A 72089-nucleotide genomic window follows, 5' to 3' on the forward strand; every position below is an offset into this window, starting at 1 on the left:
GCTAAGCTCAGAGAAATTGCTGACAATTTTTGCTGAGACATTTATACTTCAAAAGAGAAGGTGAATAAAGTGTGATGAGCCCTTATGAGGGTTTCTTTTTGGTCTTTCATTCCAATTTTCTAGAATGATCAAGCATCAAATTGTTTCTGTTTACATGGCAAGTGTCCAGGAAAAATTATTGCACGATGACAACCAAGACAGAAGCATGACACTGTGCAAGTATATTGCCATGAAACTGATAGGAAATGGAGATGAGAAAACCTTAAGTCTCTTTTGAAACCTTTCCCATTGCTCCTTTGCTTCCCAGAGGGTGCATGTGCAGCTTTCTGTGTTCTCCTGCTGTCCAGAACACCCTGGGGGAGCCCACAGTCCTCTCACTTGCTTCTGCCCTCCTCAGTTTCTTTGTTATTTCCCTAGAGGAGTCAGCATAGAGCGCTGCTTTGAACAAGTAACTGCTATGTAGCTCTACAGACCTTGATGTCTTCCAGCCAACCTGTCATCTACCTTATGTCAAGCAGTCATTAACTATATTAAGTCTAAGTTCTTAGTTTCTGCATTTAACTTATCAAGGCACTTTTGTGTAGCTGGGTTGATACTTGATAACTTCCAGAGTGGAAGTTAAATGTTTCATGCTTTATCCTTCAAGGCAGTCCTACTCTTCTTTTTGTACAAGGCACTGAGATAGATAGCATCTAAGAATACCAGAGCCTATGGAATCAAATGCCCATCTGAGGCAGACAACTGTCATTCACCCAGGCATCATGAGAACCAGTAAGGTGCTTTTCCTGTACCAGGTCCCCTGAAGGACTGGCTTCTGTTAGTGTACCGAGAGCATGCAGAGCACACTATCACAAGGGCACGGCTCTCATAAAAGAGCATGGCAGCTGTCATGTTTGTTCAGAAACACAGATAGAAGCATTTGCAGTGTTTGCCTCTGACCGTTTCCCTTCACCCTAATACCAGTAGGATGGATGCATGGATGCTTTTCTGTTATTTTCCTTCTTTAATCTCTTTCCATGTAGTAGGCAGTGCTAATCACCAGGTTACTGACAAGCTTGTCATGGAGGAGTATGCTTCCACAGCTTTTCCTTCAAACTGCTTCACTTTCCACAAAATAATTAAAAGATTCAAAGATAAAATATCAGAGAAAAGAAGAGAAAGGATAATGGATAAGGAGCACTGGGCTGGCGAGGTAGATAAGAGTTATTCCCGGAGCATCATGGACTGAAATTTTTGGACAGATTATAAGAACAACTGCTTGCTTAAGCTTTGCAGGTGAGAAAAGTAGGAAAGTGGCCATCCTGCTGAAGCTCTCCAGGGCAGTATGGAACCAAAAGAATGTGGTTTTTTGTTTGGTTTTGTTTTTTTTTTTGTTTTGTTTTTTTTTTTGGTACTCAGGCAATTTAAAATTAAAACCATAAAAATTAAAAATCATTGGACATGTGCCTTTAGACACAGGCAGGAGTTAATAATCTTGATAACTGATATGGAGATAGAGGATGAAAATTGCAATTATATGTATTCATCCTCCTAAGTTGCATAATAGATCTAAACACTGCAGACTAACCATTTTCACTGTGCACAGACATGCAAAATTTATTCATTAAAATCCACTTTTAAAAGATTTTGTTGTAAAACTTTTTTTAATATAGTGTAGAAAAGCATTACTGAAAGACATTATAGGAAGACACATTAGTTAGATTTTGTTTCACAGTGCACACATGAACTCAATTTCTGGTGATTCCTCCGTACTAAATATGAAATTTATCAGTATGCATCAAAAGTACAGAAAAATGAGTACTGTGAACTTTATGGAAACCAGAAGCATACAAGTAACTGTTGTTTCAAAATTCAGATCTACCTTACAGTCACACTTCCTGCTTAATCAGACAGAAATACTCAAAGACTCAATGACTTTTTTTCACAATATTATTTTCATTTTATTAAAAAATGCCATTTAGTAAATGCAAAGCTTATTTTGTGGAAGAATATTGGAACTGATGAAAAGGTAGTTGTGCAAGTCTCTCACATCCAATATGAAATTTCTCCTTAAAACAGTGGAAAATCAGAAACATACTTATTGTAGTATCACGCAAGTGCTTAGGAAAGTGACTTAGTCCTTGAAAGTTCAAGTGAACATTATATTGCCCAACCTAAGAAAGACTCTGTCAGAACCACCTGAAAATTTTTTCTATGGTCTGTATGACTTTGCAGTAAGTACTGACTGATTTGAACTAATCAAGAAACCTAACTAACTACTTTTCTAAATGAAGTAAAATAAAAATTATTAATTCTGATTCTAAACTGGAATTCCATGCAGCTCAGTTCCCTAAGTTCCCTTACATGCACAAGGTTTCTGAAAACTCTTGTTGTTGTTGTTGTTTCCCATCTCCTAATTCAGCATTTTGGGTTGCAATATTTGGCCGAAGATCTTTTTGTAGCTTCAGTGCTGGCATTTTTATGAAAGTTAAGCACTGACTTTTCTCCCACTGAGTCAGAGAAATGGATGAAAAGAAGTCTTCCACCTGACCAGAATATTTTTTACTTCTTGGCTATTGTGCTGTAGACAGTGGAACTTTTATCTCTTCAAAAATATTGTTGTTACAGAAAACAAACAAACAAACAAACAAAAAACAAAAAAAAACCCAACCCATAGGTTTTGAATACATTAATAGACTGAGAGAGCTATTGCCTTTCTGTCTCTCTGCATCTATTTTTTTTTTTTCTCTCTTTATAAACACATTTATTTATGACATCTTCTGCTTTGTGATGCATTCTGATTCTAGAGATTCTTATTATGCTTCAGTTAGGAAATGACAACTAGTGAGTTAACATGTTTAGCTCAGCACTTGTGGGTATGTACAAGCTCATGCATAAACATAAACTGAACTACCCTTGTGGAAAGAGGCTAATACCTTTTTAGAACATAAGTGAAAAATAGCAACCAATGAAAATTGAAAACTGCATGATCCTAATTGCTGAGAGAATGACTTATTTGTCCAAGCCAACCAAGAAGACAGAAAGCTGAGGAGTGGGTAGACATGTGAGTAACAAAAGATAACTTTACAGTACATCAGCTCTGAGGGTTTAATGCACTTGTATTAAAGCAAGAGTGTGTGGAGGCGTATGCAGTGACAGGCAAAGAGAGCTGTGTCTGTTATGCAAGTGGAATGAAGCCAAGCACAGAAGCTGGGGATTTTTTTTCTCCATTGACTTCAAACTCTCAGTTTACTTGCACTATTATAGAAGTAAGTTTTCAATTCAGCTAACAGCCACTGATTACACAGCAACAGAAATACACTAAGCCAATGTAAAAGAGGTTAGTATTTAGTAATCATATTCTTTTTGACCTTGGAAAATGTGCTCTTGTCTCATTCAAATTTGATCTGAATTCTGCAGCAGTGGTTTCTTGGCTGACTTGTCATTTTGATTAAATTAATTGTGGGAATCTTTACATTTCTCCACTAGCTCCTTCTTTTTAATACATCAGATCAGATATTGTGTTTTGACTTTACTTTCAAAACTCTAAGGTTATTTAAGAATCCTTCTCTTCTAATACACTCATTTCTTAGTTATGAGAAATCAACTTTTGTTTCAATTAGTAGATTATACTATTTGCCAATGTTTCTCTGCTAAGTCTCCAAACATACTTTCCTAGAACTTCTCACGATGCCCCTGAACTGGGGCAAACTATCTTCATAGATGTGTGATGTACTTGAATTTACGTTGCTGATGTATTAATTTTCTGATGATCTGTGTTGTGGCTGGCTTTGATTTGGGTTCACTTGTATTCTCTTGTCTTTCTCTCTGTAGCTCTGACAGTTTTTTTTACTTTTCTTTGCTTAGGTTGTGTGAGAAGACTGTCTTCCCATTTTTGTTACTTATTAGAAAAAGAATTAAACACAACAATAAAATATCAGCTTACTACATCCATCTTTATAAAATACAAAAGTCTATTTTTGTCAGATAAGTGGACAGAACCAGCAAACATAACTGGCCAAAGGGATTCTCCATACCATATGATATTATATGAAAAAAAATGTAAAGCTGTTGGGAGTTGGCTGGAGAGGCTGCAACTGCTTTTGGACTAGTGGGTCAGATTAGCAATTGTGTTTTGTTTTACTTGTTTTGTAAATATATATATATGTACATATGTTATTATCATTCTTATCATTACTATTATTACTCTCCTCCTTTTCTGTCTCAGTAAATATGCTTTATCTCAACATGCTCCAATTCACTTCCCCATCCTATTAGTAGCTGGGTAGTGAGCAGAAGTCTGTGTTGAATTTAGCTGCTAACTGGGTCAAATCACAACATCATGTTTTCTGACAGTATTTCAGTTGTAAGACTACTTGAAGTCTCAGTTTCTAAAACTGCAGTACCAGCCATAGCGGGGGGGGGGGGGGGGGGGGGCGGGGGGGAAGGAAAAGAAGTAGTTGTATATTTAACATACACTTTGTTTTCAAGTATGCATAATTAGAGACCAATTTATGCACTGAAGAGATTATAGTACTTCAATTTTATTTTCTTTTGTACCTGGTCCCACAATAAAATATAAAGAACCACTTAGTACTTTCTGTCCTATAAAGACTTTGTGAAGAGTTAGAAACCAGAACATGATTCACATGCTTCACAGGTTCAGCTTACATAGCAGAGAAAGCCAGTCACTGAGATTGTCTGTGGAAAACACTGAAAACAAGAGATCTCTTAAAGTTCTCCCACTTCAAGGACTCTTTCTCAGAGTTTGTGTACCCAGTGTTCCTGCAAGGCAAGCACTACCTCCTTTCATTTTGTCATGGTTTTGTAATTTTGAAATTTTACTATCAGTATTCCACATCATAACATCATGTAAAGCGTGGATGATTTTGCCGAATGTGCAGTTCACAGAAGACGACTACATATCCCAGAGAACATCACGGTCAGGGATAAGTCACAGGACCAGGACAGTATATAATCTCGTTCCCAGGCTGGAGTTCTCTCTCTCGAACTTCTCAGGGAGTGGGAAGCGTTTCAGCCGTGTCACCTAGAGTTCACAGTAGGCCTCTCGGTTTTTGGGGACTCTCTGTTTAGTTCAATTTATTAGCCTCAATTATATGTTTATTATATTATATTATAATATTATATAATATTATATAATATTATATAATATAATATAATATTATATTATATTATATTATATTATATTATATTATATTATATTATATTATATTATATTATATTGTGTTATCTTGTATTCCAATATCATATTTAGTAAAATAAGTTTTCCTCCTTAGATTGCTGCTGTTTTTATCCCATTCCCTTTTTTTCCCTTCCCTTCCAGGCCCGGGGGAGGCCCTATTGGGTGGCTCCCCCCTGTCACAGGCATAGGTAAATCTAGGTAACCCATGACAGATTTAAAAATGAGCTGGATCTGTTCCTTTAAGAGGAGGAAAAATTGGTTCACTCTCTGTAACCCAAAGCTTCAATTCACAGATGGAAGAGAAAGTATTTGGGAGCTCAGTAGAGGGCGATTCAGGTGGCTGCACAGATAGCAAAAGGAGAAGAAAGTACTTCCATGATAAAGAGGTTTACATACAGAAAAGATTTACTCCAGTGTCTTTATCAATACCCGATTCATTATTTTACCCAGTACCTCTGAAATATATCCCAAGTAGAAGAAAGTTTAATGAGAGACTAACAACAGGATGAGCACTGACCCAGTTCTTTGATTTGGTTAAGATTGACAAATCTCTAGAAAACTTCAGGTCTCTGAATAACTAAATGAAGTTGAGACACCTATCGGAACATGCTAGCCTCACAAGTCAAATAACAACTAGACAGAATGTACTCTGCAGTTTTTATATTAGACATCTAAATTCTGCCAGAAATTGTTACATTCCATGCTATTTTTTACTAAGAATGGGTACTGACTTTTGGGTTCTGAGACTGGAGCTTAATTCTGAATATAATGATTAATCACAACATTTTAAACAACCGAAATAGGTCATAAAAACTTTACATTTTTAAAATAGCAACTTGTTTATTACAGTATGTCTTTTGTTGGTACTATATAAATAGCTGTTAAGATGGCATTTTAGAGGTAAGAAAAGCCTATTTCACCCGAAGCCAGTAAGTTCATCCTCCTTCAAATGTATTTCGATTATTCATTGAAAACCTCTTCTGTGCTAAGATGTCTAATTCTACAAAAAATATAAATCATAATCTCCTTATTGAATCCATGACACATTTTAGTAATCACAGCTCTTGCTGTGTTGGGACTCTGAGGATGACAATTTTCTGTTTCATTTCCTACAACTGATAAAAATCTTTCTTGAGTAGCATAGAGAACAAATGCTTGGACTTTGTTCGTATTTAGAATATCATGAGTTAATCATAGAAGTTTTTGCACCTCCTTTTTCCACAGAAAAATCAAATTATATATTTACGTTTATATGTGTGTGTTTTATGTATCATATAATAGAGCTATGTACATAACATTATAGATAAATCTATGCATATGTACTTTAAAGCATAAAACATGTATAGTATACTGTAATGAGACAGCACAAATCTATTATAAAATATTATAATATTAATATCTTCACTTCATAATTAACCATATATACAACAATATAAAATGAAAATCTGTTTGTCCTATTATTGTTACTATTTTTAAGCCAATGCCCAATACTAAAATGTAGGACAGAGAAAAAGCTTAAAGGACATTCTTTATCTTGACAAACATGAAGTACCTTTTGTCCTGAGGTTAAATGTTCACACCTGTGTGCAATTCTTTCAGGTTAATCTAGAGCATGTGATGCTTCAATTTGTAGTAAACTCAAGAGATGACAACTTGCAGCTGTTCTTTAAGATACATAATAGCATAAAATGTGGAGACTTATGAAATGTGAGGAAGTTGAATTTTTCCTTAATTTTAAATAGTCAGGGTTTATAAATGCTTTCTAATCATTAGTATAGAAAATTATGCCTTACTTGTGGACATGATGAAAAAGTTTATAATTTTGAACAGAAGTAGAGTGCTTTATCTGCACTGTTTAAGTAGATTTATTTCAGTAATTGTTGTTTCTAGATGACAGAATTAAAAGCTGTATTTTGTTTTTTCTTTCCAATTTGGATAATACAATACTTTTTCACTTTTTTTTCTTTTCTTTTTTTTTCTTTTTTTTTTTTAATTTAAATTATTTCCTGGTGAATTCTTCATTTTAATTAAAACTTTCTCAAAAGAATCAGGTTTTGTTTTGTTTTTTTGTTAAGTGTTCTCACTTTTCAAAATTCTTCAATATCTCAAAATTTCTAAAGCTTGAGTGTCATAAAACAGCTCACAGCTTTTTTGTTGTTAATCTTTCTTATTTTGGATTTATAAAAATTAGTTTGTATTCATAATGAATAGATGTGTTAAGAGTCCTGTCAACTTTTTTGACAGATGTGAAAATCTCACTGATTGTTGGCATAGGTTTGTTTTCCTTCACAGAGGAATATTAATTTGTCTACATTGTTTTTCCTTTCTTAAACAGTGAGTTGATGTGAGAGGGAGGAAGGAAAAGACCTTCAAAAAATGAGTGAATAAATGCTATCTTTCAGTTGAATATTGAAATAATAATGTAAATAGAAGAATTTCTGATACTGGCTATGTGAGTGAAGCACTTAGAAGCTCATTGGTCTCTGTCATGATGCAAAAGTAAGGTTTAAAAAAAAAAACAAAACAAAACAACACAAAAAATCAAGGATTTCTCAGGACAGTTAATAGGGATAACAGCTTCAGTTGATCTTACTGCAGTCTCTGTACTAAGAAATGTTGAATGTTGTAAAGACCTTTGCAACCAGGCAAATTGAAAAGCAGTGCTAATAAATATTTGGTAATATTTTAAACCCATTCTAAAGCAAGGTATAATAGTGGATCTAAAAACTCTATGTATCAGAAAAATAGACTATTTTACAACAAAAAGCAATTAGCTAGAAAGGCTTCAGAGAAGTCACCAAGGGGGTTTTTAGTGGAAAAGTCAGGTTTACATAAAAAATGAGACTTCTTGATATTTTTGTGGAACATTACAAGCCAGAATACAGTTTTCTTACCTACTCATATTTTGCTTTTATGATTGACTCTGGATACGGCCTTTCAAGTTACCTTCTCTTGGATCTATTTTACTACACAAAGTCTTTCATTCATTTAGTGAACTAGTTGGGTAACTTTGATTAATTGTCTTTTAATTCTCATAATTCAGCCTATAGTCCTTATGCAGCAGACATCATGCAAATGCTGTTTTGGCCAAATAAAATAGCTGTTATGTTACTGGACACTTGGTTGTGTTTTGACATTCTGAAAAGATCCTGCAGGATTTCAAAGAATGGTTTCTCACTTCTGCTATGGTAGGCTGTAATAAATAACACACAGAATTTTAAGTTGGGATGTTTCTTGCCTATCTTCTTAGTGCCACTGCCACATAAACTTTGACTACTGTGTTCAGTTTTGGGCCCTTCAATACAAGAAGGACACTGAAGCCCTGGAGCATGTCCAGAGAAGGGCACTTAAGCTGGTGAGGGATGTGGAGTGCAAGTCCTATGAGGAGTGGCTGATGGAGCTGGGATTGTTTAGTCTGGAGAAGGGAAGACTCAGGGGTGACCTTATCACTCTATCAACTGCCTGAAAGGAGGTTGTGGTGAGGTGAGGATCAGCCTCTTCTCCTATGTAACTAGTGATAGAGTGAGAGGTAATGGCCTTAAGGTGCACCAAGGGCTGTCCAGGTTGTATATTATGAAGAATTTATATTCAGAAACAGTGGTAAAGCAGTGGAACAGTTTGCCCAGAAAGTCTGTGGTGTCACCATACCTGGAGGTATTGAAGGAAAAGGTAGATATATAACTAAGGGACTTGGTTTAGTGGGTAATATTGGTGGTAGGTGCATAGCTGAACTGGATGATATTAGAGATCTTTTCCACCCTTAATTATTCTATAATTTTATTATGAAGTACAGAGAGGAGGGTACCTCCCTACTCTCATTATGAAGTTACGGGCTTGATAGAGCTAAGAGGAAAAATGTCACAATTTTTCCTTACTCATTTTTTTGATGGTCTTGTAGTAAATAGCTCTTGCTGCCCTCAGTCTCTTCTCAGCCAGTCTATATCAAAAACTGAAGGAAAAAAAATAAAATCAAATTCTTGATGGCAAGCAACATAATTTTCAGTAGCACAGGCCAATGATGACAGATAGATACGTTAGGTAGCTGGACCTAATGACTATTCAGTTCAAAAGCTGGGAGTTTTACTTCAGAAGTGCTGGTTTTCCTGAATTACTATTGCCTTTTGGAAAATATTTGCTCTATTTCTGCAGCACGTTTTTATCTGTTAGCAATCCCCCTATCTGTTTGCCCCCTCCTATACTCTGTAATGTGTCACAATGCACTCTATGTGGGTGTGACTGGGAGATTTGCTTCAGAAAATATGTACCCAATGAAACTCGGTCATCCTTTTTGTTCCAGTCTGTGTGGTTCATCTCTTGATTTGGAAATGCTTGAACTTCCCCCTGAAATTATGGAGAAAGTCAGTAGATAGTGAATTATTTCACGAGTGAAAGGACTTGTTTTCTTTTCTGAGAAACTGCCAAACTGCTTTTAATTATATTTTCTAAAAATCCACAGTCTGAAGCTGACACCTGCATGTGAAATTTCAGTCCATATGGTTGAGTTTGGTGAAATTAATGACAGATGAACTGGTGTAATAATGGATGCTGAGCTATCTTAAAAATACTTGTCAGTATCTCTGCTGGTTAAAATATTAGAGGAAAGTGATATTAAAACTACTGTTCCAAAAGAGAAACTTGACAAAAAATTATGTTAAAATAACAACTTCCTGTTTTGTTCATTAAGTTTCAGATCTTTTGGTATTTGCTGTATGATTCCATTTTGTGACCTTTGGCATATTTCCCTGATGCATGTAAATAGTATTTCTACATATGACTACACAGAGGCTCCATAAAAGTGCCTATATCCATAAGAAATTATGCACCACCCCAGCACTCATATTTTTGTGTGGTTTTAATTTCTGCTAGCTCAGTGATGTCTTCAATGAACTTTATTTCATGTTCATTGTGGCCTTTCAGTACATGTACAAGGGAGCATACAAACAGGAGGGGGAATGGCTGTTTACATGGGTGGATAGTGATAGGACAAAGGGGAATGGTTTTAAACTGAGACAGGGGAGGTTTAGGTTAGATATTAGGAAGATGTTTTTCATACAGAGAGTGGTAACACACTGGAGCATGTGGCCCAAGGAGGTTCTGGATGCCCCATCCCTGAAGGCATTCAAGGCCAGGCTGGATGTGGCTCTGGGCGGCCTGGTCTGGTGGTTGGCGACACTGCCTGTGGCAGGAGAGTTGAAACTTGATGATCATTGTGGTCCTTTTCAACCCAGGCCATTCTATGATTCATACTGTTAGCATATATGTTTTCATCTCACTTATCTACTTTGTAGAAAGCGCCAGTTTCAGTGACAGATGGTCTTTCACCAGTGTACATGTGCACAGTCTGTGCAATGTGGTCAATTGCTGATGTTGTCTTTGGTGTGATGTTGTGATTTACAATGATGTGTCTGTTGGCAGAGTGAAGTTCTTTAAAATGTAGTACAATAGAAAACGGACTGGCTGACAGTCAAGGACCTGAGGCATTTAGCACTTCCCCTGAAATACTCAGAGGTTGCATCTATATGGGAGCAAGAACTTAAAATTATTTGCTCATTGTGTCCATTTTGAAAAACTAATCAGTACAATTAGTCTGCATCAGTGCTTGGAGACTGTGGAGAACTGTTTTGATGGTAGAAGCACTAACAGTGTTCCAAAGGACATATAGAATACATATTTGTGGAAAGTAAAAAAAGTTTTAATGAAAAGCAAAATGTATTTTCTTTGAAATATATATATATATATATTTATTATTTATATGATTACTTAAATGCAGATACAACTACTCACTTGCATTTGAGAAGCATATTGGGAATTCTAATGCTTCACCATATTGATACAATGTGTACATAAGCAACAGGGTATTATTTATTTGCATGTCCATACAATAACAATGACAGCTTGCCATAAATCAAGACATATCCCCTTTCCACCAGAGGAACAAAACAGGTTCAGTTTTTTCAGCCATAAATCAGTTTGCCTATGTTCTGCTAAACACTTCATTGACTCTGTATGAGTGTAGCAGAAGTTAAAGTAATTTACATATAAGCTATCAGGAGAGAAAGCGGGACTCTTGTGCTGGAAAAGGAAAACTTTTCTCTCCTTGACCACAACTGGTCACATATCTCTCCTAGTGAATAAAATGTATGGAAATTAAGTGAAAGATCACTTTTGTCTTTGGTAGTTAACATTATTCAAAACAATTTGAGAAAATTCTACTAATCCTTAACATCAAAGACTGTTTTTTGTTTGTTTGTTTAGTTTTCATCTTCTTTATGTCCTGTCAATATTATTCCAGAAACACTAAAGTGAGGCTGTTCTGAATCTACCTTCAAAATGCAAAGGCAAGACTTTTCATGCAAAATGACAGTCTCTTCATCTGGACTTCTTTTAACAATCTTTCTTTTTTTTTTTTTTATTTTTATTTTCCCTACAGAAACACACTTTTTATAAGCATTATCAGACTAAAATAAATGCAAATATATTCTGGTTTTGTTTATGTTGTGAGGAATATGCAACAGATGCACGAAGGCCATCTCTGACACTTAAGTTCTGTATTCAAGGTTATAATTTGTTCAGTGTGACTCAAGATAAACAGAACTAACAACACAATTGAGACTATTAACTTACAACTTACCCTTCATCAAAATATTTTAGCATATGCAACATTTAATTTTTGTACCAAATACTCTGTAAATATGCTTTACTTTATCTCTGACAACATATGCTTTTTTGCTATAGCAGATATTTCTTTCATAATCAGTTTTCAGAGGCTATTGTCGTTGTTTGTTTTTCATATTAAGAAAGAGAACATCTATTTTAATGATGGTACACATCCTTAGTATGCCCACAACTCTACAGAACAGGGAGGACACTTTAATTTTGAACAATGTTATTCAATGTAAAATGCTTCATTACTGTAGCTTAATGAGTGTTTCCACATCACATCACTCATGCTTTATAGGCAGTTGTAGGCCTTCCTTCATAACCTGACTGATCTTGCTTTATGTTTTGTTGCAAAATTTTGACTTCTGCTATAATTGTTTGTCTCTGTTTTGCACTTGTGGTTAAGTAGACAACTTAGTAAATGTTAATTTAAAAAATGCAGGGATTGTCACAAGCTTGTTTTTTAAATCTGACTTTTAAGCAAACCAGAACTTACATGTCTTTCCTGAGGCCCACTAGTCCCACCAGTGTCTTGTGTAAAATCAGCCATAGACTAGTGCAGTGAAAGCAGTTTTGAGGAAAAAGTGAATTCTGGATTAGATCTTTAAAAATACTAAAAAAATAAAAAATGCATGCCAAGACTTGTTAGATTGTGAGAATTTTTTCTTTGATCACATCTTCATTGGTTTAACATTCAAACAGAGGAAGTGCTAGCCCACACTGCATGGCCTATAGTCATAGAAAGGAGTTTAATCTGATCAGTCAAGTTTCTTCTACACATCAGTACTGTGCACAGCCTCAAAGGAATTAGTGTACTGTGGCCCATTTTCCTGTACACTTATAATCGTGTGGCTTCCTTATATTACCTATTAGAACTATTGTATGGAAGACCAATAGATAGGTTTACTGTGGGTCTTAAACATGACAGATCTAATGACTTCAAGCAAGCTGAGAATTTTTACAGCCAAAGAATGTGTGCTGGTAGTAGAAAATATCGAGCTGTTAGCTAACTCCTAAATCAGTCCAGCAGATGGGGAGAGGCATGTGATGGGTTCTGTACAGAATCAATGATCTTCTGCAACTGATTTACAGCTTTTAAACATTAAAGCTTCATTGGATTTCACTTTCTTTCTCTCTTTTCTTCTTTCTTCCCCTTACTTTGTCAATTATTTAATGTATCAGCATCATTAATAAATATAGTATGAAGTAGGAAGGTGAATTTTTTTCATGAAATTTGTTCTTATGAAAGTTAGGTTTTTTGTTTTTTTCCACATTTTTCTTATATCTACCAAAGTATTTGGAAAATAGGTAAACTATTGGAAAACTCTGAACTTCAGCTTAGAAAATAATATACACTAAACTCAGAACGTTATACTGCTAAAAGCTGCCTAGTGCCCCTTATCCTTAACTGTGATATTTCCTTTCAGAATATAGAATTTGATTCAGTCTGAAACAATTGATTTTCAGAGAATTAAAAATACTTTGTTTTATCCACACAACCAGGCTTTTTTTGGACCAACAGGAAAAAATATTCAGAAATCAGAATGAAAAATCAGTTTCAGATAAATTTCAAGACAGTTATTGTATTAGTAGGTTTATAAATGTGGTGATTTAGTTTCACAGTTCCTATGTTTATGAAATCTTGGGATACATATCACAGATTAAATTTTAAAGAAGAGGCAAGTTTGTCAGGTTTCTCTGAGTGCATGTTTTTGTCCTTCCAGATGTTCTTTGGGAATATTCCATAGTACAGTCTTTTACTTTTCAATTTCAGGACTTCCATACAATTCATGAAAGATACAAATAGCTTTCACTTAAGTGTGATTTGAGGGTAGATTTATATTGCTTGTTTTTTTTATGTTTATTGTTTTCTATTTGTAAAAAGGTCTTTGTGTGTTGGAGAATAAAAGCTGAGTTAATGCACTGCACATTACAAGTGTTAACAATCTGGCACAAGGTAGAGTGATAAAAACAGTTGAAGTTATAACATAAAAGTAAGCTTTGAAATGTTATATATTCTAGAGCTTAATAAATCAAAAAGTGTATTCACTAACCATTTCATTTTCTGTATAGCACTGAATAAGTTTTAAGACAGTTGTTTGAGAGGTTGCTAGCAATATGTACATCAAAGCTGGCATTGAAAAAGTGAAGAATGTGTTACAGTTACAACAGATCTTGGCCTGACCTTTCATGCTCATTTATCATTTTTGACCTAACTTAAAAGATTTAACTAAGAAATTAATTCTGAACTTTGATTGGATAAGAAATTTCTGGTTTAGAAATGGAATAGATGCTTGTACCTGACACCATTAAATATGAATAACAAATACAACCAATAATGAAAGCATCAGCTATGTGACAAAAATCATTATATGTATTTCATAAAATCAAGTTAGAAATCAACAATCTTTTTGATCTTTGAAGGAAAATATTAACATTGCTTGACTGTGAAAACCTGTTTATGGTAATACAGAATTTCAGCATGTGTAATTTTTTTCATTTCAACAAGGTACAGAGAAATATGTGGAAAACTTCAGAAAACTAAATGCTCTCAACAAGAACAATTTTTTTTTTTTTTTTTCTAGTTAAAGCTTCAATACAGGGATTCAATGTGTTGAGTAATTCATTTTAGTTTAGCACATTTAATGAACTTAACCCAACTTTGATGAATGCAGAGAGAGTCCCGGATTACAGGTGTTCTAGTATAGCAAATAAGTACTCATTTATATGCTCTATCCCTGGGGTTGTTCAGGGCCAGGTTGGATGGAGCCCTGGGCAGCCTGGTCCAGTATTAGATATGGAAGTTGGAGCTTGATGATCCTTGAAGTTCCTTCTGACCCAAGCCAATCTATGATTCAATGACTCTTATGATAGAGGATTACTTGATTCAGTCCTGGCTGAAGGTATTTGCTAGCTAGATATAATTATGGTGATAGAGGAGTTATGGAGGCTTTTTCAAAATCTGTGTTAAAGTCATTCAAGGTTTTCTTGGATAGATAACATACATGTAATATAGAGCAGAGGTCTGTTTCTGCTTTTGTAATTTAGTCTTGTATTTTGGATTTTATATAGATGTATCATAGATGTTTTCTTAATTATTTCTTTTTCATTCTTTTCTATTCTTATTTCTCTTTCTATTTAATCTTTTTGAGGTAAATATTTATACACAGTAATACATAAGGAAATAAATCACAATTATTTATGCATGATATTCATGCTCTGCTTTCTAGTTTTGGAGATACTGTACATTAGGAAAAATACAAATATGTTTACCAATATGTTCATATAGATAGGATGTATGTTCTGTACATGAAATGTAACGTTTGCCATGTTCAAATCCTAATTTTCACAAGCCTCCATAAAATACTGAGCTATGTGAATTCTTGCTGCAAACTAAGGTATCAGTGAATGCTCTTTCAGTAAATTCTCCTTTACCAGGTCTAAACATTGATCCAGCATGTTTAATAGAGTGGTTGAGGATTGGTGTTTCCCAGACAATAGCTCCTACACATTCTTCTGAACATACTACTTCTAATGTACAAGTGAACAGCCAGTTTGCCATGCAAGCAGGCTACATAATTTTCTAGCCTCTTCTTGTTCTATCTTCTTGTATATGAGATAAGAAGCATCATCAGTTCAAACGTCAAGAAATATATTTAATAAGATAAATCAGATGTATTTGAAGAGTCAATACTGTCAATATTAAAAAGTAATAGTTACGATCCTGTAGCAGTTATCAGAGAACTTGTTCAAGATCCCAAATCCTGTGTGTTATTCAGAACAAAGAACGTTGCCATCAATTTTTTGTGGCACTTGTTGGACAGTATGGTCATTTTTAAGAGTGGCTGCTGTGTAATGCTGTAGATCTGAATGCAGGTTCAGGCTTTTGGAATCCAATGTGTAGGTGTTGATTTTGAGTAATTCTTTTAAACTGGTTTATTTCAAGTATTTCATATGTTCATTTTGTCAAATGAATAATCTTGCAGTATCTTTGTAGTATCTCCTTTTTTCCCTTCCCTTATTACTTTTTCTTACACACACTTTTTTCTTTTTTCTTTTTTTTTTTTTTCTTTTTTTTTTCCCCTCCACTTAACTGGTAAAGGTCAAACTACATAAAATTACTCCAACAGATTCTGAAAATTTAAATGCAGCTGTGGATTGGAACATAATATTATAGTGTAAGTATTTGAATATTGGATATTCATACCTTGTAAACAGAGACAAAGTTAGCACTCCTGTTCATGTTGTACATGCCAAATAAATCTGCCTTCATTGTACCATGTAACTGTATTTATAAGGTTTCTCTCACCTAATTTTTATAGACATTATTATAAACTTATAAAAAAAACAAGACTTTTTAGAAAGTGCCTACATCACTTAAGTACTCAAACTCCATTCTGAGGTTCCTCAAGCATATCCTAATATAAAATGTTTGCTTCAAAAGTAATGCCTCCTATTTTACTATATTGGCCCATGATGTCAGACGCAGATGTTGGTGTGGCAGAAGAGGTTGAACCCTCTTACCACTATTCCATTACATGTTGTTGCCATGTGACAGAGGCCAGCAGAGAAGCAGTCTGACAAAATGACAACTGATAGGGAACTGTATGTGAAGCAAAGGTGTGTCACTGGATTCATAGTAATGCTCACTGATGCTTACTGAATGCAGCTGAATTTGTACAGAGACCAAACAATGGATGTGATCATAATGAAGTAGTGGGGGTGCATTTCAGCAGTAGAGACAGCAACAATAGGTAACCTTCACTAGTGCAGATGTTTACAAACATGGCATGAAGGCTCTTGTTCATTGCTGGCAAAAATACACAGCTAATGGTGACTATGTTGAAAAATAGTGTATTGCAAGTAAGAATTTTCTCTATTAAATGGTGTTATTTTGCTCTTAGTATCCACTGTAGTTTTCATGGAAGTAAATAGGAGGCATGTGGGAATACAAGAAGGTTTTTACAGAGCAGCAGCTATAGAGCAAGAAAAGGACTTCACAGAGCAGTAGCTGTTGAGCAGGATAAACAGCATGAGAATCAAGGACACCTCTAGAAGAAGAACTAACAGCTTGCAGCTCTGATTGGACAAGCACCTCTGTAAATGGTTGAAGAGTGTGGAATGTTCTGTTGACATGTAGAGGTGAATGGAAAGCTAGGAAAAGAAAGCTTGTGAAGGTATATAAATGATGTGAGAACTTGTAATAAACAATTTGAATCATTCACATCTGAGTCTGTGCATCAGACGCAGCAGAGGCATTACTTACAGAGTGACTCATATATGAGCCACTATTTATTAATAGTAAATACATAAGGGTGGGTGTCATGGTTTTATGGTCATTGGGATTCCACATCATAACATCATGTATTGCACTGGGAATTAAAGTGTTAATGCCCCAGTTCCACATACCAAAGAGAAAAAACTATGTTCCCCAGAAGACTGTTTATTGCACTGATATCATTCCTGCACAGGATGCATGTAAGGTGTTGGTGGGTCATCTGGCACTCTTGCTTTTCTTTGGCTATCCTCCCTGCTGCTCAACTTGACTGTCACATCTACACCTCAGCATAAGATTAAGACCTTATTTTTTTCAGATGATCTCTTTTTCATTATATCTGATTTTGTCTAATTCTAATTATATTGTATTATACTGTTTTATCTTGTTTTTTTCAATATTCTATTTAGTAAATTAGTTCATTTTTCATCATGTTGTTGCCGTTTTTTGCAAATAATATGTGGTCCCCTGTTTTCCTATCTCCAAAGGCGTGGATTCTGAGAAATCCCTCCTCCCCGCTCATCAAGGAACTGGGTTGAATCAGCCCATAAACTGTTGACAACGGGTTTTCTTGAATTCAGAAGGAATTCAATAGATACTTGTCTATCAGCTTTGCTGAATCATGGCTGCAAAAGCATAATGAGAAGAAATTTGTTTATTTGAAGTGATATTTTTATTCTCTCTCAACCAAAATAAAGCCTTATCATATTGTGCATATACTCCCTTTACCTCAATTATGAATAATCATTGTACAAGAATATTATCTTCCTTTAATTGAATTTGACGGCTAAAAATATACAAGTTTTAATTTTCTCAAGAAATTAAAGGAGAAAAAAACAAGCAATTTCTTTCTTTGCACAACTTCTACTTTTCTGGTTTACCTATTCCCAATATTCTCCTGTGTTCCCATTTACTCACCCAGGACTTTCATCTTCTCTTTATCCTCTCTGCTTATATCCTTCAATTTTCTTTCGAAGAAATAAGTGTGTTCTACTCACTTCTGTCTTTTCTACAGCATAGTTCTGTATTGCTTAACTTTGTTCCTTTTCATTTCCTGTTCTGTTTTTCTCACAATTTAGTGCTCAATAATATAGCTCTTAATCCAAAGCTCACTTTGGATTATTTTTTTTTATTTTATTTTTAACTTGGATTTTTTTTTTCTGTGTCAGTTTGATATATATATATATATTTTACTGTTACCATGTTGTCCTGTAGGATAGTAGGCTACAACACATATTCTCAAGAGGTCTCCTGTACCACAAAATTATGTATCGAATTTTCTGAAAACTGTGTAAGAAATTAACTAAATAGCAGCACATGGTTCTCTTACTTCATATGAGAGAGATACACATAGTTACCAGACACACATGAACAACTGAACACAGGATCACTGTTTTTCTAAGGGAGATGGAATTAATGATTTCTGTGGTAAACTTTCTCAAATAAATACTGTATTTTCAGGTAAATTACAGCCTTGAGGTAACAATAGAATGATCAATTTCTGTTAAATCAATGTTCAGTATTTTTTTTACTTTAGGCCTTTTACTTCCTACTCAAACAACACTTCTTGTCTCACAGCAGAAGTCCAACTGACAGGTTTTCTTTATTGAAAAAACCTCAGCCCTCTGAAGGCAGCTGTTCTACTTCATTCTCTGTTCATAACTGACCTTTTCTAAGACTTTTTCATTTATTTCATACCCTTATCACAAATAAGGATGAAAATCTAGTCTGTTTCCATTAGCAGAATGAATAGAATTGTTCCTTAAGTGTACACAAACACTTCTATATTAGATCAAATTGCTTTGTTGGTACGCCAGTATCATTCTGTTTCCCCCCCTCCCACCTCTATCAAAGGATTACTGATAGCTCAAACTGCCACAGGTTCTACTGAAAGTTTTATTTCTTACTGAAGTTATGGCTAGTTGATACCTAGATTAATAATATATATTTTTTTAAGGTGAAATTGTGGCATCAGAGTTTAAGAATGCCTGCATGAATTTAAATGTGAATTCACTACAAGAGTTGTCTTTGTACGGCTGTCTAATTGCAGTACAACTTCACAAAATGGGAAGACTTATTATCTTTGTATACTAGCTTTTTAAAAAAGAGGCCTCACAAATACCCTCATAAATAACACTAAGATTTTATGATTGCTTAAAAAAGGTGGAGCGCTCACAGGACTGGGATGGCTTTGTCAGATCCAAATTTATAGGAGGATTACTGTACAAGTGTATAGCGTGTAGAAGATTCCAGTGCGGTTGTTTTGAGTGTTTCTTTCATAAAATTTCCAAGGTCAGAGTAATTGATACAATAGCAGCTTTTAAGAAGGGAACTTTGCTCATTTGAAGTGCGTGTCAAGATACAGAAAGGATTCTAGTAATTAAGTATTTTGAGCAATTTCATGCCAATACCCTAACAAAAATAATCTAGCAGTGTGATTAATGTAGTTTGCCTTTCCACTCAGTGGAAAGAAGATGGAGAAGGGCACTATGAAACTTTTGTAAGGTTTGAGGAATGGAACTCATGGAGAGTTTATATTCACTCCATTCCTATATAGCCAGTTCTTTTAAGAAGCTCGAATGAGTATGTGAAACCAGACTGGCAGCTGCTGAAAACTGGTCATGATTTTTGTTCACCTCAAAAAATCTCATAAACCTACTTTAAGAGTAGTGCATTGAAATCCTAATTTTTTGCATTCATATAAATACTTTTTAAAAATGTTCCTACTTCTGTGATTTTTTTTTTCATGTCACTCTGTTGAGTGGTTTGTTTTGTTGTTTTTTGTTTGTTTGTTTGTTTGCCTCCTGTCTGCGTAGATATTCCCCAGAACTTAGTTTTTACTTTGTCTGAATTTATATGTTTATGCAGTAAAGAAGCTTTCCCTATGGCAGGTATTGAAATAAAATATATTTCAAAGTTTTCCATAGTTTAATACTGGAAGAATAGTATTCTTTTGATAATTTTTAAATACTACAAGGTTTCTCTTATTTTGGTAAATATTCCTGAAGGTGAATTTTTTCTTATAATTTTGGGGAAAAAGACCATAACTTTTGAGCCTCACTGTTTTATAATTTGAGTTCTACAATCATAGAGTGTCTGGAGTTGAAAGGGACCTTAAAAAGCGTACCCAGTTCCATGGGCAGGATTGCGACCCACCAGCTCAGGCTGCCTGGCCCCATTCAACCCAGCCTTGAGCACCTCCAGGGATGGGGTACCCACATCTCTGGGCAGCCTTGTGCCAGTGCCTCACCACCCCCTGAATGAATAATTGTTTCCTAAAATCTAACCAAAATCTCCCTCCCCTCTTTAAGTTTAAAGCCATTTTCCTTAGTCATATCACTACCACAGTGATATGCAAAAGTGAAAAAGTCAGTCCCTTCCTAACTATAATTTCTCTTGAAGTCCTGGAAGACTGAAATGAGATCTCCCCACAGCCTTCTCTTCTCCAGGCGGAACAAGCCCAGCTCCCTCAGACTGCCTTTGTAGGAGAGATGCTTCAGCCCTCTGATCATTTTTATACTTCTCTGGACCAAAAAACACTTAAGTGCACATGAGGAAACAATAATCAGCTCAAGAATGTATTTTCAATCAATAAGTGATGCATAGGTACCAGAAAGCAAATAGTTCAGTTGTGGAAAACTTGTTTAGGATGCGCAGTTTCATACCTACCTTCTGCCTAAGTCAGTTAAGTAATCTTACTCTGAAGTCCACTGTACCGACTCAGTCATCCTTTCTTAATAAAGAGAGAGATAGGTAGTTCTCCAGATCTGAAGACTGGGAAGAATTTTGCAAACACACTGTCTTTCTGCTGAAAACTAGAAGTCTAGTCAAGTAGTCTGGATTAGACATAACATTTGGGCTGTTGAAATAAGAGGAGGTGACTTATGTCTTTAATTATCTATGCTTTTAGTGCGTAATTTAAACTTAAAGCTAACTCTGGATGTGATCCTCTGTAAATCTTCATTGTGAAAGTTCCTTGATTTTTATCTCATGAAGGAGTAAAATTTTACTTTTAACTGTGAAAATAGTTCAAGGATAAAAGTTTATTATTGTACATATACACATGTTTTCTGTATCTATAATGTGCAGGTGTGCAGTCTATGCACCATTTCTCTATAAAATTATATGTATTTTATTAGGCATTCTTTTATCAGCCATAGAAGACTGCAAGTCATTTATTTTCTACTATACTCTCAATTTAGAATGATTTCACTCTGTTGCATTCTGAGCTGGAAAGTCAAACAAATTCACTGTTTGTTCACAACTGCTGTAGCTAGTTGTCCTTATTCTAAGTAGCCGTTCTGGAAACTGCCATTGGAACAACTGCTGATAGTACTGCAAAAATAAATGTTGAAATAGAAAGGAAAGTAATCGAGATGTATATAGGATATCCATATATATGTTGAGAAAGAGATTGAGACAGAGAACTATCTGCCAGCTTGACAGTTCATTGTTCTACATCCTGATTATGCATGTCAAAGGTTCAGATTAATTGAGGGTTGGTGGAAAAGACATTTGTTTCTGAGATTGCTAATGGTTTTGGTCTTAAATATAAGGACTCTACAGGAAGACTGACTTATTACAAAGTGGTAAATGTATTTCATTTGTTCCTATTGTAGCTAAAATTTCCCATTTTTCCTAGGAATTCATTCATGTGATTTGTCTCAGTTCTTCAGCTTCCTAGAATACCTCTTATGAGAGGATGACTTCTGTTAGTTTTTCATTTACTTGTCTAAACTTACATAAATTGAGTAAATTAGTATATTGTAAACTGAAATGGTGTGATGTAGAAAATGAAGTAAATTCAGAATGTTTGGAGCCTTGAATGAGAATCAATATTGTTTCAGAAGATATTCATATAAAAATTTAAGTTGCTTAACTTCATGTTTCAGAGCAGATTGTATAGGAAGGATTTTTTTTTGTCCATTTGCAAAAAATGAAATGACTGTATATTTTTATTGTGGCCTAATCTTGATTATAACCTTAACGAGATCAGAATATTTAATTTTGTGCATATGTGTTAATGAGAACTTAATCTAATTAGTGTCTGATACATCTGATCTATATGAATGTCTGCCAAGTTATGGACGATTCTATGTTAGGTGAATACAACTTACTTAATTCCTTATTTAATTTTTGCATGTCTGTGAGATTAAAGGAAGATTAAAGTGTGCAAATATTAGCACTAAATATGGCACTGTCTTTGAGATTCAGACAATAATGATAGTCAAAGGGAAATTTCTTTTGCTGCAGAACTTATGCTACAATTTTCAGTAGCTTCTCTAGTTTGCTAGCCTGGTGCCTTTGTGATATTTTCAAGGAGGTGCCATGATCTGAAAAAAATTATAAATTTAAATTTCCATAGAGTAATTATGTGGCTTCCTTGAGATATTCTGGCTACAGATGAGTGAAGACCTCTATTTGTCCTTCTCATCTTTGTGCATTTTCCATTTTCTGTCTGCTATTCCCTCGCTTCTCCATCCCAGTATACTTTCTGAGCCACTCATTGTGAAAAGAGGACTAAAGAGATTTTAGACATAGAAGAGACCTACTTGTCCCCCATGCTATGAAACAAGCTGCTCTGTAGACATGTAGCACAAGCTGTCCTAACACTGTGTACATACTACTCTCTGTCTCTTCCCATCTGCTGCTAATTGCTAACCTTCATATATCCATGATAGAAAGGTCTAAAATTTAAAATTAAAAAGAAATTTTGTCCACCAGCAGTTTAACGCCTATAAAATTCTTCCTTCAATTTGAGAATTGCTCTGCATTATAAACATTAGTCAAATCTGGCAGTATACTTAATAAGTCTTTGTAACCACGGTTAGGTAACACATGGTGAATGTTCCTAGAAATCCAAAAGGCTATCAGGAATGAACTGAACTATTTGTGCTGGAAAAATCCTGATGTAAGTACAAGAAAAACTTGCATCTTTTGTAGTGTAGTTACTAGTTACATGTGACTGTGGTTCCACAGAATCTGTGGGCAATTACATAATGACAAGAAAATGTCTGTCTTGATAATTGCTTTTCAGTGATGCCCAAGCTGATGAATAAAAGGTTTAAAATATAATAAATTTAAAAGATTCAGTTTAATCATCATAAGGAAAAGTTACTCCCACTTTTTGTTACACATTCAAAAAAATGTAAATTAAGTTCTAAGATTGAGTTTTCCTGTTGGGTGATGCTGTGGCAGATATTATTTATGTCTATGTATAACATTAAATCTGAACAGGTATGTGTCTGTACACAGAAGAAATGGTAAATGCACTACTTATGCAAATAAATTAGAGTTGTAAAAAGTGTCAGATATGTGATGACTGAGGATAAATGCTACACCTTAGAAACCTTTTATCCATAGTTTTCTTTTAAAAAAAAAAAAAAAAAAAAAAAAAGTCAATAGGTCTACAGCTTTGAGATCTACTGATAAAACTTTAAGTTTGCAGATCAAGTTTGCAGCAATTATGAAGGATTCAGGGGATTTTTTTTTTGTGCATCTGCAGTCATCAAAAGAGATGTGTGCGTATAGTCATCTGAAACAGTCTCTGAATCTTTGAATGAAATGTAAGGTATACAAAGAACAGTAAAATTCAATATTTAAGAGAATGTCAAAAGCAAAGGGAAGTATGAACATTCACTGTTCTAAGAGGACAAATGTTGCTTCTCCATTTCCTCTACACCTATAAACAAAACCTTAAGTTCACCTGAAGGAATTATTTTGCTTCTATTTTGCTGATTTCAGTTGAAAGACTGACTTACTCTGATATCTGCTTTTTAAAGGAGATATCCTCCTTTACTTTAGCTTAATATTACTGTTCTCTGACTACTGTTTGTTCTGCACAAGTCACATCCTGAGGCAAAGTAGATTATGGCTGAGCTGCAACCACTCCATCATTCTTTAATTCCCAACTGTTAAAATCCTCTACAAACCTTAGGCAATTTTTTTATGGAATTAATGCCTTGTCAGACTCATGTATTAACAGCTCTGTTTGTTTGTTTGTTGTTGTTGTTGTTGTTTTGGGTTTTTTTGTTTGTTTGTTTTTTGGTTTTTTTTTTTTTTTTTTTTTTTTTTGTGTGTGTGTGTGTGTGTGTGTGGTTTTTCTTCTCTGTGGAAAAATAAAAAAAGTATATTCTCTATCTCCATGTTTTCATTAAGCAAACTGTTCACTAAACAGATTAAAAAAGAAGACAGAGAAAATGAAGCCAAACCTTTAGACTTTGCAACCACATTTTGTTTGTTTGTTTGTTTTTTCTAAAAGCTAAGGTTAACAGTTTACATGGATTCAAAAAGAAACTGAAGTAATCTGGAGAAGAAAAAACAAAATGAAAGCTGTTAAGTCCAAGAGGTGACCTCAACCCTAGGAATCCTCTGCAGAGTTGCAGGCTTTGAGTGAATCCTGGAATAGGACTCAGTTTTTTGTCTTGTGTTTTATTCTTCTGGTGGAATCCACCTGAGGCCAGTTCTGCAGACAGAATTCAGGGCAGGATGATCTGATTTTTTAACCATTCCTGTGATTTCTCTTAGGATTCCACATACTCTCACACACATTAAAACATGACTGAACACAGAAAGAACACTTCTGCTGTCTTTTATAATGTGTAAGAAAATAGAATGTCAAGTCTCCAGTTTCACCCCACATTCATTTAAGTAGCTGTATGACAGAACACAAGATTTTTAAATAGTTTGATGTTATAAGAAATTTCAAGATTCTTATAATTCAGTGCTACCATCATTTAAAGAAAAAAAAAATAATAATATGTTGGAAATGTTAACAAGGTTTCGAAAAATTCAGAGGTGGGGAAAGCTCTATTACTGATCAAAACATCAGCTATTTTCTGACTGAAGATGGAGTGCATCACCCAAAATATTCCAAAATATCACTGTGTGGAACTTTGTTGTAGATAATAAATATTCACTGTTGAATATTTTTCTTTAGAAAGGTGACTTCACAGATGCTAGGGAAGTATGTAGTAAATAATAATGTTCATATTTGGAGACTCTAAAGTTTGTATGACTCAAAGAATAGATTTTGTGTCTTCCAAATATCTGCTGAACAATCTTATAATGGAACTAAAGTCTCTAAAAAGACATCTTTCACGCTGTATGATGCAAGGGGGCAGTTATATGTGAAGTCAAACAAATTATCCATTTTGTTTTGTATAGTTTATTCTGTAATGAACACTTGCAAATAACCCTTTGTGTAATTCTTATTTTACCTTTACAGCTTAGAGAAGTAGTCTTACTTTGCAAAATATGTTTTGCAACTAAATCAAAATTACTAACTTGTTACACATTTACCTGGTCAGTTTTCTTTAAAAATGTTTGGACTAGAATTCCAGTCTGTTCTTCATTGTACCCTAAACTCAGCCATTACACCCTCAAATAACAGGTAAGGAGTACTGAACATTGTTGAACTACTGAAGAAAAAAATCCTGCATTTTTCAGTACAAGGTTCCTCAACACGGGTGTTTGTGTAACTATAATAGATCATGAGGATTCTTTGTTCAGTGGCCTTCAAGCTGCTTGGAGAGGAAATTCCACATCAAGCAGGATGTTTAACAGAGATGAATACACATAAGCAAGATTACAGCAATCACTTTTTACAGAGAATATGGACATTTTACTTTCACAGGTCAAGGCACTACTTGAAAAGCGGCTCTTGTATGCAAAGTAATAGACATGGTTGCATCTTTCTCCACCTCCTTCATTAGCGAGCAAGTTGAAACAGTGCACTCAAGACAGACCCTTCTTAGCATTTGAGCAAGTGCTTCAAAATGAGGCATTGGAAAAAACTACTATTGCTTTAGTAGCCAAAAGTGTCTTTGAAGCTTTGTGATCAGGATCTGTTAAATCTCTGCCAAGGACAAAGAAAAGGGAGTCTGAAAAAGATTTCAGTTAAATTCTCCAGGGAACAATACCTATTTATTTATTTTAAAACACAGTTGCATTGGGATTTTATAGATTTCTGTGTTTGCAGCCAGAGGCTTTCCCAAAGAGAATATTAACAGCAATCCTCTCAATAAATACAACGAATGAAATATTGAATGAACATGCCTATACAGTTTCCACCTGTATGGGAAGTGTTAAGTTAAAGCATGAACCAGTGAATGAGCACCTGGTGAAGGGACACAGCCAGCTCTGAGAGCATGGGTGGAAACAATTCACCTGCATGACCAGAAGGACAAACCCTGGCTGTCCCTCCCTGACACTATTTAAGGGCTGGCAGCTGCAAGGGAAGCATCTCTATTTGGAGATTTATTTCCTTTGAAGTGCTTGGTGAATCCTGAATCTTGAAAAGGGTTAAGTGATTCATTCCTTATTACTGGGTTGTGACCTCTACCTCTCTTGGGTAATCTAAAGCTGCTTTAAAGCAGTTATATCTGTTATTACCTATCCTTACACTATCCAACAACCCAACGTCACTTTTAAAAAGTCACTATAGCTAAATGAAACTGTTTCCTCATTATTTAGAAGGCACTTCAAAATTACTTAATCAAAAGGAAATGTCAGAATATTTTTGCAATCAAAATAGATTTGGCAACCTGTGTAACCTTATGCATCCTTAAGAATTTTACAGAAAATCTGAAATCATAGGATGTTTCCCAAGTAAGTGTGTATCTTTAGCTCCATTTCACAGATTAGAAGCAGAGGTTCAGTATCTAGAAATAAACTACTGAAGTTAATTCAAAAGCTTCAACTGAAACTTTCATGTGGCTGATATTTCTCTTTCTGACACGTGAGAAAGGACAAAGTAGCACTTCTATTTTTCTGCAACCACTCTTCTGAGCAAGAGACTGTAATTAAGTCATTATGAGTCTTTTTTTGTTTTTGTCTTTGTTTTTTTCTCTGTCATACAGGCTACTGCAATTTCAAAACCACTTTGTATTCATAAGACTGTATGGCAGTGAACCTTTGGAGCATGAACTCAACAAGATAATCATTGTGTTGAAGAATATGCTTTTGTTTTAAACCTTATTTCCACTAATGTCATGCTTCTCAATTCTGCCATGAAAACAGTAAATAATCACTCCCTATTTTCCATTCATAATTTCACATAAATCAGAATAAACTTTGTCAAACTGATATGCCAAGATCAGTTTAATATTAAAACCACTCCATACCTTTGCTTACCACAGCTTTCAGCAGTCTACTCTTGTAGTTAAGGAGACTGGGATGAATAGGTAATTCAGGGTGCGACAATCAATGTTACATAATGCTGTGATTATGTTCTTTTGTGCTCTCTTCTTCTTCTTCTTTTTTTCTTTTTTTAAGCAATTATTTTTTCTCTTACTGTTCCACTTAAATTTTGAGTGTTGCTGTATTTTGGGCTAGTAATATTTTCCTAAAATTATAGGCAATAATGGCTAAACATCTGAGTGGTAACAGCTTGTTTAGTTACAATCTCACTCTGTTTTCATGAGGAAATTTTTATTTTTATTTTTATTTTTGTTTTTATTTTTCCCTTAAGTATTGACAGTAATATTCATTTGCTCCTTGTCCAATAGGTGGTTGGTACCCTGAAATCCTCTGCAAGTCACTGCAGTTTTTATGATTACTACTGTGAATAATTTTGTATCATCAGAACACTTAGTCACCTCATTATTACTTCCTCTTCTAGATCATTTATGTTGAGTAGTAGATATTCCAGCAGAACTCCCTGTGGGACTTCACTGTTAAACCTCTACTTTTGTTAAAGCTGATCACTTAATCCTACTATTTAAGCTATTTATTAATTCATGAGAAGACCTTCCTTCTTATCCCATGACAGATAAATTTCCCATGAGCCAAAGCTTTATCCTAGGCCATTTTGGTTTTTAATTTTCTACAACAGCTATAGCAAAGCACATTAATTCAAGAATGTACCTAATAACAATAGGCTATGTCTATATTTGTAATATTCACACAGAAAAAGTGGATTCTGATTATTTTATCACAGTTGCCACTAACAGAATCACATTTATATTCTAAGCCTATTGTCTATTCAAAGACAATAAGATAAAAATAGAGTAAACTATGTTACCTAAGTCTTGGCTTTATTACTCGGCTATTTTTCATTTAAAAATGAGAAATTTCACTGTGAATTAATGATGCCATAATGAAGAAAAAGTAGTCATGAGGTTCACTATAATGGTAGACTGTTTCAGTTGAACTGTGGAATTTATTTATTGAGAATCCAGTTTACTGTTCTTAAAAGTTGGATTAAGATAACTGATGTAATGCTGTAATACTGCTTATCCCTAGCTGAGAAAGAGACCATAATATTAAAGTATTTTTGAGTGACAACATTGCCATTTATCTTCCTAGCAGGAGTCAGGTGAGTGCAATAAAGTGAGGGAAGCCCTGTGTGCCCTGTACATGTCAGCTGTCATCACACATAAAACAAATACTGTGAATACCAGAGTGAAACTGTTTGTATTCTCTCAGACTTCTGGATTTGAATGCCCATGGCACAGTTTCAATGCACTGATAGGATCTGCAGAGTTCTCTAGGTCTGACTCTGTGGACTGGAGAGGGGAAAAAAAAAAAAAAAGCAAAAGCTTAGACATCCCAGGTGCCATCAATTCAATCAACAAAATTAGATGGCTGTTATGTAAATTATGCAAATATGTGACTCAGACTTCTCATTCATATTTGAGAAATGAAATATGTAATGATGTTGACATTTTTAATTATCATTGGGCCTCTGTGTTGACTCCTGAGTAGGATCAACGTTATTACAAGAATTCTGTCTATGGTGGACGTCTTTGTACTGATCAGGCTCGACTGTAGCCATCAGATCTAGATGTACTTGAAAAGTGGATCTCTCCAGTTATGTATAGAGGTGCAAAGAAAACTGATCTGCTTGTTGACTCTGGTCTGGATTTGACCATCTTAAAATGAATATTTTTGTTTTTTATTTTCCCCTTCCCCCATATCTTGTTATAAAGGAACATTTGTTATGATATAGATTCCAAAGAAAATAATGCTACTCAGCTGCGCTAGTGGGATGGGAAATCTGATGAAGACAGAAGTCTCATGACTATAAACTTTTAAATTGAAATACATTTGCCTATATTCATAGAACCATGGAATGGCCTGGGCTGAAAAGGACCCCAGAGATCATCCAGTTTCAGTCCCCTGCTGTGGGCACTGCTACACCAGACTGCCCAGAGCCCCATCTAGCCTTGCCTTGAATGTCAACAGGGTCGAGAGATGAGAGATGTCATTCAACAGGGATGAGAGATGTCGTTCCTGGTGGACGACAGATTAACCATGAGCCAGCAGTGTGCCCTTGTAGCCAAAAAAGCCAATGGCATACTGGGGTGTATTAAAAAGAGCATGTCCAGCAGGTCGAAGGAGGTGATCCTTCCCCTCTACTCTGCCCTGGTGAGGCCTCATCTGGAATATTGTTTCCAGTTCTGGGCTCCCCAGTACAAAAAAGACAGGGATCTCTTAGAAAGAGTCCAGCGGAGGGCCACTAAGATGGTGAAGGGCCTGGAGCATCTCCCCTATGAGGAGAGACTTAGGGAACTGGGTCTGTTTAGCCTTGAGAAAAGAAGGCTGAGAGGGGACTTGATCCAGGTTTATAAATACCTGAGGTGTGGGAGCCATAGTGGTGAGGCTGGTCTCTTTTCAGTAGTGAGTGGGGATAGGACTCGGGGTAATGGGATGAAAGTACAGCATAGGAAGTTCCGCATGAATGTGCGGAAGAACTTTTCAGTGCAGGTGACGGAGCACTGGAACAGGCTGCCCAGTGAGGTGGTGGAGTCTCCTTCTCTGGAGATATTTAAGACCCGTCTGGACGCCTACCTGTGTGACATGGTGTAGGGAGCCTGCTTTGGCAGGAGGGTTGGACTCGATGATCTCTAGAGGTCCCTTCCAACCCCTACAATTCTGTGATTCTGTGATTCTGTGAGAGACCCATAACCATTCTTGGCAACCTGTTCCAGGGTATCACCACCATTATAGTTAAAAACTTCCTGTTAATATCTAACCTTAATCTTTCCTGTCATAATTTAAAACTGTTCTCCCTTGTCCTATCATTATCAACCCACGTAAACAGTCATTCTCCCTCCTGTTTGTACACTCTCTTCAAATACTGGAAGACTACAATGAGGTCTCCCCAGAGCATTCTCTTCTCTATTAAACAAGCCCAGTTCTCTCAACCTTTCTTCGCAGGAGAGGTGCTCCAGCGCTCTAATCATCTTAATGGCCCTCTGCTGGACCTGCTCCAAGAGCTGTGCATTTTTCTTGTACTGGGGGCCCCAGACCTGGTTGCGTGGGGCCTCACAAAAACTAAGTAGAGAAGGACAATCACCTCTGTTTCCCTGTTGGCCCCACCTTTTTTAATGCAGCCCAGGATACAGTTGGTCTTTTGGACTGCAAGTACACACTGCTGGCTCATGTCCAGCTTCACATCCACTGGTACCACCAAGTCCTTCTCCTCAGGACTGCTCTCAACATGTTCTTACCCCAGTCTATATAAATACCTGGGATTGTCCCAGCCTAAGTGCAGCACCTTGCACTTGGCCTTGTTCAACCACACTAGGTTCATATGGGCCTACTTCTCCAGCTTGTCTAGATCCCTCTGGATGGCTTCCCTTCACTCCTGTGCATCAACTGCACTGCTCAGCTTGATGACTTCTGCAAACTTGCTGAGGGTGCACTTGATTCCATCATCTATGTCACTGAAAAAGATGGTGAAGAGCACTGGTCCCAGGATCAACCCTCAGAGGACACTACTTGTGGCTGGCCTCCACCCAGATGTAGAACCATTGATCACAACTCTTTGGCTGTGACCAGCCAACAAATTCGTAATCCACTGAACCATTGAACAGTACATCTTTCAAATCCATACCTCTCCAGTTTAGAGAGAAGGATGTGGTGAGGGACTGTGTGGAAGACTTTGTAGAAGTCCAGGTAGATGACAACCATTGCCCTTCCCCTGTATACTGATGCCATCACTCCATCATAGAAGGCCACCAGATTGGTGAAGCCATGCTGAATGTCTTGGATAAAATCTCCATCTCATCTGTACCTTAACATAGTAACCAGGAGGAACTGCTCCATGATCTTCCCAGGCCAATCGTTCCTTGGATTCACCTTGTATACAGAAAAGAGCTGTAGGATCCTAAAACTTATTTTTAGCACTTTAATTGACATACTTAATAGAAATTTCCCTATATTTAAATCAACTTTCCTATCAGAAGAGGACAGAATTATAATTAACTAATTCAAATGGCTGATGATAATATTGCTGTTGTTTGTACTATACTGTATGTTGATGTAATCATTTGTTTTACAAAGAATGTTTAAATGAATCTACCTAAGTGAAGATCTTAATATCCCTAAGATTTACTAATTTGTTTACATAGTTCATTGAAGATGTTAAGTACTATCTAAATGCTAAATTTTATATACTCTTAGCCATTAATTATGGCTTTCAGTAGGTAGTGCATATCACAGAACATATTATCACCACAGCTCAGCCCTTCTATAAAAGTTACCTTCCCTAGCAATATTATTTCTGTTCTCTGTTCTAACTTTCATACTCTTTGAATAGACTTGAGATTCCTGCATTCTGACTGGTGGTTAAGGGATAACACATTCTGATGTGTACCCTAGAGGAAAATGCCTAATCTTAACTCTGGGAGAGTCACATGCACTTTTATGTTTTAGGGACACTGGAGTGGGAGGACTGGTATTTTCATTATATATATAATTTGGATAGGCACCTCTTTTATATCCCCATCAAAAACAAAAAGAAATAATTATCTTTGTTATGTATAATGTGTATGCATATATAACTATACGGTTTTCTTCTAGCCTCTCTTGTAGGATAATATAATAATGTTAAATAGAATCTAAAGGTGGGACAACAGATCTTACAAATTCTGTTAAAGTGAAAAACTGGAAACTTTCAAACTCCCATTTGAACCAAGCATACAGACTTGAATAGGAAAAGCATTAATTGTCATCAGCGTAGAAGCCAATGAAAGTATCAACTTTTTGCTCCTATCTATAAGAATCCAGTAAACAATGATGCTTGGGTCACTGTTGCCAACCCTGCTGTGGTACTCTATGATCACCTCTATGTTACTAAGTCTTCAGGCCTAGTTCTGTAGGCTAATTAGTTCTTGGCTCCTTCTTGAAGCGAGATCTGGGAACATGTTCTGTCCTCTTCTGGTTCATGTTCTTTCCTGAGAACAAAGCCAAGTCTGTACGGGACATATGGGGAAGTACGGTCTGGGTGATTAGGAATTAGGAGCATGCAATGATGTATACTTATTCTTTAGCACTGGTCTAGTCTTCAATGATATTTCTTGATTGCTTAAGCAAATAACAAGTATAATTGCCAAGATCATGCCAGTGACAGAAGACCACAAGTCATCTGTTAAAAGTCTTCAAAAAAAAGGATATCTGGAAATTATTCTGACATGCAAATAAGTGAACTTGGGGTGGAGTTAACAAATTCTTTGCAATGTTTCCAAAGTAGAATGAGAACTCTAAGGGAAGAATGTACATCAAAGTCTAGTACCCTTTTCTTTGCTGTATTTGCAACTTAAACAATTGCACTTTGTCAATGGTTACAAAACAATTTATAGAATTCCTGCTGCTAATTGTGATATGAATTTTCCACTTGGTTTCTTTAGAAGGGCATGAAGTTGTTCTCTTGCTATGCTACTTGTATTTATCTAAGAAAATGAGGCAAATATTCTTTTCTCTACTTGTATTTCTTTCCCTTGGGATCATCTTATGACACTGCATACCCAGATTTCTTGGTTCATGATTTTCTTATGATTGAGGAAAAAAAGGTCAGGTTAAAGACTTACTTTAAGCCTAAAATGTTAGTCTATAACATCCAGTTACACAGTATGTTTCTATTGTATTCTTTCAGAAGTCTGGTGAAAACCAGTAATTTGACCATGGATGATATAATGTGAAGAATATTCTAGAAATCTTGATTTATTATTATTATTATTATTATTATTATTATTATTATTATTATTGTTATTGTTATTATTATTATTATTATTACATTTATCCTGATTTTATTTATCTTGGTGGGGTAGATTAGAGGCTTCAAAGATTCCAATCATTCTTCACATTACCTCTTTATATAGGAAAGAATGAAATCTGTTCTAGAAGCTTGATGGCCTCCTTATCTGCTGCTGGATTTTAACTTTCTTCTCTCAAGGTTAAGGAGACTCCATTGAAAACTGATGAAGTCAGGCTTATGAGGAAGGACCTGGGCTAGCCCTGTAATAAATTATTGGAGCAACTGCCATCACATATGGTATGTGATTCCACTAATGTTTTCAGTATTAAGATTTGTTCAAGAGTTGTAATGACCACCTTACATAGGTAGCTACTACATGATAACTGTAGTATCAATGGTGTCTGAAAAGCACTGATTCAGGCTAAAAAAAAAGAGGATTCATATTTCAAAATATATTGCCTTTAATTAAGTGGAGGATGTATATTTTTAATGTCAGGTTTTGTATTTTTTACTTAATAAATTAATATCTATATATAAATTAATGAAAAAATAACAATATAAAGTAAGATCTTTGTCTCTCCCATTTTCCTAATAAAATCACGGGAGAGGAAATAACAAATTAGTAAACCACAAATCAGTAAAAAAAATATAGACACTGGTCCTAACAGAGCAATAACAACTGGATAGTTTGTGTGATTATTTCTTGAAATTAATATGACTTATATAACTGAGATTTTCATCTTCTTTGGGTTTTTTTTGTTTGTTTTCCATAAACATTTCTATCATTAAACCTTACTCAAAATACTCTAAATATGCACTTAGAATATCTGTTGTCCTTTCATGCAAATCCATCTAGTGATTTTATTCGATTCTACTCAATGCTAATTGTAGTGTTACTAGTGTCAGTGTAATAAAAACCTTGATCCACACATTTTTTTTCCTCTATTTACATCTTTTCAGCAGCAGGTAACAAATAAATAAAGACGGATTAAAAACACTTTAGGTTTATCGGTCTGATTTTGTATATCAATAATTGTGACTGCATATACATGAAATTGCAGTTCAAAACTGGAACCTGCAACACGGCTTTTATATTTTGCTTTATTTCTTTTCCTTTCACTTGTGCATTGAAGCTGAATTATGCCACTGAAGAAATCATTCTGTTCAGAAAGAATAGTACTGAGTTGATATATCTGCATTCTTAAAATGTTCATTGCTTATAAACTACTGGCCCTGTGATTACTAACTCCTTGAATAACCACATTTGTGTCTAAGGCATTGGAAGAAACATGAATCATATCTACAGCACTTCAGTGAATCAGTGAAAGACTGACTGGTTTATGCCCCAAAGCCCATGGATTCAATAGATGTCTTTCACTTAAATGAGTTTTAGGTCAGATCTACTGTTGCTAAACAAACACAGGAAAATCAACAACATTCTTTAACTAGACTGAGTAGCCTGCTTAAGATGATGAAGTATTATATGCTCTGTAACTAAATCTGTAAGAAATGCCTAGCTTTTGTTGCTTGCTTAAACAAAATCAGAGAAAAGTTGAAAGAAATCAAATGGGCAGAAAGCTATCTGGGACTACTTGAATATGTTAACAGCAAAACTGAAGACATCAGAGAATCTTTTATCACTGAAATAGAAATTATGGGTTTTAGGAAGACATTCTTAATAATATATCAAAACCTCAAGAGTGTAAATCTTATTGTGAGACCTTTCAGTTTGGTCATGTGTATATTTATGAAAGACATATTCTGTTAGAATACTGTATTTGTATTTGTCTACTATAAAGAAAGCACAAGCTGGAAGATAAAGAGAAGAAATCTGGTTATTGAAATTAAAAAAAAAAAAAAAAAAAAAGAAATTCTGGGTAACTGTGTGAAAGCAGGATAATAATCACATAATCACAGAATTGTAGGGGTTGGAAGGGACCTCCAGAGAGTCCAACCCCCCTGCCAAAGCAGGTTCCCTAAACCAGGTCTCACAGGTAGGCGTCCAGGTGGGTCTTGAATATATCCAGAGAAGAAGACTCCACAGCCACCCTGGGCAGCAGTAAGAGGCCATGCTTTTTACACTATTGCCTCAAAGTTTGCTGAGGATGGACAAATCCAAGCAAGTCCTGGGCAAGGGCTGAGAAATCCTTTGTCTGAGGGACACAGATGGACAAGGCCAGGGGCAACAAGAGAGAGATAAGCTGCAGATGAATGGCCAAGAAGTGGTCTTTTGTGTGGGCTCATCTCAAGGAAGGTGGCCGCCTCAGGGGGTTCTGCACATTATTCAACCCAAGCACCCAGGAATGTTAGGTAGACAGGATAAAGGAGGATAAAAGAGGGATCAGCAACTATGAAGTTAGGTTTTCTGACATCATATGCCTCACAACGTGAACAAGGAGGCTTTCTGACATCAGATGCCTCACAGCTTGCTGAAGAAGATGCCTACATGCTGAAGAACAAGACACATATCTGGCTTTAGATCCCTCACTGCTGCTCTACTGCTGCTCTACTGCTGCTCTACTGCTGCCAACAGATTCTCCTGGGCCTGCTCTGTGAGACTTTTCTCTGTGAGACCTTGCTGCTTCTTCTACCACCTGCTCTGAGCTGCTTGCTGCTTGTGGCCAGCCACTCTGCTGCTAACTCTCCCCTGTGCTTTTACCTTGGACCAACAGAATGACGTGTGATGGGACACTGCTGCATCCAGGTGATGACTAGCCCCACTTTACGCAATTCTTGCTTTCTTCCTACCTTTCCTATCACCCACTTTCCCCTCCCCATCACCCTAATTCTCAGTGGTTGCCGCTCGCCTTTCTTCATCTTCTCGGTTGTTTATTATTTGTAATAAACTGGTTGGACCAACATTTGAACCGTTGTTTCTTAATCTCATGCCGGGTATAATATATCAAAGAACTTTGCCTCCCTCCTATAAATTGGAGTGAGACAGCAGTCTGTTCCAGTGCTCCATCACTCTTATTGTAAAGAAGTTCTTGCACACGTCCATGTGGATCTTCTTATGCTCTAGTTTCTGCTCATTTCCCCTTGTCCTGTCTCTACACAGTGCTGAAAAGATCCTGGCCTCGCCAATTTGCCCCCACACCTCAGATATCCACCATCTTTGTGGCCCTCCACTGGACTCTTTCCAAGAGATCCGTCTTTTTTATACTGGGGAGCCTAGAACTGGACACAGTACTCCAGATGAGGCCTTGCCAGGGCAGAGTAGAGGGGGAGGATCACCTCCCTCGACCTGATGGCCATGCTCTTTTTAATGCAACCCAGTATACCACTGGCCTTTTTGGCCCCATGGGCACACTGCTGGCTCATGGCCAACCTGTCATCCACCAGGATACCCAGGACCCTCTCTGCAGAGCTCCTCTCCAGCAGGTCATCCCCCAACCTGTACTGGAGCATGCAATTATTCCTCCCTAGGTGCAAGACTCTACACTCACTTTTGTTAAATCTGGTTTCTTAACGCCCAGCTCTCCAGCCTGTCTAGGTCTTGCTGAATGGCAGCACAGCCTTCAGGTGTGTGTCAGCCAATCCTCCCAACTTTGTATCATCAGCAAACTTGCTGAGGGTGGCCACTATCTCCTTGTCAAGGTCATTGATGAAGATGTTGAACAAGACCAGATTCAGCACCGAACCCTGGGGAACATTGCTCCAACGAGACTCTGCACAGGCAGTGATGACCCTCTGTGCTCTGTCAGTCAGCTAGTTCTCAACCCACCTCACTGCGCTTATGTGATGCATATCTAATCAGAGTTTTAAAAATAAATAAATAAATAAAATCCATATATTTCATTAGTTTCACCTTGGAAAGGATTTCACAAACTATTTAAAGCAAATCTCGTGTTATCCTCTTAATTGGAGAGAGATGTCACAGCATGAGATTGTAGCAATGATCTATAGATTAGAAGAGTTGTCAATGTCTAAAGGGTCTTGATTAGGACTCCACATATCCCACTGAGTGTCTATATGAAAGACAAATGTTCCACAAAACTGTATAACTGATGTCAGTATTATCCATGTTAGGAAGGCATTTAGCCAGTCCTGAAATGTATAGGTTCCAGTAATTAAAGCCCATCACTGCCAGAGTAAGGAGTGTTAGATGCAGAGGAAGTACAGAATGCAAGCCTGCAAAGAAAGGTGTAGGCTTCCATCTAATTCCCATAATTTACAATTAACAATTAACAAATTAATTTCTTATTAACAATGTTTCTGCATCATGAAATCTATTAACGTACCCTTTTGTGTTCGTTTGTTTGTTAATGCTTCAATTTCTCAGTAAGAGTCTGTAATTTTTCTTCTGAAAGCTATTTCATGTACAGAATGGAAGACTTTGAACAGTGGTGAAGTTGTTCAAACCTGGAGCGTGACCTATTAAGTGGCAAAAAGGATTCCCTAAGGTTTACAGGAGAGCTATCTTTATATATCAAATACATATATCAAATGTATATGTTATCTCTATATATCAACGTCACGACAGAAAAAAAAAAAAAAGAAAAAAAACCAAAAAACTAGAAACTTACTAAACATGGGTACCACACTAAATAACTTCGAAGCCTCTGCAAAAATTACTAGTTTAAAGCTATTTTTGCTGGTATTATTTTAGGAAAAAAAAAAAAAAAAAAAGTTGTAAATTGAAAATGCCACTAAAAAAATACAGAATAATGGTAATGAAATGAGATGTAAACAATTTTGCATAACTTTTGAAAAACATTCCTTTCTGAATGCCCTACTTCCTGATTTATCCACAGGCAATTGCTGCTTTGAGTGTACTTCCCAACAATTATTATTTTTTTTCCCTTCTTACTTACCTCACCTCTGTCTTTACTGTATCGTCATTTGCATTTGTCTTTGGTCTAAGCACCTTCACTGTTCATACTACTCACTGTTCTTGAATTTTTTGAGGCTGGCAAATCCTGGAAGTAAGGATAACTTCATGTTTGGGGAAAGCTCTGCGAGCTGAACCTGCAATGAAAATATCAAAGTCAGAGAGAGAGAGCAGTGTAAATAAGATATTATAGAACTGATTTACTTTGATGGTGTAGCATGAAAAAGTTGAATCAAACAAAAAATACTTGGTTTTGGTTTTTTAAAACTTTTAGCCTTGGTTTCTTGGAATATACTTTAAGTAATCTTTCAAATTTCTTTGTAGTTTTATAAAACTTTCTAACTTTCAATTTGGCTGGTACTCTTGGAGAAAGTGCTAGTAGCAAAGCCTCCTGTGCTGCATACCACTATCTAGTAGGAAGCCTAATGGATTTTACGAGTGTTGATATTCTACATCACACTTGAATTTTTTGGTTCTATAAGAATATGAAAGAAAATCTGCAGATTGTTCTAGAAAGACAGTTTCAAAGATAGCCAATTAGCTGCTTCATCAGACTTTTGCAGCAATTCCTGTGGAAAGCCTGCTTCTGCGAGGCAGGAAAGCTGGGATGAATGTACTCAGAACAAAAGCAAGGACTGAAGAATAATCTTTCAGGAAGAGAAACCTCATTTCTAACTGAGTTGCCATCCTCATGCAGTTCCATTGAGAAGCGGCAGGCCCACCTCTGTCTCCTCAGACAACCAGCAGCGAGGTACCAGTTCAGTTTGTAAAGGCAGAAATGAAAGTGTACAACGGTCCGATCATTAAAGAAACAAACTCCACAGCATAGAAGTCAGACAATGAGGCTGGTTCTTTCACAGAAGTGGATTCCAGCATACAAAGGCTGAATAACAACTTCAGATCTCAACACGACTCAGGGAAACTGGGGCTGGAACAAGCTTGCTGCCAAAGCAAAGCACTTAGCAGCAAAAGTGAAGGATCAAGAACAAAGATGTTCAGATCAAATGCATGCTGGAGCAAAGGAAGCTAGAGCTGATCAATGATGCCTGATTGATGAAGAAAAGAACCATTGCCTAGCCCTGTAGAGATAGAAAATGTGATGGTAAAGCCCCAGAGCTACCAGCTCTGCTGGACATGTTTCTAACTAATATGTTGAGTTAAAGCAGTGAATTTCAGAATGGAGAACTGTAAACACTGCAAAACTCAGAGTTTACAGTGATATGTGTGATGGAAATGCTTCTCAAATCTGACTCCACCCTCTTTCACTAATCTCTCCTACACTCCTGCATTGCAGAGTAAAGGAAGTTCATACCTGAATTCTAAAGATTGTGCAACATGTTTTCTCTAGAAGTGTGTTTTGTGACCTTGAAATTTAAAATTAGCCTCTGGCAGACCTGGGGTCAGGAACAGAAATTTTCAGGGAACAAGCATTCAGTAATGGGTTTAAAAAAAAACCTCTAGATCTTAATTCTTGTGCATGTTTCTACGTTTTGTTTACTAAAAACTGGGAAAGATAGAAGCACTTAGGGCTGTGTTCTTTTTGCATACTGTGAATACTTTTCTGATTCAAGGAGAGCAAATCTGCTTTTAAAGCTATCGTAGGGAAAATAATTTCCCTCCACAAGATGGCTCCTGCAGTGAGACCACTAGGCTCTGAAGATTTTATTTTTGGTTCTGAAGAAAGTAATCCCAATTCATGTGGTTTAATCTGTCTACTTTTGACTCCTGAAGAGTAATGTTTATTAATTTTTTTATTTTTTTTATTTTTTTAAATAATAAAAGTTCTCTTCATGCTGCTGCAATTACTCCATGGTGCAGAATAGATAACTTTGTTATTGTGATTGCTCTCAATATGGAACAAAGTTCTTGATGTTCATTTTTATTGTTTTTACCAACTGCGTTGTTTTGTTCTTGTATTAGAATTTTTTGCAGAATAAAAACACAAATGGCCATCTCCTGTCAGGCATACTTATTGAGAACTCCCCACTGAAATCAATGGAGAGCTGTGACTGAAAAATCAATGGCAACATATAAAACAGGTTGTTTTATGCATGAACATTGTGGAGTAATTTTTCAGAATACAATAGAATAAACCAGTTTCAGAAAAAAACAGTATATTTATGGTTTATCAGTTAACCATGATTTCACAGGGTTTGCCAAATTGAAGGGAAAAGAAAAATCTAAGGAAATAAATAAAACTAGAGCTGTAGAATAAGACTGTACTTGTAACTGGTGTGTAATATCAGGAATATGCACCCTCACTTTAAAACACTCCCTACAACCATAGAACTGTGAAAAATGGAGCCATGACGTATTATCTCATTTTGTGATTGGTTGTGAGCATGCAACGTAAATTGACATACAGGTGATCTATAACAAGTTAAATATTATTTTATTTAAAGTCTTAAGCAGCACAAACAGATGTGATAAAATCTCGTGTACTTATGTCTAATAAGGAATTTGAACATCAGCAGCAGCTGGGTATACTGGTAGACTGCTATATAGAAAAGACTTGCAATTCTGTAAACATCAGTCCCAGAAGAAAGTTACAAGCTAAGGCAAACACTGGTTAATTTGTCTATCAGCTTTTCACTTAAGCCAAACAGTGATGGAGGTGTCCACTACTGGCACCTTTGCATGTGTCAGCCCATGATCCACATGATAGGCACTTATCCTGTTATTCTTAATCTCTCTTATATCTTCTTATATGCAACATTAAAAAAAAATAAATAAAAAAATAAAAAAGAGGATTATTAATCATTTAATAATAATCATTTAATCATTAATAATAAAAAAAAAAGATGCAAGTATTTGCTATATGCAAGAGACGTTGATTAAAATACATTTCTAAATGCAGGGAAGTTTGTTGAGAGAGAGCATTGAAATTTCCACTGACCCAAATTGCCTAATGTTTAACTGTCACGTAAGCATGCTCTAATTAACATGTTTGGAAATGATAGAGAAAGAGATAAACCTGTTGCCAAATTAATAAGTAATGACGTCTCTCCTATCTGTGCTTGTGGGAAAGTATGTAGGAGAAAGAAAAAAGAAAGAATATTTTTTAACATTCACTCTCCAAAACTTTGTTCCTCCAAGTCTCATGCTTTCAAAACCCTGTTCTGCAAAAACACTGCAAATCTTCATTCTATGTAGAATATGTAGCCCTAGCATTTGGCAGAGTTTGTTCTTCTGAAAGTTCCCCACAGTTTAATTGGACAATGCCATTTCACTGAACCCAAATTTTTTACTCTAGATTCTACAGCTGAGAAAACATCCAGCGCTCCTACCAATGAATGTGACAAGGACATCAATTTTACTGAACAACTGTAACAGTCAGGAAGGGTTGTATAAAATAAAGTTGTTTTTTTTTTCAGATTTTATTGTTATGTGAATGGGAAATGCTGCTCTTCATCTCAGTCTGGGTGTTAACAGAGGGATCACTTGTTGCCTGCCTTTCCATATTTATTTGTTTCTTTGCTAGCGTAGGGCTACACTTGTAACCACTGTGCTCCTCAAAGTTCTAAATTACTTAAATGAAAAAGGAAAGAATAGAACATCAACAACAAATAAACCAGGCTATCAAAATAAAGCAATCTGTAATTAGTAGAGAACTGGATGGAGTGGAGGAAAAGAGGTGTTCTCTCTTTCTTTCTCATTTTAATTCAAATACATATCAGTCTTTTAATATCCTAAAATCTGGAACTGTTTTGGTCAACAAAATCAGCAGCTCAATGCATAGCCTGAATCAAATAAGAAACATTGCTTCTAAGGAGCAAGGCAATAAGTACATAACATTCTGATAAGTTTTTGTTCAAGGAGTGTCACTAAAGACACCAAAAGGAAACAAAAGGGACTAAAAAGTGGCTTGACACAGGGCCTCTCGTCCCATCTGGAGGCCCTAGGTGCACGGAAGCTGGCATCTGCTGTCACTGAAGTAGCTGAGCAACTGCTAGTTCTTTTCTTTCAGGTGACTCGGGCATAGTAGCCAGGGTCATGTGAGGAGGTATTATCCTTTTTGTTGTTCCTCCATTGAGGTCCATAAATTAGTATTTATCAGCATGTCACTTCTGATCAGCCATGTAATTCTATGTGCTGCCATTATCCACTGAATTAAAGAAGTGTTCTTTTTCATGTTGTACTACCACTACATACAGACTCTGTCTGAGGGCAGATGTGTGTTAACAGATACCTCTTTGTAAATCTCAGGCCCACTAATTACCACACTTCCAGCCCCCATGTCCCATAATCTCAACAGCCAAGTTGATATGCTTTCTCATGGTCTTTCTGTTGTAACAAATCTGAAAGTTCAGCAGCTGTGTATGCGGGCACTGTTACATGTAGCATGGTGTGGGCAGGGGGCAGGATTACTATGCTTGAAGCAGACATTACTGCATCTTATTTTTTATTATATTTTGATGTTGTATTTTTTTGATTATTTTCCATTTTTCTTGCATTATAAGAAAAAAGAAAGAAGGAAAATAAAGAAAAAAAAGTGTCATTTAACTGAGTACTAGGTTGTCATGTCTTTGACTTTAAAGACCAATTTGCTCTACCATCATCTTAGAATCTGAACAGAATACTTTCAAAAAGAGTTGTATGTGATTTATTTTTATCTGTATCTGATCTCAACAAATTACAAATATAAATCTTCTACTTGGTATATATTGTCATAAAGAGGAATGAGATTACACTGAGAATATATTTTCTGTTCAAAAGTATAAATCAAATCAGCTACTCAGTAGTAGAAATTTCAGAAATTGACACTATGTCATCTCCAAGGAAATATATTTTATGGCAGGTTCTCTGACATTTGTAAACATTTTGGCTCAATGCCATTATCTAAATACAGGCATCTTTTACCGTATCAGATACCCTGGGATATCAGTGAAATCCACAAGAGGCTAGTAAATATCCACACAGATACAGAACTCTTCAGGAGAGGCAGCTTCAGGCTATATGGTATCCATAGGACATCTTAGTAATGCTAAATCCCTATGTTTAGGCAAGCAGGAATATTCAGAAACCAACAGTAGATCACTATTTATTATTATTTTTTTCAATGCAGTCCTTTAAGCAATGACACTAAGAGCTTTCCCAGGAAGCTGTGGAGGCAGAAAGTATTATGAAGTTGAAAAATTGGCTACAAAATTAAAGGACAGTATGGTCATGAGAGGATACTAAAGGAAGTATAGAAGGAGATACTCTCTAACCTCCTCAGAAGTGTGTCAGAGTCACATATTTCTGCTAACTCCCATTTGCTTTAAGGGAGAAAGTACTGGGTTATGAGGGACCACTGGCATGAGCAAACAAGGAATTTTGTATTTTTATGTTATATCCATAACTAAATCTGAGCAGGAGGGGTCAAGATAAATCTTGAAGGAATTAGCCAATCATTTGAACATTATTTTACCTTTAGTATCATTGATCCACAATTAATTGAAAGACTAGGTCCCCTCCTTCCCCCCCCCACCCCTTTTTTCATGCCAAGACTCTTGTTTGTGGAGTGTCTGTGCCATTCCACATAATCCTCTTTCCTGAAACAGATTACCTGCAGTCTTTCACCAAAAAGAATTCCCTTCTGTTAATGAAGCATTTCCCTGTACAGTTAACTCACATATGATGTGGACAATTTATTGGTATTTAACAGGAAAATCCCTTTAATAAAATCATATTCATCCAGTGATGTTCAGAGATTAGATTAACCAAATGCTTCCAATTAATTTTCCTCTTAATTTGCAGTGAACTACTATAAATAAAGAGATATGTACTTAGCAGAAGAAAGATTTCCCATTTCTACCCAGTATGGAGGAATGGGAGAAAAATGATATAACTGTATGACCAAATTGATGTTAACTTTAGCATAGTTGTATAAGTTCATGCTGGCTGAGTCACAGCTCTTAAGAAAAGGAATTTCTGAGACTCACTAGTCAGTGGCATAACTGACTTTTGGTAGCTTCAAAAGGCCATGAACAAGCTGATAGTTTTTGGCAGTTCCAAAGGCATTAATCATGATCAGTGTGCAATATTTAATAAGGCTCCTTCAAAATGAATATAAATTAAGACTATAATTCCATCTCAGCCTTCTGGTGACATGAGGAAACCACTTGAGTTTCACTCTCATGGTTTATGATGTCCCCGGAAGCCTTTGATGGAATTATAGCCTTATTAAGTACAGTTGGGGTACATTATTCCTTATATTATTGCTGCTACAGGTCATTATTCCCACTAGAAATTAGAACTTGCTGTACTTTCATCAACCATGTAATCTTGAAGTAAGTTGGGGGGAATTTCATTGTGGGAGGGTTTCTGCTTTTTAATTTCAATCACTACTTCACATACACAGCTTGGTACAGTTGTTAACATATAATGTTAACAGCCTACATTATTTTTATTTTTATTTCTTTGTTTTGTTTTATTTTAAGGAACGCTATTCACAACAATATAATCAAGTCATGGCTGATGTTTACGTGGTACTTTACAGCAGATTTTAGATTATACTTTTAATCTTTTTATATAAAATCATTAAACCATCAACAAAATAAAATAGAATTAAAAGAAAATGAAAAACCCCACAAACAAAAAATCCTAGATGAAGACATGAGTTCTGTTGCCTTGTGCAAGGTAACCTGAAGAACTACGTCCATCACTGAGAATGTGCATCTGACGGCCCCATGACCAAGTTACACGCTGATCACACCAATATGGTGAGCTGTAAAATGGCGTTTAATGAACTGTGTGAGACCCTTATACAGGGCTCCAATTTCAGTCTCATACATATACATTACCGAGCAGGGGAGGGCCTGTCGCGTTACATCCCGAGAGTTCGTGCTGCCTAATACATCAGAGTTCATAGATAAGCTACTAGAGAGAGAGTTATTAATGGTATTTCAGTAAAGAGACCCAGAATCATGTCCTTAATAAGTTAAAGTGAGATGTAATATTTAATTCCTCAGAACAGTCTTTGTCTGAAGTTCAAGAGAGCAAGGTCAGGAATTTCTGATTTCTATTCCATGGATGCATAACAGTGTTGGTGCTGAGGGAGAGCAATGTACATACTGTACAGACTTTGGACTATTTTGGATGTTTCTCACAGAATTACTTGCTAATCCTGGCCCAAAAGAGCAGAGCTCCCATGGAATTGGGAACACTGGAGATACACCGGCTGCTCTGGGACCCTTGCTGCCTCAGGAGGATGGGCTGATTGCTCAGCCAGCACCATCCATATCAAATTCTTTTTAGTCTGTAACATCAAAACTCAACAAGCATGCAAAAGATAGACCTCTTTCTATCAATAGCAGGAATCAACTATCTTAGTGTAAGGTAAATATTTTTGTTATGTACAGACACTACTTGCATAAGAAACATGTAGGTTCTGTCATATTTTTTATTTAAAAGAATGAAGCATTCTGGAAATAATGTATTGATCATTATGCATGCTTTTAAGAAGAGATTCCCTTCTTCTCTAATCATAGTTTAAATCATCACAGCCTTACCAGTTTAGTTAGCTCTGTGTATTAGTTTCTTTCCACAGCTTTCACACTGCATAGGCTTTTAAATAGTGTATTATTCAACACCATGCACTTTAAAAAAACTCATTGAAGAAAACCCCTAAGTGTAGTAGCACACATATCATTAAGCCTGAAGGAGTTCAGGGCTTTTATTCTCTCTCTCTCTCTTTTTTTTTTTTTCCCCCCTTTGTATGCTATTTTTAGACTGCATGATGGGGAAAGATATCTTCACCCTGTTCTCCCACAACTTTTCGTATTACAAAAATATCCATTTATAACTAATAAATGTGTCACTACATTGCATAATTCATACAAAATTTTGCGGGATTCTGGTAAAGGTGGAATCTCTAATTTGAGTAAGCATTCAAAGAAGAATCTTTGGTTACACGGCAAAATTACATAAAGGCATTTATTTGTATCTCCAACAATGGGTTAGAAAATGTGGCCTTGTACTACGAAAACACTTTGAAAGACATAATTAAATGTTAATATGTGATATAATTTGTATTTGTTTTATGTTTTTAACTTTATGAGTGTAGCAGTGCTTTTATTTTTGCCTTGATGAGATATGTGCAGGTCTTTTAGTAAACAGTGTTACTGTTTCCATTGATTTTGGTAATATATTTCACGTTCACAGAATTAAGTGAAGGGTACAAATCTCTGAAGTATTACAGTGACAATAATATTTATCAAAGATGACATATGTAAAACATGGCATGATATTTTAGCTTGTTTACATCAATTATTTTTTTTTCTACTTAAAAATAATGTAACTTTAGTGCATGTTTAATTTAAAGAATTTTGAAATATTTTCTTAAAAAAAAAAGGTGTTGGAATTACTGGAAAATTCTTGCTTGAAATGGCATGCAAAGGGAAATAAATATTTGAAGAGTCACAAAACTCATAGAATTTGTTTTGTGACTATTTTAAGGAGTTGTCATTTGGTGTTGTGAGGACCAATAATTTTTTATGTTCATGTTGAGAGCTTGGTTTCCATTAAATGATAGCATTGAATGTTATAAATCAATACATATAACTGGTCTGTTCCTTTAATATCTATAACAAGTTTGCAGCTGTTTACAGACTAAGGATATTTAGCTCGCAGTAAATATGACGTGTCATGGTTATTATTGGAAACTACTGAAGAAAGCACAACGCAGGAATTAACACATCATTACAGTGATGTAAGGCTTTGTCTATTTCTATTAAGATAAGACAGACACGGTGAAGAGAATCCATCTAATATGTACAACTCCAAAATATTCTGCCTTTGAACAATCTTAGAAGTACTGCAGCAATGCCATAAGTATAGCTAATGTGCAACATCCTGAGAAAGTAACGGTCCATTTTAAATTCCATGTGTCAGTTATAAATATCAGTGATGACAGAGAAAGTAGACATGTTTTATCTGCTGCATTTTTTTATCTAATTATGCCCTGCTTAGTATTATGAATGCACATAAATTTGCCTTTCAAAACTCAAACAGTCTAGATTTAAAGCCCATAACAAAACACAGTGAAAGTCACAGGCAAAGAAGATGGATAACAAGGAGAATTTAAAAGGAACTTTTCTATTTTCAGTAGTCCTCTTTAAAAAATGCAATTAATATGTTAAAAAATTAAACATATAAATAGCACCAGAATACATCAAATATATCAAAATACATCTTCAGCATCAGTACACAAGTCCATTACAGTGGGACAGGCAAGCAGAGAGTGTTCTGGAAGCAATATTCACAGAACTGATACATTGATAGCTGCTATGAATTTCATTTTCAGGACATATCACTTGGACTGCATTTTTTGCTCAGAGTTCTTCTTCTTTGTTTAAGCTCAGGTGCCCCTGAATTCTCATTAAACTCAGTAATAGAGATTTGCCATAATTTGTTTGTATCTTCTATGTTATTTATTTTTTACCTTCCCAAGCCAAGGAAAATCAGTGATCAGCCTGCAAAAATGACAAACTTGTACTGTAACAGTCACAGCTCCTATGACATGAGTACTACTAGCGATGTTGGGAACTGAAGCCTAAAACCCTTTCTTACAGACTAAGCACAAGAACTGGAACTTTGTCTTCCAGTCTTAAATATGTGATCAAGCCATGTTGCTATTTGCATTGCAAACAATTTTATTCTTACTCCTATGTGGGTCTTTAAAAGCATTTTATCAAAAAATACCCAGACACAGCTATTAAAGAAGACTTCTGCATATGCCTGACTCTGAGCATGGATGTGTTTTTCTAAGATCCAGTCTCAGAGAGAGACTTACTTTGATTGTTGGGGAGCTATAGCAAGACACCAATTTACTTTTATTGTACTATGGCAGAATTTATGAGATTATTGCTAAGTAACTTCTTCAGGGAGAGGATTTAAAGTCTGCCTGGATGAGCTCCAGTAGCAGCAATCCCACAGGGCTGCCTTACCAGCTTCTCCTGTTATCTAAATGCTCAGCTTTCCCTAGCACCTCACTCACCTTTTAATTCCAAGTGCAGAGTAACCTCTATCACACAGCAATCTGCTTCCTCCAGACATTCACCTGAAAGCAGAGCTGAAGATGTTATTCCTGTCCATCCACTTGCAGCTCTTTTTGTGTAATTAGCAACAAACAGATTTGTTAGCGCTGAAGTGTAGACTTGCACATTTTGGCAAAGAGAGGAAGATGTTACTTGGCTTTACATTCATGAAGTGTTACAGGGTTCTTAAGCAGTTGGAATTTTCCAGGAGTACTTATAGTAGAGCTCATACTTAATTGGGAAAAACTATGGATGTTCAATTTCTGAGCACCTCTTTCATCATTAAAGTTTTATCATAACCCAGTATTCTTCAACTGTGCTCATTTTGTAAAGTAAACAAACAGGATAAAACCTCCTCTGATTCAACAGCGCTGTGGTTTTCTTGCTTGTGTGGGTATTGCACTGCAAAATTTATCTCATTGCTTTGTGCTAAGGTGTAAATATGGAAATATGTTATTTAAACATTGCAGTACAAATGTGCAGAGTACAAGTTTAACATCTTGTAAGTTACAAAAGCGAATGTGAAACATTTGGTGAAACTCAGACATCGTGATAGAACTATGCATTTCATTTCTTTCCCAGTTAAATATATGCTTCCCTTACATCCACTGATAAAAAATTTCTTTCTTTTTTTTTTTTTTTCATGAAATTAAAATAACCTGAAAATACTGGGAACTGCTAAATTGTTGCTGTAATTGTTCCTTTGGCCAGCAGAGAAGCTGCAAAAAAAAACAAAAACAACTGTATTTCAGAAGAGAAGAGGCAGCAGCCAAGCCAGCAGCTGTTTACCCCTGGCTAGTGTTGGCCTATGCCTGCCTGCTGGTCAGCCAGACCCCACAGCTAGGCAAACACTTGACGTTTTTCTGCTTCATTACCAAGACAGGCTCATTTAGTCCCCTTCCATGCACAGGAGCCTTTGCAAAAGGTGAAGTGGGCTCACCTAGCATACAGATAGCAGCAGGAGGAAAACTGATGTGTGCAGGAAGGGGAGCCGTCTTCCTTGGAAACAAGCTGTCACAGCAGCATCAAGCCAGACACGGAAACATAGAGATGATTCTTTAGTAGTTAGGTATTCAATAGCAGGATTTTAAGAGATTCTCAGTCCATCTCGCTCTTCCTGCCCAGCTGCAGGCTGTGATATGTTGCCAGATCTCTGCAGAAACCTGCCTTATCTTCAACATGGCCTGGAATGCATGAGGGCTGCTCCAAAAGTAATGCCTCCCATCTTATGTTAGCCCACAACATCAGAGGTGGGTGCTGGTGATAGGGCAATAGAGGTTGAACCTTCCTGCCAGTATTCTGTTTCACTGTGTTGCCATGTGACAGATGGCAGCAGAGGGGCAGTCTCACAGAATGGTTTCTGATATGGAAGTGCGTGTGGATCAGCGCTGTGTCATTGAGTTACTCCATACAGAAAAATGGCACCTATTGACATTCTCCTAAACAATCCTGGAGACCATACAGTGAATATGAGCACAGCGAGGTAGTGTGTTTCAGCAGTGGTGACCAACGACACTGTGAATGGCTATGCAGATTTTTATGAGCATAGTATGCAGACTCTCGTACATTAGTGCTGAAAATACATAGCTAGTGTTGGTGACTAAGTTGAAAAACAGTGTTTTGTTGCTGAGAATTTGCTCTATCAACCAGTTTTAATTGTATGCTCTTTGTATCTGATGTAGTTTCCGTGGGAATAAAAAGAAGCCTTACTTTCAGGAAAGCTTATCTACTGTACTGCGTGACTCAGTCAGCCTCAGCCCAGGTCCCTGGATGGATTCTGGTCATCATCCCTTCTGGGAATAATGCATATGTAACTCATGTAATTTGCTCATGTAATACGTGAGCAAATACAGAATCTCTAGTTAGTTTTTTATTGTCAGTTGAGAAAACCCAGCCACATCTGTAGCACAAGAAAGCAACCTTTCAGCAGCTGGAGACAATACTACAGACAAATGTAGTGCAGAAATAAAGAATAATTGATGAGACTGACAATTTATTGAAATTTTAAGGATTCTTTATAATGATAAGTTAACAGGAATATTGATATGATATGACATTAAAGTTTTCATCTCATTATTTAATATTCTCAGCTCTGCTTAGCTTTTTCCCTACAAGACAAGACACTGAAATTATCTGCCCCAAGAGTCATCTCAGTATTGATGCACTGTTGTCTATCTGAAGATACACATAGGCTGTACGTACCTTTTAACAACTAACCCCTTTGTCTGAGGGACACAGATGGACAGGGCCAGGGTCAATGAGAGAGATAAGCTGCAGATGAATGGTCATGAAGTAGTCTTTTGTGCGGGCTTATCTTGAGGAAGATGGCCATCTCAGGGGGTGCTGCATGTGACTCTTACCCAAGCACCCAGGAATGTTAGGTAGGCAGGTTAAAGGAGGATAAAAGAGGGATCAGCAACCATGAATTTAGGTTTTTTGACATCAGATGCCTCACAACATGAACAAGGTAGTTTTCTGACATAAGATTCCTCACGACCTAGCACCTGCATGCTGAAGAAGATTCCTGAGTGCTAAAGAGCAAGACAGGTATCTGGCTTCAGATCCCTCACTGCTGCTCTGCTGCTGCCGCTGGACTCTCCTGGCCCTGCTGCATGAGAACCTGCTCCTTCCTCCGCCACCTGCTCTGCGCTGATCAGCTTGCTGCTTGTGGCCAGCCACTCTGCTGCTGCTCCCTTCTGTTGCTTCTCTCCTCTGTGCTTTTGCCTTGGGCCAACAGAACAACGTGCATCCAGGTGGTGATTATCTCCACTTTACACATTTCTTGCTTTCTTCCTACCTTTCCTATCACCCGCTTTCCCCTCCACATCACCCTAATTCTCAGTAGTCGCTACTCTCCCTTCCCCATCTTCTTGGTTGTTTGTTATTTGTAATAAACTGGCCAGACCAACATTTGGACCATTGTTTCTTAATCTCACACCAGGTATAATATATCAAAGAACTTTTACTCCCTCCTATAAATTGGAGCAAGACAGAGTCCAAGTATAACCATGTGTTATGCGGATTCCTTTTATATGGATGGTATGACCTGTGAATGCACACTTCTTCATCAAAGAAAATTACAGCAGAAATGAAGATAAAGCTCAGGCAAAGGAGTTTAGCAGTTTGGAGGGAAGCAAAAGGAAATAGTTAAAATGTTGCTGCCTATAAAACAACCAACAATTTTTATTTTTAAATTCCCTACCCTATTTGTAACCAATCACTCATTTGTGATCCTGAAAAGATGAATGAAAGCAAGAAAATCAAGCTAGCAAGGAAATCCTGTTAAATGAAATAAATAAATAAAATGTTGTTATTGACTTTTTAAGAAGTAAAGAAACACGTGCAAAAAGTATCAGCATCAATGGATTAATTTTGGGAGACTGACCGGGAGGTAGTTTAACAGGGTTGAATGTCACAATAGATGCTCCAAATATACTGTTCTTGGGAAAATTTGCATGGATGTGAAATGAATGAGGATAGATTGGGCCCTTTATTAATAATTTCTCTGCAGAGTCTTTTTGGCTTTAAAAGAAGGCAAAAGGACTGTTCTACATATGGCATCATTTTGAAAGCTGAAATAATTAAATTAGATTTGAAAGTGCTTTTTTTGTTTTGTTTTGTTTTTTGTTTGTTTCTTGTTTTGTTTTGTTTTGTTTTGTTTTGTTTTGTTTTCCATGTGAGTTGTAATACTGACCTCCTTGCCTGCCTGGGCATACAGGTGATTTGAACCTAACCAACAAATTTTCTCCTGAGTTAGCTTTGTTTATGTCAGGGAAAATGCTCCATCAGAAATTATGTCTCCTGACTGAAATATGCATTTCAGAAAGAGAATCTCTGTGGTACACTGAAAGCGCTATAAGGGCCCCCATGTGGATGACCAATACAAAGACTACTCTACTGTACTTGAAATGCCATGATAGAACATGCACTTATTTGTTTATGTGCCATCACAGGGTAAAATAGCTGGGAACTATTTTTTAAAATATTAAAACAAACAGTAATGAATTTGAAGGCTAAGCTTTCTAGTGGTCTGTTTATCCCCACAGTTGCAATTTTCATGTGCTAAATTAGTGCTGAGATCTGTCTTCCCTTATTAAATAAAATTTCTGCATTGGGAGGAAAAAGAAATCAATGAAGACATTCCACTCAGTATATTTTAGATCGAGTTTGAGACAGGTTGTGATTTTATGAGATTAAAATATGAAAAAGGTGAATTTTACCTAATGAGAATCATTTTAGCAGCTCTGAAAAAGCACAGATATTACATGATCTAATATCGTGGTATGTACTGTTCTGAACATCTGAAGTTCTCTTTTATGGATTCAGTCAGCAGGGGGTCTGATGGTAAGTAGTATGTTTTAATGGATTTGCTTTTGTGCTGCTTTAATGGGGAGATTATAGAATTATAATTAGTGTAATCCTGCCTTTATTATGTACGTGCAATGAGGAAACTGCCATTTACTTGAATGGGAATGATAATAAGTATACTGTAGTTAACCTTCTCTATCCTTCTTTCAAATTTTCTCCTCCCAAATAACCACAGAAATTTTAGCAAATTAGAGAGGTCATCACATATACTTTATGGTTGGTGGTACAGATTAGGGACAGATTATACAAAACAAAATAAGGAGAACTGGCAGATCTAAATTAACAAAGCAAACCTAACATAGGATCCTCAGGAAATGAAGTTAGAAAATAGGCTGAAATGAAGTGTCTGTGAAGGTGGAGCATTACATTTTTTAATAGATTGTGCAGTGTTTCTTAGGAACTGTCCTGGCAAAGTGTGCACAGATTCTTTGCATGTCTTGATGGAGTCAGCCAACCATTTTGTTGAAAAACATAATGGATGGGGAGTTATGCTGCTGAATTTAGAATAAATAAATACAAGTAAAAAGAATTGAGCCACTCATGATCATTATAGCAATGTTACTGACCCTGATGATGATGTTAACATGCTGTTCAGAAAAAAAATGTTTCTGAAGAGACTAGAAGCATTTATGGGATGATTCCCATGACTACAGTATGGTTATCAACAGTTACAAGTTGTTTAGAAGGAACAGGTGAGGAGGAAGGGAAAGCGGTGATGTCTTCTACATTATGGAAGTAATAGACTGTGAAGAGCTGTCCCTGAAAACAGCCATGAGCAAGTTAAAAGTCTGTGGGTGAGAGTTAAAGGCAGAGGCAACAAAGGGAGCCTTGTGATCAGGGTCTATTACAGGCTGCCAGATTAAGCAAAGACATTCTCTGGGGTATTTGAAGAACCATGGCAGTCGGGTGGAGTGCCTGGTGCAAGAAAGGCAATGTCACACTCATTTTTAAGAAAGGTAGGAAGGATGGCCCGGGGAATTATAAGCTCTCAGCCTCACCTCTGTGCTGGGGAAGACCATGGAGCAGATCCCCTTGGAAGCCATGCTAAGGCATATGGCAGAGGGAAATGGTTGATGACCATGCACATAGCAGAGGGGTTGAAACTGGATGAATATTGTGGTCCTTTTCAACCTATAATTCTGTCATTCTATGATATGATATGGGAGAACCAGCATGGCTTCACCAAGGGCATATCTTGCCTGACTTACCTGCTGGCCTTCTGTGACAGTGCAAAGTATCAGTGAGAGACACTGATGTCATCTGTCTTCAGTAAGGCCTTTGACACAGTCCCCTATGACATCCTATTCTCTAAAATGGAAAGTGTATTGCTTTATTGAGTGGTGGTGGATGCCCAGTCCTTGGAGACATCCATAGTCAGGCTGCACCAGTCCCTGAGTAGTTTGACCTGGCTGTAGATGTCCTTGTCACTGTAGGGGACTTTTACTAAATGACCTTTAACAATTCCTTCCAACTCAAATGATTCTATAATTCTATGATTCTTCATATATATTTAAGGAAAAGTCATTTATAAACATAAGAAAAAGCTAGGAATTTCAACTTCAGCATTACATTGGTTGCTAGGAGGTTTGGTTTGGTTTGGTTTGGTTTGGTTTGGTTTTGCCATTACCAGAATTATCTGCTTCCTATGGATGATATGAGATTTATTATTGTCTTGTGAACACCTCACTAATGGGAATATATTTTTTGTGATGTGTCTGTTTTCTCTGTAGTTGGATCCCTCTCTTATAATTTTATTCATATTTTAAAATGCCCAAAGTACTATAGGATCAACAGGATAATGGAAGCATAATGTACTTTTGGGACAGAATAGTTAAAGACATACATATTAAAGGAAAGTGTACACATTTTCTTTTTTGCAGAAGCCCAGTTTCAGTGACTAGTTAGATGAAGAGTGGCTGAAGCAGTCACCTCTTAAATTTAGTCCCTAGAGAAACTATGGGGTCAAATTATGTGCAGACAAAGAGTGGGTTTTTTTGTGAGGATAACCAAACTCATCTGCAAGCACAGAGTGTCTAAGCACCAATGAATATTTATGCATTTTGTACAATTATTACTGAATACAGAGCATAAACATTAATTAATGCAGAAACTGGAAGCCCGTTTTCCCTCATCCTAGGTTTAAGTCCTAGCCATCAGACTCCAAATTTCTATCCAAACCTTGGCATAGGCAATGAGTATTTTATTATACTGTACAAAGAGTAACAACTTCAGCAAAAAGGAAAAAGTGTTCTTCACTATTATTAAACTAAAATCCTTTGTTCTTAAAATATCCAACATTTATACGTCTGTTGTTTTTTCTTGATTATTTTGGTTCTAAACATTTGCCCTTATCAGGTTATGATCCTATTTTGAGTATTGTATGATGTATGTGTTTAAGTTACATGTAGCTTTTCTGTTTTCCTTACCTAATCAGTGTCATTATTTTTAAATACAAAAAGATATCAACCATTTTTTATACATAAAGTTTGGCTATATATTACTTAAGTATATGTAGTGCACAGTCTTGAAAACTTGGCTGCATTATAATGATTATGATTTAAAAAAAATAAATTAAAAAAAAATTAATTAGTCCCCTAAGCTGCTGCATGTTTTCTGAAGAAGTGGCACAGATACAAATACACCTGATTATGGGGCCAGTGTAATTGCACATGGAATGAATCAACATTCTTCTTTCCTTTTTTCAGAATCTGATGTTCACAAAATTAACTGTGACTTTCTGCAGATCACCACTATTTTGCATTAACCTTGGCTGAGTCATTCCTCTGAAATACTTCATTGCTGTATTTCAAGATGTGAACCCAAGGTTACTTCATGCACTCTATTCTAGTTTCAGAGTACTGGATGAATATTTCAGTTTTAGTATATTTACAAGAAATGATACTCTTGCAATATATTCATTTTCTTTTTAATAAATCATAGTTATGTGGGCTAGATTTATTTTATAATTTTGTCTCTTCCTTTTACACACAGTTTTGGAGTACTTGTTTGCTATTACTTATTTGGCAATCAAATGTCAGGGTTTTGAAACATTTTAACAATACTTATAAAAAAATGTTCCCACATTTATAAAAATAGACACATGCCACTCAGTTCTTATGCTTGCATTAATGTCTATATCGAGAGATTAATTAAAATTAGAGTGTAATTAATGAACAGTATAAAGCCTCATGTTAATGCTGATTCTGAGTCACAGTTTGATAAATGTTATGTAAGTACAAAATATTTTGGCTATAATTGAAGTATAAGAAACCTGTAACCATGGTCCTTACTTAGTTCAAAAACAGTCTTCAGAAGTTTAGAATGAGAAAGGTATATGTGTCTGCTCTTCTGCTTCTATTTGCAATGCAGTAAAAAGGTTTTGTTTCATTATTTCTAACCTGGTGAATAACAAGAAGCGCTGGAAATGTTGTGACTGTCTGTCATTAAATTAATCTCCTGCCTGTGTTATAACCCAAAGGTTTGCTTTTCCGTTCTGGCACCTAATATCATTTATTTCAAAACTGATGAGTGTCGTCCAATTACCAATTCTTCCACTTGAATAGTAATTGAGTTCTGCTTAAGCACTCTCAGGCATTGTTTGAACAAGCCTGGTGGAGCTCTGCAGCATCCCTCAAGGACAGAAGCAAAGTTCTGTGCTTCTGAGACTGCTCAACATGCTCAACACAGGAAACACATCTATCCAGGTGCTGCAGACAGTAGGAGGGTAAGGACCTGATTTTCCTTACTCCTATTTTATACTGGTACAATGCCTGTGGGGTTGCTTCTTATGCATTTTATTGTACATCAAAACAGGATTAGGATCCTTGTGCTTGAGAGAGCAAACTCTCCTCAGTATTTATAGGTGAAATCAAATCTCTTCACTCAAACCCATAGAAAGATGAGGTAGAGAACAGCACATTGTAGTTTTCATGACACTGCTTGTTATTCATATTTATTATTTTCTCTTCTAGCTTTCCCCTGTAAACTAACAGGTACTCTCCTTACCCATCAATAGTTACACTGAAAACTGCAGGATTAAAATCTGTTACAGAAGTTAATCCAGTCCGTTGTCTCAAAAAGGTTATTAGCACAGCTAATAACAAGGGTTACTTAGGTGTACTAATATGTTATCAAATATTTCAGATTTGACATTATTTGTGAAAATGGTCATAGGAATTCCTTGCCCTGGGCTTTAAAATCATAGCACTAAAGCAGTTTGGTTTTCCACAGGTCTTCTGACACCAGACATGATGTCCAATAACACATGTGCTGTCAATCAGTCTTATACATCAAAACTGTGAGCTTTCTCCCGCAGAAGGATCAGTGACCTTTAGCTGCATGAAGGAAGTTGACAGGACAACACAGTTGCTATACTTTCTCACAAAATTTGCTCTTTTTGCTCCTACAGCCATATTAACTTTCCAGACACACAGATGTGAGAGTGCCTGCAATGTAAACTGTTAATTATTTTTGTGTTGGCCCTTGTATGAAGCTTCCTTTTGTGAATTTCACACACACACATACATACGTAGTCATCCAATTGTTTGATAGGTGGCTGTCCAATTATTTATAATAACTTATACATAAGATCAACATGTAAATACTATATTAACTTACACAAAGAATAATCTTTGCTCATAAATTTAATGATTTTTACTTTCCCTAGTTTACAGCAGATTTTTTGATGATATGAAATGGCTTTGGTTCAGATTCTCAAGGGAAAATATACTGCTCCTATCTGGATCCAAGCCAGCAAGATTTGAAGGGAGTTATGCTGTACTTTTTTAATCTGTAAAAAGTGGGTGCTATGCAGTGCTGTCATTGTCCTGCTACAGTTGCTAAAAAAAAAAAAAAAATTATCTTCTATTTTTCTTAATTTGCCTTATGACACATAAAGTCATAAGTGCTTTTGTAGGGATGCTTCAGTTTTATAATGTATCATACAAATGCCCCTGGACTTCAACTGGATAATCCTGGTTCCCATTTTGTTCTCTCCTGAGGAATTTGTCACCTACCCTGTTTGAAACCATTCGTTTTTTTGTCAAGTTTTGCTAGAGCCAGCAATGTTTCCCGATAATATTGTTCCTAACAAAACTGCTGCATTTAGGGGATGAGCAGAAAATACAGGAACGTGTACTAGGGAATCTGTCATACCTGAGATATGAGCTATGTTCCCTTACCTGGTGTGTAAACATCCCTTATTAAGTATTATGCTTTATCAGGACTTATTTTGTTTGCTTGGCTTTTGAGAAGAGTCGAGGAGTAAAACAGCTTTCTTGCATTTTCTCAGACATCAGTTTTTCTTAAAAAGCTTTATCCTTATTAGAACTAAAGCTTCTTTATCCCTCCACAGCTCTGTGGAGGTTTCCTAGCATAAGAAGCAGTCCTTTTCAAAATTTATTACTGTTCCAGTACTATGTTTGTTTGGCTTTTATAATTTATTTTTCTCCTACTTAGTCTCCTTTTTTTTTTTTTTCTTAAATGCAAAATCATTTTTCAGTTTAAGGTGAGCAACTCAGCAAAACATTTTGTTTATAGATAATTCCAAACACAGCATAAGGATTTTTGCTGAACTTGGACTTAGCATGTTTTTAAAATTCAACTATTTTTAAATATTTTTTTAAGTCTTCTTATCGTGTTATTTTAGCACTTATTTTGCTTCCTTTCAGGAAAAATTATTTGCCTAATCAAAGTTTCTTTCTATTCAAATATATTAATATTATATCCTCACTACTTTTTTTATGCTTCCTTTTTTAAATTAAACATTTCTGAAGGGTTTTCTTGACTATTTTTTAGATCTTTTTCCATTTCTTTCCTTCCCTTCCTCTCCCTTTCCCTTTTTTCTCTGCTTTTTTTCCTTTCTGCCCTTTCCTCCCCTTCTCAGCTCTTCTCTTTTTCCGTCTTTCCATTTATTTTTTTTTTAAATTATTATTATTATTAATTTTTTTTCCCCCCTTAGCATAGTCCGTATCCATTATTGTGGCTCTGGACTCCGATACAGATAAATGGTGAATATTTGTCTATATGTGTCTTTGTTTGACTATTTTTAGCTGTGAATATTTCCATGGTGAACTCATTCTTTATCTATCATGCCTTAATTTTACTATCTCCTGAGGGTAGGATTTTTTTTTTTTTCTTTTTCTATTTAAAAGTTGTTTTCAAGCATATATGATCTATCCATTTCTATTTTTCTTCAATAGCGTAATCATTATTCATCTAGTTCTGTCATATTAATGGAGTGCACTAACACATTAAGAAGAATGTATGTTGTTCAGCTAAGCTCAGTGTATCTTCCTAGTAGAAGTAATCTCCAAGTTTTGCTAGATAATTATAAGACTGTTAACTTCATAAAGATCCAGAAGTTTCTGTAACTTTAGTAACAACACTGTGTTACTTCCAATATATATACAGAATATTGTTGAAAACACACAGCATCTCATATAAACCTTAATATATATGTGTGTGTAATTAATGGCAAACTTTGAATTTAGTTGTTACTTTCAGTAGATTTCTTTACTGATGCACTGCATTTAAAACTCACCTTAAAATCTCTTCCTTCAGATAAAAACCTTATATCAGTTGGAATAAAATTAGTGTAATGCTTCTTACAGTGATGGCATTGTTTTCATTACAAGCATCAGGGAGGTAATCCTTCAAAACAGACCAAGAACATAAGCAAATATTCCATTGATAGCAAAAGAATACTCAGGGTCTTTTAAAATGGATCCCAGACATCTACAGAAAGAAATGCCAGTTTTTAATAGTCTTTCATTCCAGCCTTATAAATCTCCTTTAAGGAAAAGCAGGTGATCAAAATATTCTGAGTCAAATTCAGGCCACCAAACAAATAAGAATTTTCCATTAAGCACATGACTACCTGTTCATAACATGGAAAGATTAAACCTTTTCTGATAGAATTGTGCTTCATTTGTATAAATCCTTGTTAGTACAGAGATTCTTGTCATTTGTACATATGTTTACAATAGAATTTATTATTATTATTATTATTATTTTTAAATCATAGACTCTAAAATAGCTTAGGGGCCATAATATCCTAATGACAGAGCAATCGAGTTTCTAAGAGACAGTGCTAACATTTTATTTCTTATATTCCTACCAGATCCTTTAAAAGACCTTTTCATCCAACAGTGATACTGCAGCTTCCTAAATACCTCACAGATGTTTCAGATTTTAATATAAGAATTCATATTTTGAATTGTTCCAGTTCAGTTCATTGAATTAGAATGGAAAGATACCCACCACTAACAATGCCAGTCTCTAATTTTGTTTTTTCTTGGACAGGGAATATGACCTGGCCAGTGAAATGGAAGATAGTTAGGCATGAATAAGATACGAGGCACTGAAACATGTGGAATGCCATTAGAACAGGAGGTCTCTTGCTTCCCTTCATTTAATTTACGTAGTGCTCTCTGGTTTTCTGGGCAGATCTTTTCCTTAACTGTTCTCTTTTTCCCTGCAGCTCTGTTGAAAAGTGGTGGGATCTTTACAATTCCTTTCTGATGATGTTACGGCTCTGATTCTCCAGGATCAGGAGGGATTTCTTATGTCCCCAAGTGAAAGAAGCCCTTTTGTAGGCATTTGGAAACTAGTTTGTTTAAAAGACAGCAAACTGAGAAAAACCTTGGAGAAATGCTTGCATTGTCACAAACTATAGCTGATGCATTAAGAAGTAAAGACCAAAGGGACCAAAGAGATAAAAGAAACCATGAAGTTTTATCGGTAAATATTATATGTGAAACAGAAAGGGGGAGCCAAAGATTTTACAGGGAAAGAAGTTTTCAAAAGGAGGAAATCATTAGGTGGGATGATAAGGAATGGTGACATGTATTATGTATTGTTTGGATGGACATCTAACCACTATATCATCCAAAAATGCAGATAAGAAGTTTCAGGACATTAAGGTTAGAAGGGCATATTACTCTTCCTTAATCAGATGTCATTAGGGGCTGCCATTACATCCATTTACCTGTGTTTTATTTTGATGAGTGCACAGAGATGAGTGCACTTTGATGAGTGAGAGAAATGAATTGAGGCTACTCTTGCAGGTGATGTAGAAGATATTTGAAATTCTTCTTCTGAAATATCCGAAAAAAGGATTTATATTCTTGCAATGGATAAGATCTCATCTTTGAACCATGGGTAGTGAAGTGGTAAATGAAAAAATCTAGTCTCACCTGAATTAGGATTATGGTTAATAGTATTATGTCTCTTCATATATTGCTATAGGAATGTTCCTGAGTATTTGTCTCTTTGGCATTTGATGTATTGCCACATATGTAGCAGTTCTGAACGTATTTCTTAACCTTCTGTCACAGTAGCCTTCATTTTCTCCTGATATTTTATTTAATAAGTAAATACATAGAAATAATTTTGGTTTTCATTTAAATTCTTTTTATTTTTAAACTCAGTTTTGACTTAAATGCAGTAGGTCCAGACAAATATATATATATATGTATTTGCCAATTTTGTATTTTCAGTATCTGTTTAGTGTTTGTTTTTCTCCTTAATGTCTCTGTTGTTGTTGTTGTTTGTTTGTTTGTTTGTTTTAATATCATTTTCCAAATCAGAAGATTTAAAACAATCATCCTTCATTCTTCACCCTCTTTTGCAAACAAATGAGCTTGAGTAAATCAGGAAAAGTCTCAGTTATACTGATGAAGAAATTCAATTTAACAGGCAGGGGACTGGTCCAGTTTTGACACTGAAAAGTGAATGACTGACCCAGTGGTACATATTGGCAGGCATACTGTAGCAAGAGACAGCCTGAAGGACAACAGGTCACAGGGTTGATGTGTTGTTTTTAGATGCCAAAAGGAATCTAAAAACTGGTAAGAAAAGCAGCCTAGACAAAGTCTAGCACTGTATCTCTTGCTATATATTTTTTTTCAGTTTGTCTCCTTGAAGAGATAATAGCAGAGTGTATCCTCCTCATCCAGCAGACCCTGAGATATACCCAGTTTTGTTTTCCAGATCCCAGAGCAGAATGAAGCATCTGGGCAGACAGAGAAAAGGGAAGTACTTTTGCTTGTGGCTCAGATACATAAGTATGCTGTGCATCTCTGAAGTTACTTTGAATCTAGCATACTACAATGGGGTAAGAGCAAGTGATATGGAGTTACTTTTGCAAAATATTGTTATAATCATTCATAAAAGTTCAGTTTTACATTCTGTCTGAAATTATGGGATTTTCTATGTGTTTCTCCACTGTTCCAGACCTTGCAAGCAGATAGGATTTACAAAATGCTATGCAAACAGACACTTCAGCCAGTCAGTACTGAGAGGCTGAAACAGTGATGCTGCTACTTGTTTTCTGAGTTATGCCTCCTAGAGCTTTTGTACCACCTCCTGCAGTAGATTCTAACACAATAGCTTCAGCTTAAACAAAATTGGATTGAAAATGAAAAAGGAAGCATCAGTACTGAAACAAAATGGGACAGAAAATCTTTATTACACTATAGGTTATTATTGTACTTAAAGAGGGATTCATAGATGCTCGGTACTTTCCCCACTACTATAAAATATGCATCGTAGACTTATACTCAGGTATTGAACAATGAAAAACACCAGTTACCATGAGTGAGTGTGCTGCAAATTACTACCTAAATGATTGTTCAATTTGAGGTCATATAAAAATGTAAAGTAAGAGAGAAGGCTGAAACACCTGCTTGTGTAACATCTACATGTATTTGAGCATTTCATTTGTGTTTTTGGTCTCTCAGTCTTCCAGTTAAAAAAAAAATTCAAACAAGAACATAGCAAAATAAGAGTATTCAGGCTGTGCATTGTAGAATAATGAAAGCAATTTAGATACATCTGGGATAATGCTACATTAACTGCATTAGCGAAGCATTTTCTCCCATAACATAATCTGTCAATGGTCTTCTGTAACTGACAGCATAAAACTTCTTGTCAATTTTATTTTTTCATAGCCATATTTTCTCTAACAATGGCATTTCTTCTGTCTGAATTTATGCATTACATCACAATTTGAACTCTTAACAGCTTCATTATGAAAATTCAGGCCATTCACATGTGTTTCATTGTTGCTCTTTTATCATCTGTAATCAGAGAGCCCTTCTACACATGCTTCTACAACCTGCTTTGTGACATAGGCAGAGAGCCTATTACTCTGCTGGGAGAAAACATGGAGCTTCCAGACATAAATATGTAAGGATTTTTGATACTTGGAAGGAGAGAAAGCAGAAATAAGGTTGTATCTTTGCATTCCACATTCATAGGTAGGCTGGAAAGTCAGGGGCAAGGTGTTAAATATCCAGCTACACAGTAAAGCAGTGGATGGAAACAGCTAACACAGATCTGCTCAGAAGCTAAGGAGTCAATTGTCTATTCAGTCCAGAATTTAGGAAAAGGACTAAAGGCTCTACAGCAAAGGAAAGTGGAGAGAGCAGTCGAGCTGGGAACAGGCTGAGGAGTGCTTCGTCTTCAAAAAGCTCTGAAGATCTGCCCTTAGGGTCCTTAAATGATTTGAATTCATAAACAGAAATCAGTCAAGGCCAGTTCCTGATTTTCCCCCATGCACTTCAGTTAGCAGCTTTGGAGAATCCTTGTAGATAACTGTAAGAATAGCAGGCTTGTAAATTCTGAAAATTCTGCCCCTGTGAATGATGGTTCACTGTAAAGGTTGTATTGGTCATTCCAATTCATTAGATAGGTATTTCTTACAGATAATTCCTGTTTTTCTCATGTCTCTTCTTGACCTTTAAGACATACATTCCTATTGCTATAGATTATTAAAAACAAAATTAAACAAAAAAACCTAATGAAACTGGCAAAAATATGCAGAATTATTAACCAGAATTGTGATATCATGATAGTTAGTTTTTCCAGTAACCTGTTTGCAACACAACTGAGGTGAGGAATACTCTGAAAAAAGACCATAAAATGCTATGCATCAAGAAAATGCCATTGGGAAAGATCTGCAGCTGTGAGCAGTAATTGGTAAAGTGCTATCATCAAACCCCACATGGCCACATATGCAGAGGAAGACTCATAGCACATCAAGTGTAAAATGAAAACTGTGATACAGGCAGACATAAAGCCAAAGGAATATCGGTCAATATGCTGAAACTGCTGGATAAAGAAAAGTCTGTTCTGCAGACTCCAAAATATTTGTATCTTTGAAAGCAAAAGGAGCAGATTGGAAAGTCAGTTGTTCTAGTTAACGATAAAAGTTGTTGTAGGGAAATATTCCACAGAAATGAGGTGCAGATGCTGGAAAGACGGATCATTATCAATGAGTAATACCACAGTGTCAGTGCTCTCACAAGCATGGAAACAATATACATCTTCACTAATTCATATGGATTTATTATGTCACATGGCCAGTCTACATTCCTCCATCTCCATCAGATAAAGGCTGTGGACACTAACAAATAAAACTGATGTCATCCAGTCACAGTGAGCAGATGAATGAGGAACAGAGATCAGTAACATCACAGGGTCTAATGGTGGATTAGTAGACTAAGGCACGTGAAATATGTGCTGATATAAAATATTAAACTAATTATGAAAAGTGGTTCTGCATAGCCAACACCAGATGCTTTGATTCTGGTTACTAATCTGTTTGAAGCACAAGGCTAGAGAATATCTAAGTGTAGTCCTGCACATTGGCAAAGTGCTCACATATAGTAACCCCGTAGTACTAAAATGGTGAAAATAAGAATTTATCACATGTTTTTCTAGTGTTAAATAGCATTCAAAGTATTTTCTCCTATTTTATCCATCTGAAGTTGAATAAAACTAAGTCTGTACCCCTAAAAGATAAACATCACAACAATTTCAGGAAGAAGGAAAACAATCACAGATACCAACTGGTCTTCTTGTATTTCAGGAATCATTCTGCCTCCTTGCAGGGGGAAAGAGGGTATTAAGATTTGGAGGTGTGGTGGAAGAGCAAAGTCACAGCCTGAACCAGCAACTGAACATATGGTGGAAAAGCAGTGCCATCCTAGGGGAGCTCAGGCGCAAACAGTGCAGGGGTGGAGTCAGAATCCACAGCTTCACAGGCCCTCTATTTTTTTATGACCTCATTTAAGGGTTGGCAGTGGAAGTAAGAGCATCAATCTGGAGGTCCCTGCCCACATGAGGCATTCTAAAGATAAGCAGATTTCCTTCCTACACAGGAAAAAAGAAAAGAAAAAAAAAAAAAAAAAAAAAGAGAAAATAAAATCCTGCTTCTTGAAAGTGCAGGTACTTTAGTTCACAATTGATATTCCTTGGTTACACATCACACTGTATATTCCAGGCCTCCTGAAGTCAAAAGCAGACATGTCATATGGTTTTGTAGGCAAAAAGCACCTTGTGATTTCTAATATCTCCTAAAGGAGCTAGATGCTCAATTTTAGTGATAGACATTTAAGACTCTTTTAATGACTTTTTCCCACCTTTTTTCCTTCCAGAATGGTCTCTGGAGGAAAAGATCCATCAATTAATAAATACAACAATGGCTTTATCTCCACAGATAATCTCAGGCAAAAGCAGCAATGAGTACAATATTCAGACATATTCTCAGAATTATGCTTTGCTGAGATTCTAAGATGGTTTAAAATATTATTGCATTGATATTTGAATATATAGTTCTTTTTTTCTCTATCCACTTTCCTCTTGAAAACTTTTCCCATTTTTAAATCGTAAGTTACTTCTTATATGCAGTGTGTGCTGGGAGAATTAAGAGAGAATCCTGCATTTTTATCTGGTATTATGCCAGATGAACAGGGGCAGTTAATGTTATGAAACATCTTAGGTTTAGCCTCTTGCAAGTGACCGGAATGGCTTAGACACCTTGTTTTTATCATTTACTTGAAAGGCAGCTGGGCTTTGTATTTGGGTGAATGTCAGCCTTTCTGTCTTACACTGATACCTTTTCATGCTTGCATGGAAGGAAACCAAAGAAACAAAGAAAAAGAACTGTAGAGATTGACCTATACCTCCAGAAAGTAACTGAACCAAAAAATCACAAACCTTTTGGCCTAGAGCTCTCTGCAATCCAATTTAAAATAATAAAATAAATAATAAAATAAATACTTTACAGTTTGTTTGAATTAAGCTCACTGTCTGATTATAAGCTCTAAGTAAGCAGACTGTGGGAATATAGGATATATTTAAGAAAGTTGTTTCTCTTGTTGATTAATCAAGTGAAAGCTTAATGGTTCAACTACTCTGCATTTGTTTTCCCATAATTTGCAAAAAGACAAGATCACTGAATTCTTCTTTATCAAGAATGTGCTCGTTAGCTGACATTGCAATTTTATTTTATTTTTATTTAACCTCCATTCATCACCACGTACTTTGCAGCATTCACACTGTCAAGTGCGTTGATTCAGACTCTATGTTTGGGGTCTGAAATATGAAAGTGAAATCTGAAATATGGGGTCTGAAAATATGCATATTTACTCTAATGTACTGATGAGGTCTGTCTTCCTGACTTTTTGTGTAGTGCAACTGTGTGATACCTATTGCACAGAAAAAAAAAGACAAATATTTTTACAGTACTTCATCTTGATTGCAAGTTTCTAGGATCATTAGTTTTTCTAGAGCGAAACCCCTGATAAAGACTGCTGTTATGTCTCTTCTGTCCCTTAAATTATATTGCATAATTTGTCTGGCTTTGCCAGATAAATGACCAAGAAATGATCTGAATGTATCTCTTCCTCTGGCAGGACACATGCTCCAGGCACATGGCACTCTGTTCTGCAATGCGCTGCTATATGACAGAGGACTGAGCCTTACCACATGACATATTCAGACAGTGCAGAAGGGCAGGGACCACAGGGCTAGAGACAAGAAGTCTTTATATAATCTGAGGTGACAAAAAGCAAGAAGAGGCAAGTGCTGGATTGCCAGTCTGCAGGGCAATTTTGGAGTGGCTGGTTTATTGACTTGCTTCTTGCATGTAGGTATGGTGTTCCAGCAGAATGTAAATAAACTTCCTCAGAATCCTATCTTACTGGGTTAATCAGAGCAAGGAGGCTAATATATGTCCTGGGACGTATGCAGGATCACAGGACCATTCGGAAGGAGGCAAATGATTGTTGGAAAAGAAATAAAACCTCACTATCAGTATATCTGGAAATGAAATTCATTGCTGTCTGTGAGTATTGTTTTATGCTATCAAATCATTTCAGCATGGCTTTTCTCACTTGCTTATAAGAATCTTCATTTCTCTAGCATCTTATTTGCCAAAGTGTTTAGGAATCAGGGCTAAAACTGAAGCTGTATCTTAAACATGAAAACTGCAATCCAATACTAAGAATGCTGAAGAATAGGTTTCTGTCTGTCTCTCAAACTTGACATGCAAAATCAGTTGGTACTTTTGACCTTTAACTCCTTGTGATCCAGTAACCCATCTTTACAATGTATATAATATCAAATACATCTCAATCATATTAGAGAAGAGAAAGGTTCAAAAAATAAATTGGTATTTGGAAAGCCATCACCTAATAGAAGTCTGTGAATTATATTTCTGTCTTTAGAGCAATTTGAAAAATATGGTACTAATAACACCTGGAACTACATATAGAAAAGAAAAAGAAATAAAAAATTGAATAGCTTTTCATAAATGATTTTTATCCAAGCTATGCTTTGTATGAGGAGATAAGGTACTCATTAGCTTCTAATGCCTGTGATCATACTGTTAAAGTATGGAGGTAGAAGTAGAGTAGAAGGTATCATAAGCATGAGGACTTAATTCAGATTGCACAAATCTGATTTTCAAAGAATTACCTTTCTATGTAGATAATGCTTTTAACATTTTTATTTTTTAAATGGCTATGCATGCACGTATGTTGTCAGACTCACAAATCACACTCAGTAAATATCTTTTTGAAGAGTCTGAAATGCTGTTGCATGCTTCTGAGACACCCTGAAATATCAAGCTCTGGCTTCTAAGGCATCTGGGGAAGCTTTCTTTCTAATTATTTTTTACTTCAATCACATAGTAGAGTTTTTTCTGCCATCAATTTAATTTGCATCAGTTGTGTAAAAGTGTTGTCAAGTCATCTTGTTAATATGGCAAATCACATATAGGAGAGGTTATTTAAATGAGATCTAAATGTTTAAATAGCTTACAATCTTAGGATTAATAACATTCAAAATGTTGACTATGCTACTTGAGTCTTATAACCTTTCTCAAATGGATCCTTAGTTAATTATCTCTAAAATCGGCCTTTTAAAACATTATGCTGTGTCTAGAGATTGATATTTAACTTTTTTCTATTAATCATATTTAGTTTTAAGATTTGGAAAGGTAGTTCTCTAAGGTTCAGCTGACATTTAAACAATTATGCTGAGACCTAGCATTGATATATTTTGGTTGCTTAACCCTTCTGTCAGCAATTTTGTATTTTATGCAGACCTTGCTGGTGTGGCACTGGCATTTATACCAGAGTGCATTTATTTTAATAGAACATTTCTTGTCCTTGTAGTTACAGCAGTTATTATTATTATACTAAAACAAAGCATACTGAAGATGAAATCAATCTGTAGGCTGCTATGCTTTCACATGCAGACATATGCATATTCCTTGTGAAAACTGATACTGATGTGCAGACTTTCCACTTCGAACATTTTATAGGTCCTTTGTAAGACTGAATAATATGAAGATGGTAGCAAAGATATTTCAAAAAGTTATTTATAAAGGAAAACGCACTAATATCAATGTCTTGGCTGGAAAAGCTGGGACAATTTCCACCAGGGAGCAGTCTCTGAGAGATGCTGAGTGGTGGTCTAGAGGATGTGGAGTCAAGCACCACCCCTTCTGGGAGCACAGCTAAATTACTCTCACCTGTGCTCCCACAGACCTTAAATGCATAGGGTCACTGTTGATTACAAGAACTGATAAACTGCTCCATGATTCTGGTTGTTGAAGGCTACTAGAAGTTTCCATGATATGGATTAAGGCAACTGGGAATATTGTTAAGCCAGTGCTTCTGGCTTAATGTTGCTTAATGTTTCCTCAAGAGCTGCTGAGTTTATATTCTGTCTGTCTCCATCCTAACATGTTGTTTCTTGAAGTGAATACTTGGTGGTGGTCTGAGAGTAACATACTTTGTGCTATCAGTCAAGCTCACTGAAATATGGTACATAGATGTTGGTCTTTTCAGTCAAGCTCCTGTTTGACTGTAAGACTGGAGGGTCATGGGCTGTCGATGTGCCACTGTCATTTAAACATTTTCCATTTCTGTGCAGCAGTACAAACTGCACCACAAACTGGAACTAATCCAGCATAAAATACAACAGAGAAAGTGAAATGAAAGCTGTCAATAAATTGGCAATGGACATAGACAAGAAGATGGTCTGTTGTGTGTGCTAGTTTCAATTCATCAACCTCTAATCTTATTTTTTTCTCAAACTTTTTAATGATGGCAACTGAAGGTCATTTATGGACAATTCCTGTGACCATTCAAAGATAATAAGCAGCTTCATGTGTTATAAATGTACCACCTGCTCCCTTCTGGCAAGAAAAAAAAGAAAATACCTTGCAATATCTGTGAGACAATATTGTTTATCATGCTTGAGTTTGATATTTACTTTATATAAGAAAACCTAAAAAATAAGGAATTAAAACCGGTAAGTAGATTGTCTTCTCAGAAGTTTTTCTTGAATTCCCTTCATGTCTGAGCTGTGTTTATATAAATAAACATCTCAGGAGGTATCGCTTGTTTTGGGAGGGGAGCAAAGGAGGTTTTCCCACTGCTAGAGTGGGCCACTTATCTTTTTCAGCAGTGAGAAAGACCAAGTGCTATAGATTTCTCACTCTAGAGGACGTGACTTTCTCTGAATGCATTGATCGGAGAGATGTTCAGTAGACTCAGGGGGAAAACTTGCAACATACCAAAGAGAAGACATGAAATATCTTTGCAATATGTGTATAAAAAGTATTATACTCCAACAGGTGATCCAGAGGACAGATTTCAAACCACTTTTTTGAGCCCCTTTTCTTGGAAAGGGGAAACAAATGCTACAGGACCTGATCTGTTTCCTTGCTGGTTGCACTGGCAGGATCCAGGCTTGCTGCTGCTGTCCTCTCTGCTGGTGTGCTCACATTCACTGGGATGGCAGCACTATAGAGAGTGGTTTGCTGTGTGGAGGGAGGAACTGTCTGACAGGGCAGCAGTTGCTTCCCATGTTAAGAATTTGTGTGTATGCAGCTGCAATGCGTGTACAGCAGCCTGCTACAGAGACAGGAAGAATGATCCTGAAGTCAATATCCAGCTTCTGTTGGCATCATTCCCAGTCCACCCTTTTTGGGTAAATATTTAGAATAACCAAATTATCTTCTTCCGAATTAAAGTCATAAATGATTGACATTACTATGACTTGCAATCTGATGTTAGGATTCACATTCCTGACTGCATGACAGGTTGTATTTGGGAGCCATTTGTTTGTGTTGCTCACACAATTCAATACTTGGCATATGTGGTGCCATATATATACAGTTGCTATATACCTTTGAAAACAGTAAATTCCTGAATTTATGCGAGAGCTAGGATAACAAGAAAGGATGAAGGGAGCTGAAATATAGAAGATGTGCCAATATTACTCATCCTCCTCCCACTCTCCCTGTTGGTTACACTTTCCTTTTACAGTAGAAAGCAACAGTAAATTTTTTAACAATAATTTTTTTCTTCCAAATTTCTATTTTTAGCTTTATAGGTAAAAGACACAAGCAAATAATTTTAAGTTTTACTGCTCACAGAAAGTTCCAAATTAACAGCTTGTGAGAATGAAATCCGTAGCTCAAACAGGGCACAGTAAAGACAGGATCTGTATAAGCTTCAGGCCTCTGCTGTGCTTCAGGTCTGGTCATTTTCCCATTGCATGACCTGTTGTCTACTGAGACTACTGGTTTAAATTACTGTGAACAATTTTGTGGTATGGGCTCTTGCTCCCTGTGAATGATGCTAGGACCATTCTTTCACCTTGTGTGACAGGCAGAACACTCAAAAGGACTGTTTTCTTTCTTTTTGTTTTGTTTTGTTTTTGTTTTTCTGTTTTTTTCCTTTTCTGTGGTTACTAATCCCTTCAATCATGGAGTCCTTCAGCATTCAAAATGAATCCCTTTTTGCCCCCAGGAACTGAGAACAAATTCTGGTGACACATTAATGTACTTATCACTGGCAGTATTCAAGTGAAAAGTACAGTACTGACAGATGAAGCTCAGTATTATGTTTTTGAGATTCTCTATATTCCCAAGTTACCAAACTGTAGTAAATGCCTGATGATCTCTTTCTGTGTTCTAATGTGTGTGAGGTGCAGTGTTCATTCACATGTTGAAATGCGAGCAGGGTTGGCTGCAGCTACTCAAACAATTCCATCTGTGCTTGTTTTAAGTCAGTAACTGCTACTTTAATGGATGTTTGGAGGAAAAAAAAAGATTTCACCAAGTTTTCACCTGATCTGAAGGAAAAATTACTGAGAAAACAAACATACAAACAAACAAAAACCTATGTTCTATCAAAACCTGAATTTTTAAAGCAAAGACATTACTTGGTATTCTTTGATGAGAATTCACATTTGTAGAGGATGTTTGCTGCTTTTATTTTAATTTCCTGTACCCCCATGCGCTATGCATACCATATTTGCAGGTGGTGAACCACCTGCCCAGTCAGCATCAGAAATTCCTAGTGGAAGATGCTGTACAATCACCTGGGGAAAACCCATTATTACCAGCAAGGGCTTGTATCCAAAGATAAAACAAGACTGCAACTGTGACAAACTATATGAGGGAAAGAGTGGATAGCCATAGTAAATACATAGCATTACAAGCTCAGTTTGATAGCTTTGAATCATTTAAATGTATAGGGTATGCCTGTGTGTCTGACCTTGTTGTGATTAATGCTTAGGTCTAGAACTACAAATAATATTCCCTTTGCTCCACAAGAGGCTTCTTCAGCCTTAGTTTTGGAGGGCATGTGCTAACCAATGCATAATTTCTAAGGGAGTGTTGTTTTATCTAGTGCCTTGGACACACTTCTGGCATTGAGGTCCATCTGATATTCTGAAAGCATAGGAAAAACGGCAGAAAGCCAGATGTCATGTATTAAAGACCTTGTCTCACTTTGGATGACAACTCTGGAATGTGCTTGGCACATTTCTTGCATCAGTAAAAGGGTGATATGAGAACAGTATGATCTTCCGATAGCTCATGTTGCATCCTGGCTTTAGGGAGGACAAACAATTGCTGAGCAGGTCAAGGTGTACACAGCCCTGCTTTTTTTATTTCCTTTTTTTTTTCTTCTTTTTTTTTTTTCTTTTTTTTTTTCTTTTTTTCTTTTTGTCAAGTGGTTTATTACAAAATGCTAAGGGAAATACTGAAATCTACCAATTATATTTATTGTTTAGCAAGTACCTTAGAGTTTATGTATATCTGTATAGCTACTTCTAGAAGTAGGACTTATTTGTTCAAATTTATACCTTAATCTGTAATTTGGGTTCTAGATGCCATCTTATTCATAACAGCTTCTTATGACCACAGCACATGGTGTAAGCACTCATGTGTTCATAAAGTACACCACCGAATATCCCTTTAGTCTCGGTACTCGAGTTCTTTGCACAATTTGAAATCTGTGCTGAACATATAACATTCCCAGCTAAGCCTGTGACAAAAAAACAACCCCCCAAGGAAAAATAATCCTCCACAACCCTAGACCAACAACCTACAATAACAGATAGCTTTCTTGTAAAATCTAACCTAGTTTCACCACAGTCAGAAACAGCAGCCATGTTTTGTT

This window comes from Coturnix japonica, chromosome 1 (genome assembly GCF_054131305.1).
Source record: "Coturnix japonica strain WE chromosome 1, WE-NBRP24, whole genome shotgun sequence".
In the NCBI taxonomy this organism is placed as follows: domain Eukaryota; kingdom Metazoa; phylum Chordata; class Aves; order Galliformes; family Phasianidae; genus Coturnix; species Coturnix japonica.